This window comes from Pholcus phalangioides, unplaced genomic scaffold (assembly GCF_987345545.1).
Source record: "Pholcus phalangioides strain wild (caught in Gottingen) unplaced genomic scaffold, Ppha-v1.0 ptg000002l_1, whole genome shotgun sequence".
Lineage (NCBI taxonomy): Eukaryota > Metazoa > Arthropoda > Arachnida > Araneae > Pholcidae > Pholcus > Pholcus phalangioides.
In genome coordinates, this window is record NW_028301595.1 from 7,073,343 (window position 1) to 7,145,431 (window position 72,089).

At 39.2% G+C, this 72,089-nt stretch overlaps 1 protein-coding gene across 1 annotated transcript; it reads left to right on the forward strand.

Annotated features, from left to right (window-relative positions):
- Positions 1-22,251: 22,251 nt before the first annotated feature.
- Positions 22,252-44,447, forward strand: LOC149089298 (uncharacterized). Its single transcript, XM_089237702.1, has 2 exons — positions 22,252-22,390; positions 42,231-44,447. Exons 1-2 carry the CDS (start codon positions 22,388-22,390, stop codon positions 44,211-44,213), a joined length of 1,986 nt encoding a protein of 661 aa, XP_089093828.1. The 5' UTR covers positions 22,252-22,387; the 3' UTR covers positions 44,214-44,447.
- The last annotated feature ends 27,642 nt before the right edge of the window (positions 44,448-72,089 follow it).

The window sequence follows — 72,089 nt, forward strand, 5'->3', positions numbered from 1 at the left end:
TACGTATGATTATCGTTTATACAGCTTAGGCGCTGTCTTCTATATAATAATAATTCATTAGTAAAAGCAGGAAGAAATGATGTCGGTAGAAGAAAAGAAGTTGGGAAATATCCGTTCTCAGTTCTGTTTCAATTACTACAGAGCCAACGTGTATGGGTTTCCTGAATTTACGTTAAAAATCTAAAACAAATTTATATTTCTACAGTTGAAGACATTTAATTTGGTAACATAGCAAAACACTTCAGTTCAGTGGCGTCAGAACCACAGGTGCCGCGGGCGCTCGAGCAACTACAGTATTTTATAGCATGATCCCGAGCTCTCCCAGAATTAATTCAGAAACCAAAATTTCCTACATGAAGCTCAAGACAAGCACCCATAGGTCTGACACTTCCGACGCCCCTGTTTGTGGTTTATATGAAAATAAACTGTCAACTAGTCCCTCTCAAAGCACCACATTCAAATACACAACACGCCTCATTTCGAGAGGTTAGAGTGGGCTCGAAACCACGTAGTTTATGGAGACAAATGGTTCAGTGGTATTTTCAGTGTCGAAAAGAAATGTAACTTAGATTATCCCGAGATGCATATGCAAGTTATTGTCACACCATTCGGAGGGCAAACCTAAGCTTCAGCAGACATCAGGGTGTAGGTTCTGTGACGGCATGTGTGGCCTCCACATTCAATGGACACGCATATTTAGCAATCCTAGATAGGAGACAAGACCTGCAAAATACATAGAAACAATAGAAAATCATCTCATTCTCTTTAGTGAAATTTTAAGGGGAGCAGAACTGGTGTTTTTTCAGCTTGGTAATGCTCCCCATGCATACGTCCAACGTTGAGAGAACCTATTTCGAAATAAAAAATGTGACTCTACGGGAGTGGCTACCGATGAGTCCTGATCTCAGCCAGATAGAAAGTGTGTGACTCATTAAAGTCTACTTTAATGGGCGGCAGTTCAGCTCGGTGAACGCCTTGACACATGCCATAGAAACCGAAAGGTATAATTTGGACCAACAACTCCAACAAGCTGTAGATCTTTCAGTGGAAGATCGCTTGCTTGATGTCATTCAAAATAATGGAAAAATTATCAGTTCCTAATTAACACGCGTTTGTCAGAAATTATAATGCATTTGATTATTCTATGAACTTTCGGGACAGCCCTTACTTCTATTTGTTTCCTATTGAGGAGTGGAATTTTTTTTTTCCTTTCAAATGAGTCGTCGAATGCCTATTGCTCATTTGGTCTGTAATAAAATATTTTTCACGCATTCATGCATTTGTTTTCGTTCATTTGAGAAATAACTGTTTGTGAGACTCCATGAACTTTTGAGACAGAGTGTAATAGACAACTCAAAGCTGAGTTGCTCTATACCAGTGTTTCTCAACCGCCGGGCCCTGACACTAGTTACACCGGGCCGCGAGAGTAATTCGCAGTGTTTAATTTTCTCCATTAATTTCTCGTTAGTTGTGTGTACGGCCGGGCCTTTCACTTACACAAAAGAGATTTACCGGGCCGCGAACTTACAAATGTTGAGAACCACTGCTCTATACCATGGTTTCCCAAACTTTTTGTTTCATCGCCCCTCTCCCCCAACTCAAGCGAGTGCATAGGATCTTACGTTATACCCATAGCTTCTATCGCCCCCCTTGGACCATTTCATCGCCCACCAGGGAGCGATATTTCCCACTTTGGAAAACACTGCTCTATACCATATACCTAGAATTAAAATTCTAAAAAGCAACGAGTAGTTATGCAGAAAAGGAAGAAACTCTCGTGCACAGATTAATAAAAATAAATGTCATAGTTTATATATAGTTGAAGAGGGAGTGAGACAGAGAAGGATTAGTATGTGTTGTATACTGATTCCATATTGAAGAAAAAGTCTAAAGGAAGAAACGCCCATCGCTCGTGATTAATAGAACGCGATTAAAACTTATTACAGACACATTATATGCAAAAAAACACTCCAGCAACGATAATCGCTCTATAATCAATTATAATCCTTTGAGGACGGAGAAAACAAGTCTCGACCGAGGGCGAAGCTCCCTACTTATGGAGGATATTACAGCTTTCGCTTCTCTTGAAGGATCCTGATGCAAAATTGTCTTAATATTCTTTAACATTTAACGCTTTCAAAGATCAATACGCTATAAATGATTGCTGAAAAGCCAAGCCGTGTATCGATGATTCGAAATTTCGGACCTGCACGCGAGAAGTTAATTGTGAATCACTTATTTCAGAAACCACATAATTCACAAAAAAAAAATTCGAAATTGAGTTTTTATAGGAAATGTTTCCTGTAATTCAAGGGTGATCAATCTTTTGGAGAGTGCGGGCCGCTTCAATGTTTTTGAAACGTGTCGAGGGCCATTTGAGTTATTTTGGAAATGTCCCGCATTATATTATGATAATTATGACGAAGTCATGAAAAAGTTCAACAACGAATAACAGAAAATAAGAGAAAACGGGAAATATTTCCTAAAAAAGTTGGGACTTACAAAATTAGAGAATTGTCTCGGAAATACGGGCCATATGGTCACTATACATAAGTTGTTTCTTTCCCGCGAGCGGCAGAAATACGGTATATCTCGCATCACGGACTTGAAAGTTTGTGCGCCCCTCGGCTTGTTAATAATCAATAAATACTTAAGGCCGGGATTACACTACAAAAGTTTGATAAGTTGTTTTATAAAACTTGAAAAATGCAACCAATAAGCGTATCAGTGGCAGTAGAGTTGTTGTTGTTTTTTTTTTCAAATTTTGTAAAAGAGCTTTTATAAAATTTTCATAGTGTAATTCCGGCCAAAGGATAAAGTTTCAGTTCAGGTTACGGCAATCGATATCTACGAAAGCCATCATCGATACTATGAAAATTTGATACTTCAATTAACACTCTGCCGTAATTTCTAAAAATAAATATTTTTTTCTTTTTGCGTGGAAATCATTTTCTAAAAATTGTATGAAAATCGTTTTTTTTAATGATAAAAACAATTGTTTTTTGAATTTTTGGAAGCAGAAGAGAAACACTTTCGATTTCTTTTCAAATTGGAAGTGCACGTCTGTATATTCCTTGAAATAAAAAAGCTTTGCGTTAGGAAACTCTACTGCCACCTATTAAGTGAGAACAAAACTAATTGTTATACATTCAAGTAAAATTAACGGTTGGCTTTATCCTGTGTGGAACGTAAAAATTAACAATGTGGGGTATGATACCAGATATTTTTCATTTCCATGGTGCTTACCGATGTAAATATTGTGGTTCATAATACCTGTTACTATGTTTTTATGTTTACCACAAAATAATGTTGCGGCAAACAAAAATATAGTAACCAGTATGATGGCGCATATGAAATATACAAGTGTTTATCATGAAAATAAAAAAAATATAAGATATGATGCCAATTCATTATGATGTCTCACATCAGTTTTAAACCAGCAACCGATTTCACTTGAAGATTTAAAGGAATTAGTTAGTTTTTCTTTGATAGGTGGCAGCAGGGGTCTTAGCGCAATTGCTTTTTCTGCTGTATGTGCCAAAAAACTTCTGCATAAAAACATTGTAATCCAATTGATTACACCTCGGCTGCTTAATAATAATTAAATAATCAATAAATATTAAATCATAAAGTTTCAGTTCAGGTTATGGCAATCGATATCTACGAAAGACATCGATACTATAAAATTTGATGCTAAAAAATCGCTGTATGTTTCTAAAAGTAAATAATTTTTCCTTTCGCGTGAAAACTTTTTTCCTAAAAATTATACAGAAATTGTTTTTTTTTTTTTTTTTTGCATTTTTTGGAAACAAATAAAAAACCGCTTTCGATTTCTTTTCAAATTGGAAGCGCAGCGATGCGTTGTTTTGGTGCGTCTGGGAATCGTCGATGTTATAACACAATAAGTATGTGATGGTAAAAAAAGTGATCGTCACGTGATCGAAGTCCATTGAACCCCGACGAAAATTCAATTTATAAATAAAATTACAGAACAAGTTGCCATTTTTTTTTTAACAGGTATTACAATCTATTTTCAGAAACAAACAAAAAAAAAATGAATTTTTTTACTCTTTCATTATTATCCGTTTCATGCTTGAGAAAAATTGTTTTGTATTCTATGACGGTCATTTATTACTATTACTGCCTTGTTTTCTTCCCTTTATTTACTCGGTGGCAATCACCGATGACAACAACTACGAATATCCGCTTTATATTAAAACACACAAAATAAAGAAAGCGAAGAATCTGTTGTTGTTTTTTGTTATTTGAAAATCCCGGATGTTACACAAGGAAACGAAAACATTCCGTAAATATTTCGGATGATGTAATGATTATTATGATGATTGGAAAATTGTTGTTGTGGTTGCTGGAGAAATTACAATCGAGAGTTTTGATGTGATAAAGGATTATATTCTTTTTATGGAAGTATAATTCACGAGTTATATTCGAATTATATTTAAGGAAACTGACTACGTTCAAATGACGATTTTTTCGAAAATTGTCGAAAATGGTTTTATAAATTCATTTGGAAGAATGTTTTACACAGAATCCAAAACTATTTTGTTCTTGCACGTGCAATAAGTAGCAACAAAGTTTTGGTTGATTCAAATCATCTGGAACAATGGTTTCGAAGGCAACGTACAATTTTCAAACGCGTTTTTTGAGGATTCATTTTTTTGTTATTTTATTTCACGCGAAACATAATTTCCTCAAACACTATGCAAGATATTCTCGTGAAATTATTCAACAGTGTTCCAGATAACGTTAACTGTGCAATGAACTAGGATCTTGGCCATATGTTTAGAATTCAATATTTTACAGCTGTTGGAATGAAAAAAATTGAAGTTTTTTGTGAAAATTCACGTATCGTTTCACGAAAACTGCCATATCTCAGAGAATATCTTGTGTATCTTAAAACTTTTAGTTCATTGCACAGACAACAGTCACAGAAACATACACGATCAAAATTATTCAAGTAACTTGTGTAGTTTTTAGTGTACAATTTTTGACGTAAGTACTGAAAATGAGCCAATTTTGAGGACATAATTTAGAATATCTCAAAAAGTTTTAGAGATATTTCAGAAATTTCACTGGATCTCTTTATTTCATACAAAACCCCACTTGTTTTGTGAAAATCACTGTGTTTTCCAAAAAAGTGTCCCGCACGTAGTCAGTTGCCTTAACAAGAACTCACCAAACACGGAATTTTGTTGGGAAAATACCGAGAGAAAATGATGATGGTTCTCTTGTTATTTATCATCAAGGAAAAACAGTTTTTCTTCAGTTCCGTTTGATAATGACCTGCGTCTGCGAAGAAACTTTTATTATTTTTTGTCACATTATCAGTATTTTGTTATCATTATCACAATCATATACAGTATTCTTCAAAATAGGAAAACTAGTTGGACTAGATTTGTTTTCTCGGGAATTCTCCTTTGATGGGAAACTGGAACAATGCAAAAGAAGCGTTAGTAGGTATTGGTACGATATACATACTGGGTGAAGACTTAAGCCTGTTTCACCCTCAAATAACTCGTTATCCGTTGGCTACAGAAATATACTTTTAATTGGAAAATTTATTTGAATAGCGTGACAATAAGTCATTTATTTAAAGAAGCGCCGTATATATTACCAAAATTTAATTATTTATACGGTCCCCCGTCTTCTAATTTTCAGTTAGAAAGTTGTTGCCCTTTCTCTTCGAGATATTTGAGTTCCAAAATCACTAGAAGGTACAAAGTAGAATGGGCTTGTCCACAGGGACACAACAGCGTGTGGAAGTACAGCCAGTGCCTTAAGGCATGGGCCCCCCACCGGTCCTCACAAAAATGGGATCTGGTTGAGATTTTCGAAAATTTGCCTGGTAGGGCCTCAGAAAAATCATTTGGCCCGGGGGTCCATGATGCTCTTAAGACGGCCCCGAGTACAGCTAACTGTTGCGAGTTATTTGAGGGTGACACGAACTCAAGTTTCACCCTGAATATAAGTTTATTAGTTGCTATATACGTACGATAGGTTGGTTTAAAACTCCACAAAAAAGTATGAAATATCAACATGAACTTCAGTCAAACTCGGTTATAACGACATCGAAGATGAAATGTTGTCGTTATCACCTAGGTATCGTTACAACCGCCGTTGACGTTTTCAATTCACGAAAAATATAATCAGATGCAATCAAATACTGTGCATATGAAGTTTTTATTTCATTGTGATTCTGGTGACCATATTTGATAGAGAAAAATACGGGAAAAATTAATGCATATCATCGTCGATTCTTACCAAATATGTTACCTATTGCCGGCGAAATCACAAAGTATTAATTATAAATAACCCTACGCGAAAAATACAGTACTACAGCAAGTCTGCTAAAATGTACTTAACGGGAAAAAAATGGACGCGGCAAATATGTGAAAAGAATATTTGTGGTCATTTTCATAACGACACAACTTATAAACTATACAAATTACCTTCATTCTAGTAAAGATTATACATAAAAGTAGTAAGATTCGCTGGACAAAACTTAGAAAAACGGGACATTCATATATAAAGAAAAATAGGGAAGAGAGAGAGAGAGAGTAAAACACGGGAATGTCCCATATACGGGTGATCTGATCGCGAAGCGTCAGACATGGGAAAAGTTAATAAACAGAAGAAATAGTTTTAGGACTGGCAGAAAATACGTAAATACGTGCAATAATTCGAGTCTCGGCAAAAAATAAATAATTAGATAGGAGAAATAATTTGCAGACCTGCAGAAAAATGTGGAAATAGGAGAAATAATAATTATTTGTCATATGCAAATGTAATCCTGCTGACTACCAAGACAGAAATTAAAACCAATATATAGACAGTATTTCACTTATTATATCTAAAGTTATTTAGCGGGTATATGGATCAGGGAAAATTTTCCGTGGACCAGCGGCTGGAGAACACTGGTATAAAGAAAGTGTTTACGTGCTCGATCAAAAAGCATTTGACGGTGTCATTCAGGTGACTTCTTAATCGAATTTTTTCTTCATAATTTAAATTCAAATATTCATTATCTCCACCCGTTATTCATCCAGTAGAATACAATGAAAATACTCGAAATGAATCGTCGGAACGGAAATTTATTTCACTTATCTCCTCCCACCAAACATTATTATTATTTTTTTTCCTGTTTACTGGAGCTGACATATTGACATTGAGTATGCAGGTCATGACTTGACCAGTAGAATGATCCACAGCCGAAAAGATCACCACAATCACCAGCAGAGAGGAAAGGTCGTAACAGAAAATTATTGTTGTCCATTTTTACAACAACATCAAAAAGAGGTGTTACACGTGTTCTAGCCGATACATAATGACGGCGTCTGAAAGAAGAGAGAGAGAGTAAAAAAAAAAAAATGGTTTTGCGGGCCTGACCGACATAAATGGGCGGATGGCTATACTTCAACCAAATGGGAAAAAAGAAAACCATTTTGGATATTATTTGACAGTGGACTATTTAAACAAGATCGAGTACAATAAACGCCTTTAAGGCTGAATGAAATATTACCGGCTAGTATGAAAGTCTGGCTCGGTTCACTTTCTCACGTCGTCGATATACATAAGAACATCGACGTTCCTCTCTACACCGTATCCGTGTCTCGGGTGGCTATTAGGTGTGGTCACAAAACTGTTATTATTGTGAAGAAATAATAATGGAAAACTTCGTTCACATCAAGGAATAGAAAGAAAAATCACTTCCGTAGATTTTCCGAATCGAGCGGTAACTTTCCCGGAAATATCTCGTGATAAATCCCTTACTTTACACCAAAAAAACTAAACCAGTTATTATAAACTCATTATTGTTATTATTTGTTACCCGGGCTAGTGAAAGATTGATGTTAACGCCGAAGATTAATGCTAATTTAAATGAAATGACAATTTATGAGTCGGAGGTTTTCGATCGTTTTATTAGGTGGTGCTTGTTCGTTTCCCATATTAACACACTTGAATCATCCCGATACAGTCGAATTCGGTTATGATCGTAAGATACCTAGAACTGATAAGGCCTGAAACTGGAGGGGGGCAACTTCCCGGGTGGCAAAATTTTAGGGGCGGTGGCAGATTTTGAGATAGAACAAAAATAGCGTTATCGAAACATCAAATTTTGCAATGGGAGACGGCGGCAAAATCAACCCCCCCCCCACACAAAAATACAGCCCTGGAATCGACCATTATCAGATTTTTTTTGGGAAAGAGACACCTCAGCCTAATCATCAGTTTATGATGGGAATAGAGACACTTGAAATTTATTTTCAGCTATTCTTGGGGTGAAAGAGGTACATTAACCTTATCATAAGTTTTTTGGGAATAGAGACACTAGTGAAATTCATCGTCAGTTTTTTTTTTGGGGGGAAAGAGACACCTCAGCCTAATCATCAGTTTATGATGGGAATAGAGACATACATTAATCTTATCATAAGTTTTTTGGGAATAGAGACACTAGTGAAATTCATCATCATTTTTTTGGGGGGGGGGAAAGAGACACCTCAACCTAATCATCAGTTTATGATGGGAATAGAGACACTTGAAACTGATTTTCAGCTATTTTTGGGGTGAAAGAGATACATTAACCTTATCATAAGTTTTCTGGGAATAGAGACACTAGTGAAATTCATCATCAGTTTTTTTTGGGGGGAAAGAGACACCTTAACCCAATCATCAGTTTTTTTGGGGGTAAAGAGACACCTCAACACAATCATCAGCTTTTCTGGGAAAAGAGACACATCAACCTAATCATCAGTTTTTCTGGGAAAAGAGACACATCACCTAATCATCAGTTTATGATGGGAATAGAGACACTTGAAACTAATTTTAAGCTATTTTTGGGGGAAAGAGATACATTAACCTTATCATAAGTTTTTTGGGAATAGAGACAATTGAAATTGATCATCAGTGCTTTTTGGGAAAAGTGACACCTCCACTTAATCACCAGTTTATGTTGGGAATAGAGACACTTGAGACTGTTCATTACTGCTTCAGGAAAACAGACACATCAAACCGATTATCAGCTTTTTGGGAAAAGACAAACCCTAAAACTCATCACCGATTCTTTGGACGAAAAGCTAATAATCAGTTCCTTAGGAAAAGATTGTCCATGTCAAGTGGCTACTAGGTGTGGTCACACAATAATTGTACTATTATTATTATTATCAAAATAATAATAACCTGAACCTTCGTTCACATAAAGGAATAGAAAAACCACTTCCGCACAGATTTCGAATCGAACGATATCTTTTACCGGAAATATCTTATGATAAATCCCACCTTACACCCAAAAACAAGACCAGTTATTATTATAACCTCATTATCCTTTTCCATTATTGTCTTTGTTACCCGAAAGATTAATGTTATAATGCTAATTTGAATAAAATGCTAATTTATGAGTCGGAGGTGTGGATCGATCGATTTATTGGGTGGTTCTTATTTCCTGTAGCAAATACTGTTCAATTATATTGACATAGTTCAATCTCAATATCCATAATTACGTTTGACCGATTATATTCAGTGCAGGATATAGATATCACCCGCAATATATGTCCCCCCCCCCCCCGTTGTAATATAGATGAACTAAGGGTTCGACGTCTCTTATGGCTTCAATTTTCTCATCATTTGAATTATCGGCATTTATTGGATGAAGTTCTTTGCAAAAGACACTTCGAACTGATCATGGGTCCTTCGGGAGAAGAGTTGCTCAAACTGATCATCAATTTTTTTTTGGAAAAGAGACACCTGAAACTGATAATCAGTCCTTTCGAAAAACAGACAATACAATCATCATCAATCCAATAGGAAAAGAGACACTCCAAACTAATCATCAGTCCTGTAGGAAAAGAGACACTCCAAACTAATCATCAGTCCTATAGGAAAAGTGGCACCTGAACCTGATCGTCAGTTTTTTTTGGGTAAAGTGACACTTGAGATTGATCAACAGTCCTTTGGGAAAAGAGTTCAGTCCTCTAGGATAAGAGACACCCCAAAACTTATCACCAGTCTCTGTCAATAGTTATCATTCACTCACCCTTCTAATTATTGGTGCAATATGAGTGTGAAATACAAAATATATTCCGTTCAAAATAAATCGAAATGTTTTTCCTGTTTTGATAATTCAGCTTAACTCTCTAACTGGCATTGACGAGATATGTCGCCTTCTTAAAAGACTTTTATTTTGGCAATAACAAGCCCAGATATATTTTGCAGAGCTGAGTAATGTTTCTATCCCCTTTTATTTAGCTACTACTGAACCAAACATGCACCTCGTCCATATTTCTCGACGGAACTTCTAACGAATTGGTACATGTTGGAATACAAATAAAAATACAAATACAAATACAACGCCACTACAGACAAAATGCCCAACGAGGTGGCTGATAAGAAGATGCCCATAAAAATATGGATGCCATATATTACAAAAATACAGCAACGCAATTAAAAATGCAATTAACACAAATTATAAACAATATATACACATGATGAAATATTATACGACGCCCATAAAGAATACTTATGGTTGTCTTATTCTAAGAATGGATAGCTTCTCGATTTACCCCAACATGTTTATCGTATTTCTTTTTAAACGTGTCAATTGTGTTACAATTTACTACCTCCAAGGGTAAGCTATTCCATTTATTAACAACCCTATTAGAGAAAAATTCCCTGCGACACCATAGCCTTGCATTGTCTCTCATTAATCGATACTGGTGTCCCCTTGTAAAAGCAGTCGATTGGCGGTGTACTAAAAGTTCATGGTCCATCCTATCCATCCCATTGAAAATTTTGAACACTTCGATCATATCTCCTCCACACCTGCGTTCATCCAATGTAAACATATTCAAAAAATGAAGTCTCTCTTCATAATCCCATCGATACCCTGATCGAGTTTTCTCGATAAAAAGTGAAAAAAGTATGGGACCAAGGACACTTCCCTGAGGAACTCCACTTGTGACGTCTGTCCAACCAGAGAATTCCCCGTTCACCATAACTCGTTACGACCTATCTCTTAACCACGATTCTATCCAATTCAGCAAGTTGCCCCCAATTCCAATCTCGTGTAAATGCTTCAAGAGTTCACTATGTTGGATCCGATCGAATGCTTCTGGAAATCAAGGTAAACAACGTCAATTTTTGCTCTTACCCAAAGCCTTAGTCACGTGATCAAAGGAGGTTAGTTACACATGACTTCCCCTTCCTGAACCCATGCTGATTATTCGACAATACATTATTATCGTCTATCCACTTCACAAACTGCCTTTTGATGATAATTTCCAAAATTTTCGAGAGGGAGCTCGTCAAACTCACTGGACGATAATTTCACACCGCTTCTCTACTACCCTTCTTAAATATCGGAACAACATTAGCAAGTTTCCAATCTCTTGGGACGATACCCTCACAACACTACTCCTGTATATCTGTGCGACTGGCCAGAACAATTCATTAGCACATTCCCTGAGGACCCTTTGGATAGATATCATCTGGTCCTGGTGCTTTGCTTGCACATACATTTCTTAGAAGATTTAGGACCTCCACGTCTTCTACTTGAATATCGTTGAGGGTTTTATTACCCCATGCAACACCCGTATATCGAATATCATTATCTCCATTAAAAACCGACGCGAAAAAGTCATTGAAAGCACTACACATGCCTACATTGCTCTCTACCCTACAGCCTCCTATGGAGAGGGGGGGCCAACTGTCCCCTTACACCCATTATCGACGTATCGAAAAAATGATTTTGGGTCAGAGCCAATGCGCGTGTACGTGTTTTGAACCTAACGTGAAGTTTGTTTCTGTGTAATGCTTGTTATGTTTAGTGCTGTCATCTGCCATGAAGTTCTCTAAATATGAGTGAAGTGCAATGGTTGATTAATTATGCCGTTGTAAGACTGTTGTGAGTCTGTGGCGAGACTTTCTAAAGGGGGAGATCGGCTGGCATTCTCGCCGATATCATATTGCAACTGCTGAAAATCTAAGGAAAGCCTACCTTCATAAAAATATATTTGGCATTTTGTATTTTATAAATAAAATATAAAATTGGTATACAAATACAAACACAATCGATTATACACGGTGATAATTTAATATGTATTTCCCTGTATATATGGGATAATATAATATGATCACATTATATAACACATGTGACATCACCCCCTTTCTGCCGAACGAAAGGAGGTGATTGACGAGCCCAAGTGGAAAACGCAACACCCTACCAGCCCTGTCCTATCTCGAACAGTTTTCGAGTTATGGTAGATAATCGATTATGGAAGAAAAATGCGTCAAATCTGTAAAAAACCGGACTTGTGAAGTTTCTGAACTACCTACACGCAAACTAAATACGTATTTGGGAAGAGCAGCAAAAATCCTATAGGATGGCACCAATTTCATTGGAATATATGCTAGAATTAATGGCGAGCTACAAGCGCTGAAATATTGGCGAAGTTCAAAAAATGGTATTGTTGCCAAAATTTTCCATCGTCACAGTTCCGCTAATGACCTTCTAAAATTACCCTCCTACAACCGGTGAAATTCCCCAAAATCTTGTCCATTGCATCAGCTTTCGAAGGAACCTATAATAAACCAAACCATACAGGGGATATAGATCAGGAGAGATTCACCTTTTTTGTCTGCAATGCATCACTAAAATCTGTGTTCGTCGAAGTGATTTTTGTAGGGTTTGTGTGCGTGTGTGTGTGGGGATTTTTCACTTCACCAATTTCTCAGCGCTTGAAGCGCGCCATGAAATACAGATATCCTACATAGAGGTAATACCACCTTATAGGATTTTTTATGCAAAATGAAATTGTCACCAAAATCTGTTGCGAAAATTCCGAATATTCGTCGAATTTCTACTTCGACAAACGCTTATTTCAGTGATGTATTGCGAACAAAAGGCTAAATTCTGTGCTCAGATGGCAAAATGTCTAAAGACACTTCCCTCAAAAAAATTGAGTTCGCATTCCGTGGTCTCGTTCGTCAAAATTTTGTTTTTCTCTTTTAGTTTATGAGGAAACAACGGAGGCAAATTGTAATACGCCAAAAAGTCACTGCATCGCATTTTGGCGAAATATTGTTAACAAATTTGCCATCGTGAAATTTTGAAAAAGTTTGTCTCATAACATTTTGCCATCTGAGCAAAGAGTTTCTCCTGAACGAGAACGCCGACGTGATTTATTGTAGGCTGGTGACATGGACAAAGTTTTTGTTGAACTTGACCGATTTTAGTGGTGTCTTCGGAATTGGCGATTAAAAATTTTGGCGATAATTCGACTTTGATCTTCGTCAATCTTTCAGAGCTTGCAGCTCGCCATTAATTCCAGATATTCCAATGAAATTGGTGCCATCCTGTAGAATATTTTTTTTTGGCTCCTAAGTACGTGCATAGTTTGCATTTAGATCACTTAGAAACTTCACAACTTTGGTTTCTTTCAGACGTGACGCATTTTTTGACGCATCAAAGGACTAATGATAACTGAATTGTCTATTTTCCGAAAGGACTGGTAATCGCACAGTTTGAGCAGTCTTTATTTCCTAAAGGACGATGTTTGAGGCGTTCTTCTCCCCTAAAGAACCTGATGATAAGATTGAGGTGTCTCTTCTCCAAAAGGACTGAAGATCAGTCTCAGGCGTCTTTTCCCCCCAAAAAAACTGATGATAAGTTTTGAGTTGTCTCTTTCTCCCAAAGGACAGATGGTGTATGAATTTCCCATTTTTCGAAAGAACTGGCGAAATATTCTGAATATATTCTGTATTTCTCACATATATTTACAACTTGCAGGAGAGTGACTGCCACCGAATAACCAATGTTATTATTACAATATACGTATTTACGTAATAATTTCGTACCGCCCTGAATTGTTTATAATAATAATAATAATATCAAAACACACATATCAGCTGCGAGCGAATGATATCTATTGACATAATGATGAAAGTTGTCATTAGGAAATTTATTTTATTGCGTCATAAATCATTACAGTCGGTGACATTTGCATAATCGATGATTATTGTTGTGGTTATTATTACTATTATTATTATTATTAGATTCGCCGCGTGGAGAGTGAAATTGTATTTCCCCTTTCATTTCGTGCTCCATTGACCTACCATCTTGACCCGAATAATACAATAAACGAGGTAAAGAAATAGAATTCGTTTTTTATATATTATATAACTTTCTATAACGATGTTTAATGTTAATAGAATTTTTGATGACTTTATTTGCAATTCGCGAGTCCTGACGCGGACACTGGAAATCAAATGTTTTCGCGTGTCCCTCATGTTTTACGGGAATTAACATGATAAAAGAAGAAAAAAAAAAAACACGACAACATCCGAAACAATAGTGGACGTTATTAATTGTTGACCGCGTTTCTCCATTATAATCAGAAATTGACCCAAATCACACATTTCGGTCTTTTTTTTCCCCCAATACGATTGGGAAATTCACGAATTCCGGATGATAATTGGATAATCTGTAATCATAGCAGTTATTTCACGGTTCAAACCGTAGACCCTAGGCGTGATTTCCGCATGGGCGAGTGGTATATTTTGCGTAGGCCCCCCCCCCTCCCCCCCCACTCACCCGTAATTTAGGAACAGTGTTTCTTGAGGTTTTTTTCCGTTCGAGGCTCCCTTTTGGACCATACTTTTTTCTAGTGGAACTTAGTTGCATTATCCAGCATCCCCATCTAGGAGGAAAAATTCTAAACCACAGCGATTCTCAACATGGGACCATATGGTCCGTTTTCGGTCCTTTAAAAATGTTTCCGTTGAAAGCGATAGACGTTATAGAGAAAAGTATGAAGAGATATAACGATATCTCTTCTAAGATTAAATCTTTTCTGTTAGCAGAATATCGCTATATCGAGATATCACAGTATTTAAAAAAAAAATTAAACATATTATATTTACATTTTTGGTGTATTATCAGGGGTGAAATGCCAGGGGCTAAATTTTGAGGCAAATCGTCGGGGGCGAAACGTCGAGGGCAAATGTAGCGAAGGCCAAACGTGCTAGGGGCGAAATGTCCGGGACAAAACGTTGCTCATGGAACGTTGGAAGCGAAACGTCCGCGGGTGAAATGTCAGGAGTGAAACGTTAGGGGGTGAAATACGGGGTGGGGGGCAAAATGTCAGGGATGAGAGGCACTAGGGGCGAAACGTCGAAGGTTGAAAAATCAGAAGTGACAGGTCGAGGGCCAAGTTTCACCATAGACCAATCAATAATCATCATGCAGTCGAATCCCGTTTTAACGAATACCGTTATAGCGAAAATCTCGTTTTAACGAACACTTTTCTAATCCTCCAGATATGTTTACGTAGGGGCATTTTTAAATAACCTGAAATTCCTTTGTAACGAAATTTCGTTGTAACGAAGTGATTTCTACGGTGTCTTGGAGTTCGTTATAACGGGATTCGACTGTAGTTTCAAAAATTTTTTTTTCTGTATTTTTTTTTTCTTGTGTCACGGTTCAAACCGTAGACCTAGGCGTGATTTCATCATGGTCAAATGATACATTGGCCCAGGGACCCCCATCTAATAATTTAGGGCAGTGTTCTTAAACTTTTTTTTCCCCGTTCGAGGCCCTTTTTGGACCATATTTTCTTCTTGTTGTATTTATCCAGCTCACTCCATCGACTAAGAAACCCTAAGGCAGTGATTCTCAGTATGGGCTATATGGCTACCCTTGTGGTCCCTGACGTTATGAGCTAGCTGAGTGATGTTGGAAGTGATCTACGTTATGCAGAAGTCTGACGGTATTAACGATATTCATTCTAAGATGATATTTTTGTTGTTGATCAGAAATATTGTTGTATCAAGATTCCACTGCTCGCGTTGTGCGGAAAATTCATCGCCAACAATTCACCGCCACGGAAAAGTTCACCGCTAGGAAAATTCTCCGCCAAACAATTAATCGCCAAAATGAGACTGTAAATGAGTGGATGAGCAGATGAGTGAGCCAGTGAGCAAGAGTAAGTGATTGATGAGGTGAATCGGGGAGTTGGTGAGTGAGCAAGCACTCAATCAATCACTCACTCACTCAATAACTCACCCGCTCACTTTTTCCACTCACACAGTCTTTCATACGGTTACTCATTCGCTCTATCACTCACCCAGTCCTTTGGCCATTCATACACGAACACTGACTCCCTTAGGCGTCATTCAAGTATAACGTCAGCATCGGGGGGGGGGGGGTTCGGATTTGCTGACTTTTGATGACGGGGGGGGGGAGTTTGAAGGTTGTTTACGGCATCAACCACCCTTTTTGAAGATATGAAATATTCTAAGCTGCTGACGAAATTTTGCTGACAAGGGGGGGAGGGTCAAAAATGGCTAAAAATCTGCTTACGTAATACTTGAATGGCCCCTTAACCCATTTGCATCATTCGAAAAAGTGGAAAATTGATCCATATCACCAAACTTTTTCTATTGTATAAAGTTAGAAATATTTCAAAAAATTAAAAAAAAGCGAAAAACACAAAATGGCGTACACAAAGAATTTATAATGTTACTTAGTTCAATAAAGATATTAATACATTGAAAATAATTTGAGAAAAATTAAATTTAATAGTTTCATACACAGTATGACAGCACTCTAGTGCAGTGTTTCTTAACCTTTTTCAGCTCATGGCCCCCTATGGATCACCTTTCTTTTCTCGTGGCCTCTTGTCCTATCCAGGGCCCCCCCCTACCCTCATCCAAGAGGGAGATACTTTCTATTTTTTTTATTATGAATGAAATTTTAATAAATAAGATTAAAATCTGGAATCCTTGCTAGGCACGGATTTAAATGGTGGATTATCATCTCTCCCAGGAGTCAAATTATATGGTAAACAACGGTCTGTGAAAAAAAACGGGACGATCATACGAACCTGCACGATAAATCGATCCTCCCAACACACCAACCTTTGCTCTGGCGGCCCTCAATACTTAGCTGGAACTAACAGCTTACATATGAAAATCATAGCACCAGATCCCATATAGTGCCGGCCCCTCCCCCCTCCATTATAGACATGAAGACCCGGGTCATGCCCACATAGACCCAAGGGTTAAGATGCCCCAGGTTCTATGGACTAATTTGATGGATTCTGAAAGTAGTAATACAACCATGTTTTACACTTTTAAAGCTTTTTTTTTTTCTCTTCACTGCTCTCTATGACTCCCTTCACCACCTGCCGTGGATCACCATTCTTCTGATTTTCTCCCGTGGCCCCCTAGAATATCGCAGGACCACAAGGAGGCCATATGACCCCAGGTTGAGGAACACTGCTCTAGTGTTTCGCTGTTATGCATAAAAAACTAGCGCGTATATATGCGCTTTGTCATAATGGCCAGGAAAATTCTGCCCATGTATGCGCTCATGATGCAAATGGGTTAATCACTCACTCACTCGGTCCTTTACTCACTGGTGCCGAACTGTTATCGGTGAATTTCCTTATCGTGAAATGTTGGCGATGATCAAATTTTGTCGGTGAATTTTCTTACTGGTAATTTGTGTGGCGGTGAATTTTCCGTAAATCATTAATGCTGTGGAGAATATTTTGAGATTTTTTTTTATCAGGTCTAAAAATCACGTGACTGGTATCATCATCATCACCACCACCAGGTCAAAACATTTAACATCAGCCTTACCTGCAGCGCGCACAGTGCAGTTGAGATTTCACGAATGATTACGACTGTTTGAATACACTACATGCATTCAAATCCATCTCGTGGGGAAGTGACCTTTGTGTGAATGGTTATTGGTCATCATTAGCGAGTGGTCATTTCCCGACAGCGCAATAAATGACAAAACGACATTTGCGATCACAATGCATCCGTAGCCCCGTTTTAAACTAGTTCAAAGTCAAAACGAAAATGTGAAGTTCTTTTTATACGGCCAAGGTTTCTAACAGACTGCTTTAGAAAAATATAGTACAGTTGTAAAGAGCGGGGGAGTTGCTAAACCTGCGGCCCTTGGGCCATAGTGGCAAACTCGCATCGCGGGTTCGATCCCCACCGTCACCATAGTGCGGTGGTCGGCTGAAGTTGGTTTACTGTGGTTCCTAACTCCGAGGCACGAATAATCTCCCCATTAAAAAATCTCGCCACAGAGAGCAACAGGCCTACAACGATACAATTATTCACTCATAGTTAGAGAAATTGTTGGCAGGTGGAAGCACTACACACAGCCAGCATTACACAGAAACAGAACTTCACATCAGGTTCAATACACATACATACACATTCCAACATGTACCAATTCGTTAGAAGTTCCGCAGAGGAATATAGACGAGGTGCATGTGTGGTTCAGCATTGGTATTGGCCCTTGGACCAAATGCGAAATCCGGCCCGCAAAAATTGTTCCGGTAGAAAATTTTCAGTACACACAGAGCACGATAAATAACATTAGGCCGATTATATACTCTCTTCATAAAAATACGGGAAATCGGGATCCATATGATCACCAATCATCGCGAAAAAAAAGAAAAGAAAAAAACTGTCTAGCGCAAGTAAAGTTGCCAATTACAGCCGTAAAATTGTAAAAGTGAAGTGTAATGATGGATTTTTTCCCCCTGGGATGCAAAACCAAGCCTGTATCCGGGAGGGAGGGGGTGATCACCCTTCCCAAGAGCAGAATAATACGGGGGGGGGAATTTGTCTGTCCCGTAAAATACGAGATGATCCAATGCACCTGCACTTCCTCGACACATCCCCTGAGTCCGCCTGCCTCCGCTCCAGCTGAAGATGTTGCCTTCGCCCAATTCGCACACTGAGCATGTTTGCCTTCACCCAGTTCGCCGCTGAAGATGTTTGCCTTCTCCCAATTCGTAGCTGAATATCTTTGCCTTCGTCTAGTTTGCAGCTGAAGATGGCTGTCTCCACTCAATTCACAGCTGAAGACGTTTGCCATCATTCAGATGGCTGTCTCCACTCGATTTGCAGCTGAAGATACCTGCCACCACCAGAAAAGACAACTCTCCCCGGAGTTCCTGCCGACGTCAGCGACTTCGGTTGCGTTACCACACCGGGGTCGCGGAGGCCCCGCTCTCCGTGTCCAGGTAGGGGAATATTAACCCTTTTCGCTTTTGATCGCAGTGGGGGCAGACCGGCTGCTAGAATGCCCCGCTTCGGAACGGCTTTCGCCGATCCGCAAGGACCGACGTACCCATGTCCAACTGCTGTTCACATGGAACCCTACTTCACATCAGTCCTCGAGGGTCTCACTCGAGTGAAGATACCTGCCTCTGCTCAGGCACGGATACAGAAAGGAAGCGATGGGAACGATCGCCCCACCCAAGAGCAGAATTACATGGAAAAATTTGTTTGTCCCGTAAAATACGGGACGATCAAGCTAACTTACGCAATTCGCCCCTCCCGTCACATCACACATCCTGGATCCACGCCTGTGCAAAACCTTCTCAAACCATCACTAATATACCTCCGAATTGGCGAAAATATGGCTCTGTTACGGTCATGCCAGTAATATTTGAAACCATCAATTTTCCATCTAAATTGAACTTCTTCTCATCATACAGAAAGCAACAACATTCCACGTGGCACCAAAAGATACATGCTTTTGACGAATTGCACCTCCTAGAGATAGAAGGCCTCCTCAGTCTGTTTGTGACGTCAATAAGGAGTCCATTTTCAAACAGAATATTCAGGGAAAAAATTCCCTGCTCGTGCCAGTATCATCGTTGTGAGGAAAAGAAATGATCGGGCTCAGAATTGGGATTTCTATGCCCCCACATCCAATCACTATGCGGTATTTGTGAGCCAATTTAGGAAGATTCTACGCCAAAATAAGAAGAAACGAAATAGGATGCTGTGTTTCAAAATGTGGCAAACATGCTAGGTAGTTCGAATGACGTTTATGGCAAACAGTGCAGAGGCCTTTGGTGACTGAACTCTATTTTTTCTGTGCTGTTTTTAAGGAAAATGGTTATAATCAACGCTTTCGATATAATATGCCTCCGTGAATATGCCTCCCAATGGGTTGACAGGGTTCCAACCTCGTGAATCCTGACCATGAGTTCAATTGGGCACGGCACGGGCACCCCCCCCCCCCCGTAGAACCCTAGGCTGAGATCTTTCGTTCCAGTTCAGACCCTCCACGGCTCCCCCTCTAGTATGAATTTAAAGTGCGAAAAACAAAAATAGAATCACATTTGATGAGAATTATATATGGCTCCCGGGCAGGAGCTCTGTCTGACGCACTCTTTTTGTTGGATCCATGAAGGGACCTCAGTCCTGCATAGAATAGGAGCATCCACTATAAGATCTGGCACAATGATTTATGGCGATAAATATGTAAATTTAGAGGTGCTGCCTAGGCCCTCTTTTGCCCTGGGGCTATGGTTTTGTTGGGGAAGCAGTAGGGACACGCTTTTTTTGATTAAATATACAAAAATTTGAGTTCCGTAGAACAGCCTCATCATCATCAAGGGTTCTGCGAAGGGACCATCCTCGTAACTGTCAAGGGTTCCGCGAGAAACTTTTACAATGATATACAGAACAGATATAGGTATACAGAAATGGGCGGTCAGAACATTCCAGAGCCAAACATCATGACGCTAGAGATTCTTCTGTTGTGGTGTTGGCTGGAGGAAGCGTCTGTGGGGAGATGAACGCAAGGAATTCAAATTTGTGCTGGGGAAATGGACCAAAGGAAAGAAAATCCTTCGGAAAAATGTTGATAAAGAGTGAAAAGATCGTTTACAACAAAAAAGAAGAGAAACAGAACCTGATTTTCAACAAACCCAATTTTACAGTGCAATACCGATCCCACGACAGTCTTCGCCGTTAAGCTAACATGCCGAATATGCAAATTTATTTCCCTGACGTTACACAAAACACGTCTTTCCATTTACTTTCTTCCCGGTTTTCACATTTACTTGAATTCAACAATTTTTAGGCCGGTATTTTTCTAAAAGTCTTTTTATAAAACTTGAAAAATTCAACCAATGAGATTATCGGTTGCATTTGCTCGAATGTAACCTATGAGCTTCATTGGTTGGATTTTTTAAGTTTTATTAAAGGGATTTTATCCAACTTTTATAGTGTCATACCGGCCTTACACTATGAAAGATTGGTAAAAGTCCTTTTATAAAACTTGAAAAATGCAGCCAATAAGATAACCGGTTGCATTCTAGAAATGTAATGTAATATAAAAGTTTTAGAAAAGTTCTTTTATAAAACTTGAAAAATGCAACCAATAAGATCACCGGTCGAATGTAACTAATAACCTTATGGTACACAATAAGGTTATTGGTTTTTTTGGACATACTACAGATGTAACCAATGTAAGAATTAAATTCTTGATTCATTCAATGTAAGAATTACAATCTTGATTCATTCAATGTAAGAATTACATTCTTGATTCATTCAATGTAAGAATTACATTCTTGATTCATTCAATGTAAGAATTACATTCTTGATTCATTTAATGAATCAAGAAAGGTTACATTTGTAGTATGTCCAAAAGAAACCAATAACCTTATTGTGTACCAATAAGGTTGTTGGTTACATTCGAGCAAATGCAACCGGTAATCTTATTGGTTGCATTTTTCAAGTTTTATAAAAGTTTGATAAAAATTATTTTATAAAACTTGAAAAATGTAACCAATAATCACGTCTGTTACATTCGAGCGAACTCAACTGATCCGCCTATTGGTTGCATTTTTCAAGTTTTACAAACGAACTTTTATCAAACTTTTATAGTGTAATCGCTCTCTTAGAGACAGGGCAGCACTCATCAATTTTTTTCTTCTTCTCTGGAAAGTGTTTAGTTTTACTTGTAATTATCAATAAGATTTTTATGCATTTACATCACACAAGTTTTCAAGATACGGTAATTTTCCGATTGCCCTTAAAAAAATTTTCCCCCCTCAATACCTAGTGTAGAGAAAATTTAAGATAGACGAACCGCTCAAAGATCAGCAAAATTAACAATTGATCAATTAGATCAGATCGACGTAATTGCCGATGATGATAGTGGTGACGCGCCGATGCCAACTCCACCCTTTGTCGTTTCAGTTTGTTCTTTTGCCTAGTTTTCGGATGTTCTAATTTTTTGTGAGTAATCAATGGGAGAAAAAAAAAACACGTAACCAATGATTGAAGGAAGTTTGAAATCATTTTCTTTTCCCACTCATTTGTTATTATTTTTCGTGAAAGGGGGAAAAGGAAAACAGCAACAAATGGCATCGCACGAGCTTTTACGGACACCGCGCCCCTTTCCTCCATCCACGCCGGTATAAAAAGGCCCAGTCGAGCCTAAAATGAAGCCTCAAGTAGTAATTCGTTTTCTCTCTGCCCGTAACCTCTTGTTTGCTATCTGAGTAGGAAAAAAATTACTAACAACACACGCGCGAAAGCTTCAGAAATGGTAAGTGGTGTTTATTTTGATCTGGAAAACTTCATTTAGTTTTTTACCTCGATTCCGGAATTGAAATATCAATCGGATGGTTTTTATCTAATTTTTTTTTTGTTTTGGATCGGGATTACACTACAAAAGTTTTCCAAAAGTTCTTTTATAAAACTTAAAAATGCAGCCAATAAGCTTATCGGTTGTATTTGCACGAATGTAACCTTTGAGCTTTATTGGTTGGAAAAGTTTTATGAAAGGGATTTTATCAAACTTTTATAGTGTAATACCGGCCTAAGGAGATCTCACCTCTTTAACGTGATCAAAAAAAGCCTGAGAAACTCGAGTAGAAAAATCGATATTTCAATAAAAATCAATATCAATTGAAATGAAAATTTAAATCGATAAAAATCAATATAGTTTTCAAAAATATCAATAAAAATTCATTTTAAATTTTTCTACATGTATTTTCAATTGTATATGACAGTGATAGACCGAGATTACACTATAAAAGTTTATACAACAAATACAAATACAACGCCACAACAGGCAAATTGCCCAACGAGGTGGCTGCATCATGGATCCTCGAGTCCCTACCTACTACTGCTACACCACAACCCCCCCCCCCGCGGAACCCCCCAACGAATCGTTACATGCGGGAATGTGCGTGTACGTGTAGTGCAACCTGACGTAAAGTTTTGTTTTCTGTGTAATGCTTGTTATGTGTAGTGCTGTCATCTGCCCCCAGTTTTACTAACTATGAGTGAAGTGTTATGGTTGAATGATTTACCGTTGTAGGACTGTTGCTCTCTGTGGCGAGACTTTTTAACGGGGAGATCGGCTCGCATTTGCGCCTTGAAGTTGGGAACCACAGAAAACCAACTTCAGCCGACCACCACTGTGGGGTTCGAACCCGGATCCTCGCATCACGAGTCCGGCACTATAACCACTCGACCACCACAGCGGATAAAATCCCTTTTATAAAACTTGAAAAATCCAGCCATTAAAGCTCACAGGTTGGTTATATTCGAGCAGATGTAACTCATAATCTTACTGGTTGAATTTTTCAAATTTTATAAAATAACTTTTAGAAAACTTTTATAGTGTAATCATCCCGGCAATAGGCAAAATTTTTTAGGAACGGGCCAACAAAAAGGAAGAAATTTTGGCTGGCTGGTCGTACATTCGGATATTGATTCATACTTTGAATTTTTATTCCTATTTTTTTCGAAGACTGCCACGGTTTCATTGCAATGGCAACAAAATATGGCAATCCTTTGCAACTGTGAAAAAATAAATACGTATAATTTTAACGACATAAAATGCACATTTATTGCATTCATCAATATCTATTCAAATTCTCTCGACTATATTTTCCATATTGGAAAAAAAAATACCAACTTGAGCCGGCATTACACTATAAAAGTTTGGTAAAAGCTCTTTTATAAAACTTGAATAAAAAACAACCAATAGGCAGCCTATTAGCTACATTCGCTCGAATGTAACCGACGCGCTTATTAGGCCGGGATTACACTATAAAAGTTACATAAATGTTTATTTATGAAACCCCCAAATGCGACAAATAAGGTTACTTATTGCATTTTCTCGAATGTATCCGTTCACCTTATTGGCTGCATTTTTCAAGTTTTCTAAAGAACTTTTATGAAAATTTTATAGTGTAATCCCGGTCTTAGGCCGAGATTACACTATAAAAGTTTGATAAAAGTTATTTTATAAAACTTGAAAAATACAACCAATAAGATCATCGGTTGCATTTTCTCGAATGTAACCGATATGCTTATATTGGATGGATTTCTCAAGTTTTATTAAAGAGTTTTTATCAAACTTTTATAGTGTAATACCGGCCTTAGTTGTATTTTTGAAGTTTTTCAAAAGAAAAAGTTTCTAAAACTTTCATCGTGTAATTTCCGTCCTTAAATAAATTTTTTTAAAACACTGAGAAATTGACAATTTCTGTACTAATATTTTGAAATCCGGGCCGGGGATACAACCTCCGAGCTGGCCGTAGTTTGCCCATCACTTGTATAATATGCTATGCTATGATATTACAATGTTTTAAAAATACCTTCGACATTCATTTATTTAAAAAAATTCAAATTTGAAATTTCTTTTCTTCTTAAACTCAAGTATTTATAAATGTATCTCAAATATTCACACTAATTTTATGAAGTGAACAGTTTCCTTTATTTTGAATGAATTTTTATTCGGGCGCTGTAGCCCAGGTTCGAAAGATACTCGTCTAAAGCAGTGGTTCTGAACCTTTGGAAGCCCGCGGCCCGGTCGATCTCTTTTCTTTTTTTTTTTGTGAGTGGAAGGCCCGGCCATACACACGACTAATGAGCAACAAATGAAGCAAAGTTAAACCGCGAATCATCCACGGTTAGGTTTAGCTGATATCGGGGCCCGGCGGTTGAGAAACACTTGTCCAAAGTACCAAAGGATGTTCAGAGGTGTCGCAAGTTCGATACCCAATACACCCTAGTCGGAAACTTTCCTGAGGCTGAGATACAACAAAATCGGTGACAATATGACTTCAGAAAATGTTTGCTACCGTAGGGAGTTTCACAACGAGGGGTTGCGTACCAAGAAATATATATATTAGGAGATTCCAAATAAAAAGCAAAAGATTCTGTTCATTAAAAAATTTTAGGAGATTGTTAATTTTAAAAAAATTGGGAGATTTCTACTTTTTCCTTTTTTTTTCAAACCGAGCACAACTGCGGTCTATCGCCATGGGGCAATTTACTACCAAACGATTTGCGCCGGAAGTGTGAGTACGTGTGCTTAACCGTAACTTTCTGTAGCAGAAAGCCTGCTCGCGAAGCTTTGACGTCACTGAAGCTGTCCACTCCACCTGTAGCCATTGGATATAGTAGTCCGACGTACGCGAAATCTTTACTTTTTTTTTGTAGTACGTCCAATAACTAGAGGTGAAATGGACGACTTCAGTGACGTCACGAGCTTTGCGCGCAGACTTTCCGCTATAGAAGGTGTTGGCTTAACCGTCTGAATGTTGTGTGTGAATTTTTAGTGGGGCCATCTCTATTACAAATTCCGAATGAAGTGTGATGTTTGAGTATTTTCACTGTTGTAGGCCTGTTGCTCTCTGTGGCGAGACTCTTTGACGGAGAGCAATCGCGCCTTGACGTTGGTGACCACTGAAAACCACTGAGTGATTTGTACTAATAAAAAAAGAAATTGAGAGATTGCGTCCATAGGAAGAGGGCGGACGTGAACAACCGCCCCCTCTCGTTCACTATACAACTGACCCCCCGCCCCCCACCTTCCTTCGAAGTGCTCTATCAACTCACGATTGCAGCTAATGGTTGGGAAATCGCGTCGTATAAAAAAATGAGATCCTGACAAAAAAAAATTGGGAGATTCTGTCCAATAGGAAAAACTAGGAGAAAGTGCACAAATAAAAAAAATTAGAAGATTGTGTCAGATTAAAAACTGCGAGATTGCTATTATACAAATTTTCATAAAAATTAGGAGATCCGTCTAATGAAAATTAGGAGATATTTCTCCTAATAAAAAAAATTTGAGAAATTGCACCTTGTAATCATTTCAGGACAAATGGCGACAACTAAAAAAAATTGGGAGATTGAGTCTAGTAAGATAATATGCCATCGCTACTTAAAATTTTCATAAAAATTAGCTGATTCGTCGAATGGAAATCGGAAGATTGCGTGTAATTAAAATCGGAAGATTGCGTGTAATTAAAATCGGAAGATTGCGTGTAATTAAAATCGGAAGATTGCATGCAATGAAAATCGAACATTCCATGCAGTGAAAATCAGATTTCATATAATGAAAACAAAGACATTTCAACTAATAAAAGAGTTGCGATTCTGCTTTATAAAAATTTTAGGAGATTGGTGCAATAAAAGTTAGGAAATTATAGAAAGAAAAATGTAAGATGCTTCTACTATAAGAAATGCACTGAAGATATCTGATATTCATTTGCTATATCTACCTAATTAACACGCATAGATTTCGAGTAAAAGTCTCCAAATTATAATCGAAAAATTTTTTGAATAATATTTTTCTCTCTTTTAATGGTTATGGCCTGAAGCTAATGGTCGCTCTCGATGAAAAAGACTTTCACTTTTTCTCTTTCCTCGTTTTTACTTCCTCAATTGGTTTATTAAGGTGATCTATTTCTCACATGTTGCGAGATATAATCGTCGATTGATAATTTAATTTGGATTATTGTATCGAATGGGCGAGGAATTTCTGATCATCGTGGACTCGTAATACGGATTCATTTGAATTTCAAATTCTCAAAATCGCAAGGATTACAAACAACGAAAAAAAGCGTCGAGAGGTTTTCCTGTTGGTCATTATTGACAGAAACGACGGGTCATCGTCCATTGGAGACGGGAATTTTGTTTCTATGGATTACATACAAAAAGAACAAATACTTATGCGTGTATTTTTTTTGTTGTTGTCTTTGGTGGATTTTGTGGATTTTCCGCCAGAATGTGTTTTTGCGGGTGCTCGATTGTCATATCCGAGTTTGACATTGGAGAGAAAATAACAAAATCGGTGACTAGAGAACAACTGGTATTTTCCCTATTAAGAAAAAAAATTAGAGGAAGTAAAAGTGAAGAAAAAAAACAAGTGGGAAATAAAATCATTTATAGAAACGAGGAAAAATTCCAAATTTTTTTTTTCTTTTGAGAAAACTTAAAAGAAATAAATACATAGTGTTTTTTCAATGATTAAAATAGAAATTGCGGTTGACAGTATTTCATTGTAGGTTGTCACTTCAAAGCGGAAAGATAAAGCTATTTGTTTCATGAGCTGAAATTTAATGAATTTGGAGACGGTTTAATTTGTAGGTGATGCGAATTGAAAAAAAATTTTCAATTTCAGTGTTATTTATTCGATTTTAATTAGTTAGGCTCCTTATGGAGAAGTAAATGTATCGCTATACACGAATAATACAGTATTTAACTGTTAAGCCCACAAATGGCGTCCAATGAAAATTTACGAGATTGCATCTAATAAGAAGAAAATTTCACTCAGTAAACACTAGGAGACTGAGGCCAATAAAGAATTGGGAGATTTGTTCCTGATAAAAAATTAGGATGCGGTCAGAATTGGGAGATTGTGTGTAGTTATTATAAGACTAAAAATGAGAGATTGCGTTTTAATGGAAGGCAGATGATTGCGTCTAATAAAAAAAAATTAGGATATTGCGTGTTGCATCAATTAGCTATTGCGTTTGATAAAAATTGAGAGATTTCGACAAAGAGATTCCAATTAAAAGATTGGAAATTTAAAAAAACCTAGTATATTACATGTTATAAGAATTAGTAGATTGCATCTAATGAAAAATTAGGAGATCGCGTCGAATCAAAACAAGGAGATTCCAAGTAAGTATTGGGAAATCGCGTCTCTCTTATGAAAATTAAGAGATTGCGTTTCATGAAAGTTAGGAGATTGCATCAAGTACAAAAATTAGTGGATTGCGTGTTATAAAAATGAGTGGAGTGCGTGTTATAAGAATTAGGAGATTGCAACCAATAAAAAAATAGGGGATTACTAAATGAAATTTTCTTAAAACGTGTCGAATTAAAATTGGGACATTGCATCCAATAAAATATAAAAAATTGTATTACTTTTATAAAAAATTAGTAGATTGCGTCTAATAAGAATTAGTAGATTGCGTCCAATAACAATTAGCAGATTGCGTCCAATAAAAACGGGGAAACTCCAACCAAAAGTTATACAAATACAACGCCACAAAATACCCAACGAGGTGGCTGAGAAAAAGATGCCCATAACAAATATGGATGTCATAGATTTCAAAAATACAGCAACCCAATTAAAAATGCAATTAACAAAAATTATAAACAATATATACACATGATAAAATATTGCACAATGCGCGTAAAGAGTACTTATGGTTGTCTTATTCTAAGTATGGATAGCTTCTCGATTTACCCCAACATGTTTAGAAAAATATGTTAGAAAACTATATGTAATAAAAAATTAATAGATTGTGTCTAATAAGAATTAGCAGATTGTGTCTGATAAAAACGTGGAGAATCCAACTTAAAGTTAGAGGAATATATGTAATAAAAAAATAGCAGATTGCTTCTGGTAACAGTTAGTAGATTTTTGCGAAGTTTGTAGAAGTTTGGAGATTGCTCTGATAAGAATTAGTAGATTGCGTCTAATGAAAAAAAGAAGATTGCGTCGACTGAAACTTCACTACATGTTGCTCCTTCGAAATGTAGGAGGGAGGGGGGACTATTTCTTTCATGCCCTGAATTTAATGGACTTGAGGAAAGTTTAATTTCTGGTTGATGCGGAATTGAAAAAAAGCTTAATTTCAATTATTTAAATTAAATTTTCTAAATAGGATATCAGCTATTCTCGAAAACTGAATATTTTTTTCGGTGGTGCATTTCTCAGCTACTGCTGCGTCGCTTTATCGTGTTAAAATAATTATTTCGTGGCAAGACGGATTGAAAGTCTACTGAAATATCCAGTCTGGCTGCCATTGCGGTCTATGAATTTCGAATATTTTTTAAAGTGCGTATGTTAAATGGGAATATTATTTAAAACAAGTATAATTTCATGTACTTGATGTTATTATTTTTGAAATCCAGGCAATGTTGCGTAATTTTTTATGAATATCTCGTTTCTGAAATCGGAGTATTTCAGTCACAATTTATGACCCATTAATAGCAGCGGATGACGTCGCCTTCATGGAAGAAAACCTAAAAAATCTTAATGGAATGAAGATCTGTAGATTCATTCGTTTCAAAAATAATGAATATGAAAGGGGGGGGGGGGTGGTAGTGGTTAATAAATGGATCCATTACTAAAATTTCATAAACACATCTAGTGAAACTAATCGGGGGAAAAGTAGTCTCTTGCCCGAGTGGCGTGGTGGTAAGATGCCCGTCTACCACCGCGAAGGTTGCCGTGAAATCCCAGGTTCTAACCGGAAGGTTAATATAGATAACAAAATATTTTTCCCTAACGAGCTTGAGGTGACCAACGATAGATGGCGTTATTTCCAACCTAACTTCGTAACGGTACTAAATTGAAGTATAGCAATATGGCCGGAGTTGGTGTGTGTTGACGTAGTTGGGGAAAAGAAAACCTGTATGGCATGCATTTCTTCAAAGTAACTTGCCAAGACCAATTTTTAAGAACATATAATTTATTTTAGGGAGCTGGGATGTCTTATTGAAATAATCACACTGATCAGACAACATAACGTCCATCTTTCATTTAATTTGATTCTATAAAAAAAATTTAATGAAAAATCATTCACCGAAATTTTTCTCTGTAAAAGTTACGAGGGTGGATCAAATATGGACCGGAATTACTTCCGCACGTGCGCTGACGTAGTAATAAACCGGATTTGCTGATAAAAATGCTTTCTCCTGGTCAGAAGCACAACTAAAATTGCAATTTACCTGTTCATTGGAGAAATGAAATATAAATTATTATTATATCCTTATACAAATACAACGCCACAACAGGCAAATTGCCCAACGAGGTGGCTGACTTGAGAACATCATGGATCCCCGAGCCATTTTTTGGAGGCCCTACCTACTACTGCTACACAACTATTCGTTACATCCGTAGTGATGATGAAAAACGGTTTGTGAAATGACGCGTATAAGCAGAATGATTCATAATTTACGTACACGGTAAGCATTTTTCAATATTCCAAGCATTCTCTTGAATGAAGAAAATATTAAACTAAAACATTAAAGAAAAGTTTAAATTTAATTTAAATCGTACGTAATCCAGCGAAAATATCTGCCAACCGCTGTTTTTTTTTACTTTATATACAAATACAAAGCCATATCAGATGAAATGCGCAACGAGGTGGCTGAGAAAAAGCTGCCCATAACAAATATAGGTGTCATATATTTCAAAAATACAGCAACCCAATTGAAAGCCGCTGTGGTGGTCGAGTGGTCATAGTGACGGACTCGCATCGCGGGGACCCGGGTTCGAGCCCCACCGTTACCACGGTGGTGGTCGGCTGAAGTTGGTTTTCTGTGGTTCCCAACTTCGAGGCGCGAATGCGAGCCAATCTCCCCGTTAAAAAGTCTCGCCACAGAGAGCAGCAGTCCTACAAACAGTACAAATATTCAGTCACTACACATCACTCACTTCACTTCTGAGATATAGATGGCAGCACTGAAAAATCATACACAACACTAGATACGCATTCAGACTGTTAGGTACACACACACTTACACTTCCGGCACAATTCACTAGGTAGTAAATCGCCTATGGCGATAGACCTGAGTTGTGCTCGGTTTGAAAAAAAAAACCCAATAGAAAATCCCATTACAAACAATATATATACATCATGAAATATTATACAATGCCCATAAAGAATACTTATGGTTGTCTTATTCTAAGAATGGATAGCTTCTCGATTTACCCCATCATGTTTATCGTTTTTTTATACGTGTCAATTGTGTTATAATTTACTACCTCCGGGGGTAAGCTATTCCATTTATTAACAACCCTATTAGACAAAAATTCCCTGCGTCACCATAACCTCGCATTGCCCCTCTTACCAATCAATACTGGTGTCCCTTTGTAATAGCAGTTTATTGATGGCGTATTAACAGTTCATGGTCCATCCTGTTGAAAATGTTGAACACTTCGATCATATCTCCCCGACACCTGCGTTCATTCAATGCAAAAAATATTTAAAAAAAAAGAAGTTTCTCTTCAAAACGGCAAGAAAGACAAGCGTAGCTCTTGTCTGCACCCCCCTTCAGCCATATCTGACATTATGTCCCTCTGTAGGTATGGTCTCTAGAACCTTATAGCATACTCGAGTCCGGGACGAACTAAGCCTCGGAAAAGCGGAAGAATGACTTTTGAAGAAAGCGAAAATACCTTTTTAAGAAATGAAACCGATCATTTTATTCGATTTTTTTGACCACCGCTGAACAGAAAACCTAAGCCACTTATCAATGAAAATTCCCATATGATCGTGAACGGTGAATGTTTTTGCGTTAAAATCATTTTTGCCTAACAATTCAAAGAGAACTGCTTCCATATCAATAAGAGCTCCTTCTTTGAATCTCTTCTTGAAAAACCATCCAGAAACTTTCTCTTTGCTTTGCTTCAAATTGTTGATAACGAACTTTGAGGAATCTCGAATTTCTTCGATACCTCTATTGTTTTGTTCCCAATTTTTGACTATCGACCAGCTGTATAGTTTCAATAAGCAATGCAAGTTTTTTGCACTTGGGCGTTCTCAAAATTGACTGACATACGATAATTTTACCCCAACCAGCTTCCGAATTGAGAAAAAACACAAACAAATGCGCTATGAAAGTGCTTTGGAGGTTCGTTTCAAGGGAGCAAATAGCCTCCATAGTTTTTCTGCGATAAAAATATGATTTAACTGAGATAAGTAAAGAAAAAGTGAAGCAAAAAGAAGATTTTAAGTTTTACAGTATTCAAAAATGCTCGAATTTTCTTTCAGATGTTTATACACATTGTAGAAAAATAAACTTGCAGGTAAGATTTTTTGATAAGATTACACAAAAAACTTTCATGACTATTCGCGTTTCAAAACCATCTGAATATTCGTTATAAGCGTATTTCGCTGAAATTGGTGTTCGTTATAAGCAATCGAAAACTCTAGGTAAGCAATGGAGAATTCACGGGACATGGTAAAACGTCGTTATATGCAGGATAATGCTGATGCGGCCTTTATCTCATCAATCGTCCGTTGTAGAGGTTTAGTTTCAGTTTAAAAATGCTCAAATGTGTTCAAAAGTTACTCAGTTTTGAGAGGGAAAAATACAATGTGTCACAAAATAAATAAAAAAATCGAAATTTTTAAATGGTCCCTTTCTTCTCTAACTTACAGTTAGAAAGTCGTTGACTTGTATCTCATATAAGGCCAACAGAACAAATGCCATGTTTTCAAGTGCAATGTTCGCTAAAGTCCAAAACCAGAGAAAAGTTGGGAAAGGACAGCATAAATAAGGGAAAGGAGCATTGTCCGTTAGTTTTTGCTGTTATTTCCCAATTTTTCTCCGATTTTTAAATTAAAATATCTCATCGAACATTGCACTTAGAATTATGAATTTTTTTTCTGTTGGCCTGATGAGACTACTGGACAACCGTTTTCTAACTAAGAGGACAGGGAACCGTATAAAAATTTAGATTTTTTTATTTTGTGACACACTGCATTTTCACTCTCAAAACTGGTTCAGGGTAGTTTTGAACGACTTCTGAGCATTTTTTAAACTGAAAATACACCTCTATACGACGGACGATCGATGAGATAAAGGCCCTTACAGCCCTGTGTAAAAATTCTGAATATCAGAGTACGTTATTAGCGAGTCCGACTGTGATAACGTATTTACATCTCGCTCGCTCGTGGTGCTCCTGAGTATAGATATGAATTGCTGCGAAAAAAAAAAAGTTAAGACAGTGCACACATATCAAAACTACCTGCCATTTAACCCCTTTCTCGGTTATTCTCTAACACTCCATCCTTCGAAATTGAGAAGTTTTGGTTATTATCTGATCCACCTACGTACATAGACGTTTCTATTGCGTCTAAACCAACTGAATCTTACGAGGACAGAATTTTAAAATTGCTGAAAAATAGCTTAAATAAAATGGGCATGGTTTGACAAAATTAGTAAAAACTGATGTAATTCCAATCGAAACTGTAGGCTAACCACTTAAAATTGTGAGATAAGAATTACGTATTTCTCAAGGAATGGAGTCAAAGCGTCTTGATCCTTTTTTCCCTCAAAAACCTCCGGAAGTTCCTGAGTATTTTTCTCGTAACTGCCCTGCGAAATGAATCAATCTAGATTGATATCAGACTATCTCATTACATTATTTTATCAGCAAAATATCTTTAGTTTCTATAGAATCTTTATTTACATTGAAATATATCGACATGATAGGAACGAGATAGGCAGGCCCATTGAACTAGAAATAATTTATTTTAAAACTACTTCCATGAACTTGAGTCAGACAATCAATCTTTGAGTCCAATCTGTTGTCACGAGTCGTCCATGCACTCCAAACTCGAGTCGGTGTTGAAGAAAATGGATGACGGAGTTGGTATCAGTTTGAAGTATAACGTTCGATGCGAGATTGATGAGCAGATAATTGTATTCTCAATGTTATACGTCAAGATAACTGATACAATCTTAAAGAGAACGAGAAGACAAGGTGGAATCATGGTCAAGTCTTTTCACTTGAATGGCTTTTTGAGTTTATATTGAAGAGAGAAGATATTCTGTACACAAGTGAGATTCCTTTTGACACTTTAATACTGATGTTGTCAAGATATCAGAAGACTCAGCATCCAGGCAACCCAACGCTGCATATGTCTACTGCTCCATTCGGACGAGGATATTAGAGTATCGGCGACTAGAATACTTACGTTACCCGTTGACTGAAGACTTCGCATCTAGTTACCAAAATATATTTTTTTTCTCCAGTTTAGTGGTGCCTTTACAGGTGACCAATGGGGCACCGATTCAAATAGGGTCTTTAAACGTATAGAACACTTATTAATTCTGAAAGTTTTTGTTCATTAACTATGGATTTTCAATGATGCTACCAATTATTAATCTCATCGATTAAAAATTTTATAAATTCTGAATTTTCGTAAAATATTGCATGCCTTTATGGATAACCGACTTCCCGATCTCTCCAATGTTTTTATTAAATTGGGTCCCAGGGGACCAGAAAAATGTTGTCCAAAATACATTAAAGTAAGAAAAGCGACGCAATTTTTAGTCCACCTCCTTCAAGCGATCACAATTGTCTCAATGAGTAAGCAAGCTTTCTGCGTATTTGTGGGAGTACGCAAGCTTTCTACACATTTGTAGGAGTACGCAAGTTTTGTACACATTTGTGGAAGTATTCAAGTTTTGTACACATTAAGCAGGAGTAAGCAAGCTTTTCTACGTATTTTCTGGGAGTACGCAAGCCATCTTCCTGTTCCTAGGAGTACGATACACTTACCATGTACGTCTAATGTGCTAGTCTCCTACGAATTTCCAGAAATATCCTCTCGCTTATTTCAAAAGGGATTCATTGATAATGCGCGCGTATGTCGTGCTGTAAAAGCAAGCGTCCTACTCATTATTAGAAGTACACGAGCCTCCCACGCATTTCCGGAAATGCACAAACCTCCGAAGCATTTCTAAAAATGCACGTGGAGTACGCTTGTTCCATACGCATAACTAGTAGAAAAAAGCAGGCTACATATATGAGGCGGCAGGCTGTAAGGTAAACCTTCCAAGCAATTCCAACTGCACGCACTTCAAGGAGTACACACGCCTCGTATGCTAGGTATAAGCATGGGTACTACGCATTTCTTGGTTTTAGCGCACACCAACCACGTACGTCTAGTGGTGTACATTTCTTTTGAACACATTTATAAGGGGGGTATGCTCGCCACCAGCGCATTTCCGGGGGGGGGGGGGAGGAGTGGACGTTGCAGTTGAATCATTAAAGGTTAGGAACCACTGTTCTCAACAAAATCAAACGGAGTTTCATTGATAAACTATTGAATCCTAGCTATAAATTTTTTTTCAAAATTTTCATCTCGTGGTACCACTTCCACGCGGTACATATTGCATCATTCAACTGCGGAAGCACACAATGCCCCCCTTGCGTGTAAAGCAATTAAAAATTCTGATAGAAAATAATATAGACAATGGGGCAGAAAAAGGAAAAAGACACGACCATCCTTAACGCCCTAATAGGCAAGTCGCTTTAGTTTTCTGTCTACAATATTTGGCGTATTTTTTTTTTTACGCCTTCCGGCCTTGATTTACAAGTGAATCGAGGCCGGTGTTGATTACCTATAAAAAAAAAATCGTTAGAGGTCAGTGGCCCAATAGGGCTGGCCTGGGACGAACTACTTAATTATAATGGGGAAAAAAACCATTCCGATGTCCCAACAACGGAACACTGCGTTCGCTTCATTCATTCAATGTACGCAAAATCCTGTGTATGTGATATGCCTCCGAAGTTACTCGGTACGCTTGCAAATTTCTGCTATTTTCTGTCTTTTCTCTGGCAGCCATCAACCGTGAAAGGAGGAAAAAGACATAAAATTATACATTTACTACAACATATACTGTTTTTTTGTTCTCTGCCGAAACTCGGACGTAATTGGTGGATTTCCAACGCACAGGATAACGTTCGAAACTTCCTCGACCAAGAAGCACTTTCGCGCGAAAATGCCTTAAACGTCGAAAATAATCTCCCGGCATAATAAATAATAATCGCGTTGACGGAGTGTTACGAGATAAAAATACTCGAGAAGAAAAAAAAACACCATACGATAAGAATCCTATGTTAATAATTAATGAATGTTATTAAAAATTCGTAGACAATAATTCGTGGGTGTGTAGATTTGAGTGTTTGTTCTGCGTAAACTCACTGCTGTGATTTGACCTGTTTCCATTAGAAGTGCGAGAAAAATATATCTTTGGAAAATACATCGTTTCAGATCAATATCCGCGTCGGATTGGTTCTTGTAAGTGTTTTGTCGGTCGCCAGGTGGCACCAGTTCCACTGTCTAGAAAATAAACGCTGATCGTTTTTGTCGCACCACGGTCATTTTCTCTGCACACGAGGGGCTAATTAGACCGGGACCTACAATTTATTGCCGATTCCGGCAGGCTTGTTTTTTTATAGTTATCGAGAGGTTGGTGAGCTAACCCCTCGATGGGGACTCCCTCCAGTAGCAAATTTTTTCTGTGGTCATGTCGCTGTTTCTGTTGTACCCCTGTGTCGGGAAAGTTTTCCCACAAGGTATCGAACTCGCGACACCTCTAAACATCCTTTGTTACTTTAGGCGAGTATCTTATCAACCTGGACTATCGCGCCCCGAAAATAAACGCAATTGATGTTTTTAAAAGTGAGTGTATAGAAGGGGGGCGGATTTATGATTTTGCCGTCCGTCCCCCATTTTGGTCCAACGATATTGACCACTCATTACTCAAATTTACTGCCCCTGGCCGTACAGTCAATACCTTCTATGTATGTATCTCTGATCATAGATAGCGATTTCCACCGCAGGGGTTACCGCACCAACCCTCGATGAGAATAAAAAAAGCAGAATGTCGAACACCGTTGTTTGGAATCGGCAATAAATTGTAAAATGGTCTAATTAGACTCCGTGCGCAGGAAATGACCGTGGTACGACAAAAATGATCAATCAACTTACATGCCGCTGTGGTGGTCGAGTGGTCACAGTGACGGACTCTCATCGCGGGAACCCTGGTTATATAGCCCCCACCGTCGCCACAGTGGTGGCTTAAGTTGGTTTTCTGTTGCTCCCAACTTGGGCAAAATGCGACTTGGACTTTTTAACTGCGAGCCGATCTCCCAGTTAAAAAGTCCCGCCACAGAGAGCAACAGGTCTACAAACAGTACAAGTATTCAGTCATTACACTTCTGGAATATAGATGGCAGCACTGAAAAATCACACACAGCACATTTTTGTTCGTTAACCGAAGTTCCACTGTATACAGTACAGTAATGTATTACATGTAAGAAACATCAATTAACTGGATCTTTAAAGAATGGTTACAGTATATATAGTGGACCACGCCGGCGGGGCCTTGTCGCGGGTGTCGGGTGAGGGGGGGGGGGGTCGCGCCCGTGGTGCTGTCCTTGTTTTGTCGAGCGGTGATGTGCCCTGGGATTTGGGGTGTGGTTGTGCTGTTTGGGGGGTTGGCGGGATGTTCGTCCGACAGGGTACGCTTTCCCGGCCGGCTTGCTGGTTTGAGTTTTTTTTCCGCACTCCCCGATCTCACGATCAGTGAGCTTACATCGCAAGAGCGATAGAGCCTGGGCGTACTCGGTTCTATACTATACTATATACACTAACAGCTTTATAGTTACAGTATACTAACAATAGTTATACTAACAGTTTTATTTGATAGGTGGCAGAAGTCTCACCTATCAAATAAAACTGTTACTATTCTTAGATGAAAATTAATCAGTTTCTAAAAAATATGTTGTACAGAAAAAAAATCAATATATAGTGATATTGATAAATATTTTAAAATCAATAATATTAGTTGAAATTGTCAAGTTTACTTAAAAATTTTAACGGTTGTTTTTTGTGTGAGGTATATTAATACGAGTACATACAATTACAATAGAAAATGTTTCAACTTAAGGGTCCAACTTATAAGCAATATGAGTATCCCCTAATTGTGGTTGAAATTGGGTCGCTCTTTTGGCCGTGCAGTCATTCACTGGCTTGAACACGCTTTTGGTCACTCGATGATTTGGGGAGCAGAGTGAGCGCGAATTACGCTCTTAAACCTCTCCTTCAACATTACAAGTGACGTCAAAACGCGTGACCAAACACCCCCCTGAACTTTCCTCCCCGCCCTATGTCCCAATAAACCTCCATGCAAATATGTCTAATCAACGCTAGTGGTTCACGACCGAGGACCATATGGTCTCCTCGTGGTAGTGAGAATATCGGGTGGAAAGAAAGCCATAACAAGTAGTCAAAGGCGACCCACAGAACTGTGAAAAATTTTTTGATGTGATCAAATCTATCTATGAGATTCAAATCTATCTAAAGTAGCCCCGAACATCAAGAGACTACTACAGTTAAACCCCGTTATAACGAACCCCAAGAGACCAGAGAAATCACTTCGTTATAAAGGAATTCCAGATTTTTGCATTGTTGCTATATAAACTTATTTGGGAGATCAGAAAAGGGTTACGAGATTTTCACTATAACGCTATTCGACTGTACTAAACCACACATGTACCTCGTCCATATTACTCTGCGGAATTTCTAACGAATTGGTACATGTTGAGGATGTGCATGTTTGTGTTATGAACCTAACGTGAAGCTTGCTTCTGTGTGATGCTTGCTATAGTGCTGCCATCTACCACATAGTTTTTGAACTATGCTGTAATGTTTGCAGATTATATCGTTGTAGGGCTTGTTGCTCTCTGCGGCGAGACTTTTTAATGCGGAGATCGGCTTGCACTCGCACCTCGAAGTTGGGAACAACAGAAAACAAACTTCAGCCGACCACCACTGCAGCGTCGGTGGGGTTCGAACCCGGGACCTCGCGATGCGAGTCCGTCACTACACCACACTCGACCACCACAGTGCAACATCAAGAGAGTGATTAATTAAAGTTGCCCGTTTTTCCTCAAACGGTGCTACTAAAAGCACTTTAAGACCCGAGAGACGCAGAAAACATGAGGCACCTTCAAATAATCACAACTTTCCCGACTTCTAATGAGTTGTTCAAGCTTTCTACGCATTTCTAGGAGGGAAGAGAAACATGTAGAAAGCTTGCCTACTCCTGAACATGCGTAGGAAGCCATTACCTCCTACAGATTCTGTATCTAGGAGGTAATGAGAAAGCTTGGGTACTCGTGGATATGAGTAGAAAGCGTGCGTACTGGTAGAAAGGCGTAGAATACTTGTGTACCCCCTAGACATGCGTAGGAAGCTTGCGAACCCCTAGACATGCGTGGAAAGTTTGAATACTAGAAATTAGTTGCTTACTCTTACAGAAATGTGTACTCCTAGACATGAGTGGAAAGCTTGCATACTCCCAGACATGCGCGGAAAGTTGGAGAACTCCTAGAAATGAGTGGAAAGCTTTCTTAATACCAGACATGCGTAGAAAGCTTTCTTAATACCAGACATGCGTAGAAAGCGTTCTTAATACCAGACATGCGTAGAAAGCTTGCGAACCCTTAGACATGCGTGGAAAGTTTGAATACTAGAAATTAGTTGCTTACTCTTACAGAAATGTGTACTCCTAGACATGAGTGGAAAGCTTGCATACTCCCAGACATGCGCGGAAAGTTGGAGAACTCCTAGAAATTAGTTGCTTACTCTTACAGAAATGTGTACTCCTAGACATGAGTGGAAAGCTTGCATACTCCCAGACATGCGCGGAAAGTTGGAGAACTCCTAGAAATGAGTGGAAAGCTTTCTTAATACCAGACATGCGTAGAAAGCTTTCTTAATACCAGACATGCGTAGAAAGCTTTCTTAATACCAGACACGCGTAGAAAGCGTTCTTAATACCAGACATGCGTAGAAAGCTTGCGAACCCCTAGACATGCGTGGAAAGTTTGAATACTAGAAATTAGTTGCTTACTCTTACAGAAATGTGTACTCCTAGACATGAGTGGAAAGCTTGCATACTCCCAGACATGCGCGGAAAGTTGGAGAACTCCTAGAAATGAGTGGAAAGCTTTCTTAATACCAGACATGCGTAGAAAGCTTGCGAACCTCTAGACATGCGTAGAAAGCTTGCGAAGCCCTAGACATGCGTAGAAAGCTTACGAAGCCCTAGACATGCATAAAAAGCTTACGTACTCGTAGAAAGGCGTATAATGCTTGTGTACCCATAGACATGCGTATAATGCTTGTGTACCCATAGACATGCGTGGAAAGCTTGAATACTTCTAGACATGCGTGGAAAGCTTGAATACTTCCAGACATGCGTGGAAAGCTTGCGTACTCCCAGACATGAGTGGAAAGCTGGAGCACTCCTAGAAATGACCGGAAAGTGGATGTTAATCCCAGACATGCGTAGAAAGCTTGCGTACCCGTAGAAATGCGTAGAAACAAGCTTGCGTACCCGAAGAAATGCGTAGAAAGTTTGCATACCCGTAGAAATACGTAGAAAGCTTGCGTACCCGTAGAAATACGTAGAAAGCTTGCGTACCCGAAGAAATGCGTAGAAAGCTTGCATACTCGGAACATCTAGCTAATTTTCCCCAAATAAAGCTCATTCACGATCTCAAAAAAAAATTGTGCAAGTGAGGGATAGGAACTTAAACTGGGAATTCTCTCTCTCTCTATCAACCCTGTTTATATCATATCTCTTGAAAGTATCGCTCAATATATCGATTCAATTTAGATATGGGAAATTTATTGAAAAGCATAAAAACAAATAGTCTCCCGTTTGCGGAAGTACTTCGACCACGTAGAGCTTTATTGTGAACGTTTTTCTCTCCTAATGATAACAACGTAATGAATTTGAAAAACGAAAAGGAAAAAAAAAAAATCAGATGTAATCACGAATCCTATTAATATCTTATCCCATTTCATTCTATAGGCTATAGAATATATATAAAGATTTCATTTCTAATAAGAGAGAAATCTCAATAGTAATATCTTTATTATCGAATCATTCGGGGGGTATTTGGGTATCATGAGAAGGAAGCCATTTTCATTCTAAATTTTCAAAACTTCCTTCTTCTACACAAGGAAAGACAAAGAAAACTATTTGAATGAAATGTTCTGATCATTGGTCAGTTGCGGTGAAAACATTGAGCGTAAGATAATATCTCCGGATTGTTGTTTTCGAGTGATTTTGGAGGGGGGGGGGGATAATTGCCTATTATGTCTCGGAATAATGTGCCTCAGTGCTATCCTGAACGGTAATTTTTCGCGTGTTATTCATCATTATACGTGCGATATGCGAATAGAATCGGAATATTTTAACTGTATTATGTTTGTTTCTGCCGCGAAGAATTAGCTTCTCTCTGTGCTCGCGAACAAAAAAAAAAATGCATTGAAATGACCGCTCTAATGGATGTCCGCAGTAGCCAAGTACAGGAAAAACGTCGATATAATAGGTGCTTCATTACTATTAGCATCGATGCAGCAAGGGTTCTCAACCTTTTTGGAAAGCTCGGGCCACTATAAACTTGTCGATGGCCATTTGAGAGATCTGGAACAGAGTCGTCGCGCAGGCCAAATGTGCCGAGGACCGCTTAAGTGCTCTGGAACTGTAGCGCTGGTCATTTGAGTGACCTGGAAATGTGCCGTGGGGTGATCTGGGAATGCGCCGCGGAGCCATCCAAATGAAGCACCACGGGTCACTTAAATCTAGCTTCCAGGGCCCACAAATTTTCGGGGCCCCCCAAAATTAGCTGTCTTTTGTCTTCCTTTTTGAAGAATATTGCCACTTTCTCATCTTATTGAATTTTTGAAGGTATTTAGGCCATATCATGTTTCAGAGTTTATTTTGATAGTAATTATGTATTATAGGTGTTACACAATAATGCTCTGTAGCTGTGCTTCAAATAATTTTATATATATATACAAAGGGGGCCCATGGATTCCTGCTTGCCCTGAACCCCGAAACTGTAAGAAAACAGTCCTAGTCTAGTTGTAGGGTTTAAATCAAGGGTGCTCAACCTTTATGACAGTGCGGGCTCCTTCATTGGTTTGAAAACTTGTGGCGGGCCACGTAATTAAATGATCTGGAACAGCGCCGCAGGTTCTTAAATCATCTGTAAACTTGCCGCGGGTCACTCACAAATGGTGTAGAACTGAGCCGCGGTGTTCTATAAATATGCTGCAGTTTACTTGATTAATCTGGAGATTTGCCGTGAGAAAATTCAGTGATTTGTGAGCAGCGACCCACTTAAACGATCTGGGAATGTGCTACGGGCTACTCACATTTGTAACTTAGCGATTAGTTCACATTTGTAACTAAAATAGGGTTGAGGACGCGGTCCAGATCGGAGGACTCCAAGGACCACATTTGGCCCGTGGGTTGAGTATATGTATGGTTTAAATAATAATTTTTCCAAATTTTTGTTCCATAGGTCCCTTCTTCAGAATTTTTTCCCCTCATCGCCCCCGACTCGTGAGCTCATAGGACCCTATGTTATACTCGTAGCTTCTATCGCCTCCCCCGGAACATTCCATCACCCACCAGGGGGAGATATCGCCCACTTTGGGAAACACTAGTTTAAATGAACAAAATTTTAAAACATCGATACAACAAGCTCTAAATCTTTGCGTTTCTGTCTCTTCCCACAGAAGCTGCTGGTATTTTTCGCAAGCGCTTGCTGTTGCCTCCTGGTCGCATCCGCATCGGAGAAAGCACCCAAGAAGAAAGACGAGGCCAATGGATCCACGAAAGATGACCTGAAGTCCGCCGAAGCGTCAGGCCGATCCTCCTACGCACCTAGACCGCCATTACGCAACAGGCCATCACCAGGAAGTGAACACGGGCTCGTAGACGACTACCCGCCGATCGGTTACGGGCAAGCACCTTCTTCGAACGCCCAGCAGGACGGCGGATACGCTGGAACCGGTTACAACAACGGTGGTGCGTATGGTGACACTTCCTACGTGCCTCCTCGGCCGTCATCTGGAAGCCAGTCCTATCCACCATCTGGCCCAGGAGGCGCTTACGACAGTTCCCCTTACGCAGCGCCGCCTTCTGTTGCTGGCTACGGAGGATCATCTCCGTATTCTCCTGTATCGTCCGCTGGATATGGTGGTTCCCCGTACGCTCCGGTGTCATCTGCAGGATACGGAAGTTCCCCGATTTCTCCAGTGTCATCTGCCGGATACGGAATATCCCCGATTTCTCCAGTGTCGTCCGGTGGATACGGAAATTCCCCGATTTCTCCAGTGTCATCCGGTGGATACGGAAGTCCATCACATTCGCCGGTGTCGTCGTCGGGCGGATACGGAAGTTCCCCGTACTCGCCACCATCATCTTCGAGTGGCTACGCTGGTGCGTCCTATCCCCAGTCGTCTCCTACCGGATACGGTAGCTCCTACCCTGCGCCCTCATCCGGATACGGTGGCTCGCCATACGCGCCGGCATCTCCCGTAGGGTATGCCGGAGGTTCTTCTTCCTATTCGCCATCTTCTCCCGGCGGACATCGAGGATCGATTTACTCGCCGCCATCGTCAAGTGGATATGGTTCGTATACCCCACAGTCATCCGTCGGTTACGCCGGCGCACCTCCACCATCTCCCAGCGGATATGCCAGCCCGCAAAACCCGCCACCGCTGGGAGGTTCGTACCCTAGTTCTTACGGCAGTTCGTCTCCGGCGGGATACGGCGGCTACGCCCCAAGCTCTGGCGGCAGCTCCTCACTCTCCGGTGGTTATAGGAGCCCTTCGTATTCTCCGGCCAGTGGTTACGGCAGCTACAGGAACCCCATCAGAAGTACTTCGGGATCATACGCAGGGAGTTACAGTCCATCCAGTGTCGCTGGCTCAGCCGGGGGATACCCGAAACCTCGAAGTCTCAGTAAACCAGGCTCTGATTACAGTGGTAGTAGGAAGAAAGAACACTCCTATTCCAGGCCCTATAGCAGCAACAAAAAAGTATCTTATGACGGGTCTTCACAGGGTCTAGGATACAGACCGAAGTCACCATCCAGCTCTCACGGCGGACGCAGCAGCAGTTACGACAGGGGTTATTCCCGACCCTCTTCGTCGGGATACGGCACAGGACAGACCAGCTACAGAAAACCCAGCGGTGGTTACAGCGGTTACGCGGATCCTTTGAGCTACAGCGGCTATTCGAAACCCGCGAATAGTGGCTACGAGAAGCCTCGCAGCACCTACAAGAAGAAAGAAAAGCCCGCCGTGGACGTCGGGGCACCAGCGTACGGCGGTGGCGGATACACTCAAGGACCGACGGGTTACGGAGATTATTCCAAACCCCCTCCTAGGGGTTACGGCAGCCCTGTAGGTTCCAGGTCCGGTTACGACTCCAGGCACGGCGTCCCAGCTTCCAGTTCGTACGGTCACCCTCAGAGCGACGCTTACGGGAGGTCGTACGGGACGGTGACCAGGACGGAATACACGAAGACCTTCGAGAGTTCTGACGGCGGCGGCGGTGGGCAGTCTTACGGACCGAGGAGGAGAACCCACGGGAACCACGGGCTCTTCGGATCGGCCAGATACGATTCGCCGAGCTCGTTGATCCCCAGCGACGAGAACAAACAGTACAGCGCTGACCAGTCCATATACGGTGGTTACGGACATTTGTACTAGTTGAGTGTTTGTTGGTTATTATTATTACTATTATTTTCACGGAGCCATTTTTTTTTTTATTTTGAGCATTATCTAGAATGTGGGCGAATTTATGTCCGACATTTTTTTTTCCATTGTGTGTTTCGCCGTCGACGCCCCGCCCCCCCCCCGTCCTTTCTTAAAATCCCAGCCCCCTCCCCACCCTCGTTGTTGTATTTATGCCAAAGACAGAAAATAAAAGAATAGTTTTTATTACTTCTCTTTTCATATATTCTTTATTTTGTGTGTAAAAATATATCGGCTCCTTCACGTACAGGGTTTTGGCAACAAGTTTAGACTATCTCTACTTGTAGAATCGGTGATAATTCTAAAAGAAAGGTATCCACGTTAGGAAAAAGAAAGAGAAATATAGAAGAAAGATATGCATATAAGGAAAAAAAACTGGGGGAAAATGTGGATTAAAGTAGATAAGGGGAATAGGAGGCAAAGGCATAAAGAAAACATTGAAGGGCTCAAGCGCGTGCGCAAAATGCATTGTTTTTCCGGAAATTATTCGGGGGGTCAGCCCCATTAGAAAATTTATTGGGGGAGGGGAGAGGGGTTCGAATGGCTTCAGCCTCTAGGTTCCGGTGCTTATGAAAGTGAATACTCTTTCACCCTCACTCTTCTCTATGTATGCTCTCTGTCTCTTTATATACAAAGTAGTAGAAAGATACATTGTGTGCGTATGGGGAGGGGGGGGGGATCACTACACAGGAGTGAGAGAACGGGGATGGAAAAAAATCACTTCCCGTCACACACACACATAGGCTAGTGTGTTTTCGTGATGAAAAGAAAGTTAAATGAAACCAGGGGAAGCCGAGACGAATTTCTTCCACTTGCTTCCATGGACGAGATGTCCGTGATAGTAGACCTTTAGGCTGGGGGAAATAGTCGGACGAAAACTGCTCTCAAAACGGCTGCGTAAAAGAAAATTACTTGTTTTTAAGTTGTTTCTCGTGAAAGATAGATGACACTCAAACTCACACACATACACGTTTCAAACACAAACACTCACACATACGTTTCAAATACATTGAACATTGAGGGACCGGTCACACCCTACTTCTCATCTCTGGGAGAGATATCGAAGCATTACGAGGATAGGTGTATTCGGAAGTTTACTAACTTATGTGAAAATAACAATATTTCACATATACATATGTACAGTAAGGAATCGAGAATATAAAGATTGTGATCGTCACAGTCAATCAGTGCGTGATCGCTCTATCGTCCTTATGCAGATAATTGCACAGTAATCTTGTCATGAATATGTTAGAATCTGGAATTAAATATCTCGTTAATTTTCCAGTATAAGCAATCTCGCGCCGTAATAAGATATAGATTGTCGTCTATATGGCAGGCACCTCCATTTTACACGCAAATACAGTGATACTTCGACTAATACAGTGATAATTCACTTCAGTGTTTGTCAAGACTGACTTTTCCCACAGTTAGAAACCGATTCTGATGACTTCATTTTCCAGTAGGACGGGGCTCTACCACACTGGAGCTTGGACGTTGGAGAACTTTTGAACAATCGCATTCCTAAACGGTGGATAGGCCGGACGGGACCTGACGATTCAGTTAAACATAACTGGCTTCCAAGATCACCGGACATCACAGTGTACAATTTCTTATTGTGGGGGGGGGGGTTTATAAAAGTGCCTCCCCTTCCAGCTACATTAGCCGAACTGAAGATACGCGTAACAGCAGCCGTGGAAGCAGTGGATGGAAACATGCTCGCGAAAGTTTGGGACTAATTTGACTACCTTATAGACACCTATGACGTTCATCCCAAGGTGGACATATTGAGCTTCGTCGGAGCAGGGAAAATGCCCCAAATGGGCAAAAAACTGTCACGCAACAATGGTTTCTCGGCCTCAACAATCACTTTCCGAACGTTTACTTTGGTTACCATAGTTCCTTAGCAATGCGTTTCACACGTGTATATGCCTTTACAATGGTTTGTCATTTCTTCAACGCTGTCAGTACATGTATAATATTTATGCCTTTATAATGGTTGGCCACATTTTCAATACTCCCAGTGGTTTTTTGAATGACGTCGTTATCATCATCAGCATCGCTTTGAGGGTCAGGGAAAGGGTGATCCTCATAGAAATCAGTGTTAAAATTACCGATTTTACTGTAGAAATGAGGAAATTTAGTGGAGTTTTCTGTCACATCAATAATTTTAAAAATTGTATAGATAACTTGAAGGTCAGGGGGAGGGGGAATCGAAATACCTAGCGCCCTTAAAGAAGGAAAAAATATATATATTCATTTCTACGTTTCTTTAAATCTAGATTTGTTTATTTCATGAGTCGCGCAGGAAGTCGCCATATTGGTTAACTTAGACACGGTTTGCATGCCCCTCAAAGAAAGACAGAGATAGCACGTGATCCAAAAAGCTTCAATGAAGAAAACTCCGGGCAACGCCGGGTATTATAGCTAGTATAAATATAAAATTAATCTTAAGTGTGCATTTTTTTCGTAATATACCGCATTTCAAATCGGGTGATTCTTTTTGAAACACCCTTTATAATACAATCGAAAGAAAGGTGTAATAGAAACATAGAATCTCGGTTTGAACCCACAATCACCAACAAATCAATAATTGCAGACAGGCACTCGCTACGCAACATTGCATAATTATTATAAGTATTAAAGAATCTCTCTCAGACGAGCGTTTCCCAGCCTTTCCGAATCCAGGAACTGATAAAATGTCTGAAACAATACGACGAACCACAAACTTGCAACATTCCTTGTGTCCCGCATCTTTATGGGACTTTCGAACACAGCCAGATATTTTTATCTGTTCCGACTATTTTATACAGGGTGTCCCGTAAATGCTAATGCGGCCTTCATCTCATCAACCGCGCGTCCGTCGTATTGTTGTCCTGTATCTCCTGAGGCCAACAGAAAAAATTCCATGTTTCCAAGTGCAATATTCGCCAAGATATTCGATTTCGAAAATCGGAGAAAAGTTGAGAAAGGACAGCATAAATGAGGGGGAGAAGTATTGCGCTCGTTAGTTCTTTTCTGTTTTTTTTCATAACTTATCTCCGATTTTTTGAATTCAAATATCCCGACGAATATTGCACTTGGGAACATGGAATTTTTTATGTTGACCTTAGCACATACAAGGCAACAACTTTCTAATTGGAAGTTAGAGGACAAGGGAACCGTTTAAAAATTTAGATTTTTTTATTTTTATTTTGTGACACACTGTATTTTCACTCTCATAACTGGTACAGTGAGATTCGTGAACACCTTTCGAGCATTTTTTTAGACTGGAATCATATCTCCACGACGGACGGTTGATGAGATAAAGGCCGCATTAGCACTTACGGGACACCCTGTACAGTTGTCCCTTTATTTGAATTTGTAATTGTTTTGCTAAATCGTGAATGAACATAAGGATTTATTTATTGTAAATCATGTTATGGCAATTATGGGCATAGCCTCTTCGCTTTAGAGGTACTCATTCACTCCTCGTTTTTAACGATTTCAAATGGTTATCTCATGATTTTAAGTTAAGATACGTATGCGAACCTAACTCAAATGGACCTAGTAAATCAATCGATCGAAATTAATTGTAATATTAACTAAATTCTCTTTCTTTTTAACCATTAGGCTACGGGAATAGAAAAGATGCTCTCGGTGCGGCAGAGTAAAAAAAATAAAAAATTTCCCCCTTTTTTTCAGTTGTCTTTTGTGAAAGATAGATGGCACCCAAACTCAGAACCTTCATAGGTCTAGCTATAAATCTCGAAACTGATATACCTTTCATAAAGAAATGTCCCCTCCACTTGTTAATACAAGATTCATTGAAAGACTGGTTCTTTGCGGAGATGAAGATTACAAGGAAGAAAATTGTCTCGGCAAGTGAGAGACCGGGGTTCGAGTCCCCATGGGGCCAGTGATGAATTTTCTTCCTCGTAATCTTCATCTCCACAGATAACCAGTCTTTCAATGAATCTTAATATGCCATTGTTTCCATTTTACACGATTTTGGCTCTCGCCGGTTCTTGATCTATACGTGTTTTTTTTCCCCCCAGTTACGGCGCCAGGTGCCAGAATCTGGAAGCCAGATGATAGATTATTAATTAATTTATCGGTGGATTATGAACAGAAATCGCTCCGGAATGTACATGCTGTATGAAATGTATCAGTCCAGCACCTCCTAGAGATAGAAGGCCTCCACACTGGTTGCCATAAACGTCATTCAGACTAGCTAGTAAGTTTGCTACATTTTGAAACACGGCATCCTATTGCGTTTCTTCTTATTTTGGCATAGAATCTTCCTGATTGGCTCACAAATACTGCATAGTGATTGGATGTGGGGCATAGAAATCACCAATTCTGAGCCCGAGATCATATCTTTTCTGCACAACGATGGCACTAGTAGGTGGTACCCCCCCCTCCCCTATTTGATTTGGGGGCTCTCGTCTTACAACTAGAACAAAGCTGCATTTAATATTCCATGGTGAGCATCTTCTTCCTCCTATGATTTTGGATGAACAAAGGTTGAATTTGGTGCCCCGAACAACCAACGCGTTTCTGTGAAACAATAAAAAAGAAAAATAACTAAATAAAACGTGCGCCATCTATACGATTTTTTAAGAACTTCATGTTAGAAAGAAACAAAATCCAGATCATATCAGGATGATGGAATACGCTACCACGTTGATCATCAAAATGAAGACTTTATAAGTCTTTTAATATAGGGCTCTATTAAAGACTACTTCTCAATTCAGTGATTTCCTTCCTAACTCCCCATCCCCCGTGGTTTTTCAGCTATTTTACCATCAATTGTTCATTTTTTTTGACTTATGACAACGTTTCTGCACATTTACAGCTCGCTTAAGTGTCCCGTGGTACAATTCCAGAGCATTTAAGCGGCCCGTGGTACAATTCCAGAGCATTTAAGCGGCCCGTGGTACAATTCCAGAGCATTTAAGCGGCCCGTGGCATATTTTTCAGATCATTTGAATGACCCGGGAAACAGTTCCTGATCACTTAAGCGATCCGTGACACATTTAGAGATTCCCTTGACTGACATGTGACGTAGTTTTAGAGCACTTAAGTGGCCCCCAGTGCGGTTCTACATCACTCAAGTTACCCGCGGCACATTCTCAGATAATTTATGTAATCCGCAAGTATATGCCACGGATCACTTGGGTGATGCGTGACACAGTTCCAGAGCACTTAAGCGGCCCGGACATATTTCCAGATCAATTGGATCCGCAAAACATTAGAGATCACTAAAGTTGCTCTGTAGGGCACTTATCAATGGTGGGAATGTCACTTCAAGTGCCCACAAACTATCGAAAGGATTTTATCGTTTTTGGCGCACCGAGTAAGATGACATTAAAAATATTTCATATTTACATAAAAGGTGGTTGATGACGTAAGCATTATCCAAACCCACCCCACCTCATCAAAAATCAGCAAATCGGAAACCCCCACCCCCTCCCATCGATGTTGACGTAATACTTGAATGGCCCTCTAAGCCATATATGGTCAACCCTTGTCCTGATGACAAAATGTGGCCCTGGGGGTTATCTGGTGTGGCCCGCCCCCTCAAACCTAATTTTGTAAAATTGAACTAAGTGGCACATTTACAGATCTCTTTGTGACCCGTGGCACAATTCCAGATGATTAAAATATAATAACTGATTTAATACCAGATTAGAGATAAAGCTCAGACACTTTGTTTACTACAAAAATATGTATTTGATATGTGCATATTTTTCCACTTCTGTTGCAGTAAGTGCGACAGATATGACAGCACTTATTGCACAACCCTGATGGCGGCTCTGTCCCAGCGTCAAAGCTGTGTGCGGTCATGGGCGAGGCCTCGCCCTGCAGGCTATACCCGAGGGCGGCAAGTTCGGGGAGATAGCAAATTGGAGTTGCCAAGAAAATTATTATAATGGGAGAAGGGCAGCAACAATTTTTTGAGAGATTGAAAAAAAAATGCCTAGAGTGCGTGCAAGCATTTGAATGACTATAAGAGTGACGTAATGCGTGCGCAAGCAGGTGAATTACCGAAAGAGTGACCTAGAGAGCGTGTGAACATCCGAATGATCAAAATAATGACTCAAGCGAGGGGACTAGGTTGTTGAACGAACAAAAGAGTGACTTAGAGCGTGTGCAAGCATGTGATTTATCAAAAGAGTGACCTAGAGAGAGACAGTGTGTGTTTGTATGAGAGTGACCCAGAGAACAAGGAACCAGATGAGTATCCTCAGTGAGTACTCAGTAAGCGGTCCAAAGAATGACCTAGACCGTGTGCAAGCACGTGATTGATCAGAAGAGCTAGAGAGTGTGTGAACATCTGAGTGATCAAAAAGAGGCACTAAATCCAGGGGACCAGATGAGAGAGCACCAGAAACCAGAGGAGTAGCCTCAGCGAGTACTCAATAAGAGAACGTGTGCAAGCATGTGAATGAACGAGAGAGTGACCTATAGAGAACGATTATCTTATATTATTATCTTATTAGCGTGAAAACTCACGCGGAACCCTTGATGATTACGAGGTTATTCCGCACAATCATTAACAAATTTTGCATATTTCTTCAATATACAAGGTGTACCAAAAGTCTTCATTCACTCTGCGGGACAAGAATCGAAACTCGTAGCAGATAAAAGTGTTAAAAAAAAAATATATATATTCGTGAGTCACACATAGTGTGACCATATGGCCCATATTTTACGGGACAATTATTTTTTCATAATATTTGGCTATTTCATCGTTTTAGCAAAAATATTAATTTTAGCAAGCTTGCTGAAAACTCACTTTGAAATTTTTAAATCGTGAATTCGTTATTTTAACATGAGCCATACATCACAGAAAATGATGATAAATACATCTTATACACATAGCTTCAGAATAACCGCGAAAGCATGCTCATTAAATCTTTTTTTTTCCCACCACCTCCATTTTCTGCACAATAGGACTAATTAGACCGTTTTTTAAACAGTTCACAGCCGATTCCGAACGGCTTTTCTACGTTCCTCACCCAGAGGTTCGTACACCAAACGTTTGGTGCGCAGACTTTTGTCGCTGTTCGATCATCATGGCGCTGCTTTTGTAATAGTTCACTTGTATTAAAAAAAGACACTGGCAAGGACAAAAAAAGGGGGGGGGGTATCGAACATGTGACATCCCTGAGCATCTTGTGGCACAATATCTTATTATTACTACTAAAAATTACTTTAAAATTACATTTTTTTTTCTTTCAAAATATTCAGGAGAACAATATAATAATTTTGAACAAGATTTAAGCAACAGTAATGTAATTGCGAACTAAAATTATTCAAGTAATTTATATGATTTTTTGAAAAATTTAAATGTTGCGGGCAATTTTCCTCACGAATGATTATTAAATTATTTTAATGAATGATTATTAAATTATTTTAATGAATGATTATTAAATTATTTTAATGAATGATTATTAAATTATTTTAATGAATGATTATTAAATTATTTTAATGAATGATTATTAAATTATTTTAATGAATGATTATGCAACAAAACATAATCATTGTGATATTTTCTTTGAGGTCTATGGGGGGGGGGAATAATTTTTAGCGAAGTTTCAATATTGCACGATTTTCACCCATATACAACGTTTTGACGTGTCCTCTTGAACGTTGTATAAACGAGGTTCCATTTGTGGTGAAGAATCTGTAGAATTAGGAAAAATAGCTTGACACACACACGCGCACGCACGCACAAGGCAAGTTAGAATGCTAAGAGTGAGAATGCTAAGAAACAATTTGAAAGTTCCGCCATCTTTGGAGGAAGACACTCATAAAATCCGCACGTAGGTCTTGAGTTTCGGGGAATACGAGATTTTACCGGAATTACCAGGAACTCCTCTAATAAAAAAATTGCTACAGGTGAAACAGTGACAAGAAAAATTTCGAAGCTATCGGGGTTCCGAGATTTTTGGGGTTTCCGTCACTTTCGATTCCGCGGAACACAAGTTGGAAAACCATGACCTAGAGCATAAGCAAGGTATATGTAGTGACAAAGAGTACGCAACTGGGCCTTCAAGTACATCTCCACTAAGAATAAGCAAGCTTCATAAACGTCTTAATACCCACAATTTTTTTGCAATATGGCTTCCAATCTTTAACATGATTGAAAGATTATAAAAAAAAAAAATATTTAACTCGGAAAAAAGAATCTTTTCCTGAGGGTCGGTTCTTTGCGGATTTTAGCTTTTGAAACTAACTGTAGATGGCAGCACTGCACGTCAAGCTGCTCTTTTCGATCTCAACTAGTATTTATTATTAGAGCTAGGATTTTTATGCTCAGTGATGGTAACTCATGGGAAATTTCCCATATTCGTGGGAAAAATTGGCCAAAATTTGCCGAAGTGGGAAATTTCTTAGCACTTGTGGGAAATTTTGAGAGTTCATCAAACAAAAGAATTTTTGCAAAAAATAAAGAAACTAATGCAGTGAATACTTTTCTAGTGTAAAATACTTGATTATGTATTTTCTCCGCTAGATGGCAGCACATTTTTCTGAATGCGTGGGAAAAATTTCGTCAAAAGGGAATTTTTCGAGGGAAATTTCGCTGGAAGAGGTTACCATCACTGTTCATGCTCTAAAAGCTTCTAACATATGCATAAATGCTCTTTAAAAAATGCAAATACGTTCTCTAAAACCAAAAATAGGTCCTAAAAAGTTGTCCATTCCGCGAATATAACATCAGTTTCAGCAATATAATATTACGATGTAGCAATATATAATACGATAACGAGAAGCGTTGGTGCTGCCGAAATTATTTTGAACCATTACTTATTGTATGAACATTAATTCTTCGTTTCACTAACTAATCTCCTTCAGCCAAAATTACTTTTTCGAATGTTTCTCCTAAGAAATTCAGAATTAACGTGCTGCCATCTATGGGTAAAAATACCTAGCCAAGTACGGTATTCTGCTTTAGAAAAGCATTGAACAAAATTGAAATACAGGGCGTCCATAATTAAAGGAACCTATTTTAAAGTAGCCTACAGGTGAAACCAGTCATAAGAAAACTCAGTCGGAAACTTAACAAACGTTGGTGTGTGAACATTTACTATACGGAACTCGACGTAACAAAGCAGTGATGCGTATTAATGCACTCGAAGTTGTTTTCTTTTCAAATCTTTCTTTTTAAAAAACCGTGGATTGATAGCCAGGGCCGTCTTAAGAGTATGATGGGCCCCCGGGCCAAATGGTTTTTCGGAGTCCCTACCTGGTAAATCCTAGAAAATTTCAATCTGATCTCATTTTTGTGAGGCCCCCGGGCCGTGCCCGGGTGGGCCCATGCGTTAAGACGGCACGGTTGATAGCATTATATTGAACGTGGTTTTGAGGGGGGCTATCTCATGAACAGGAGCCACTACTTGTAGAAGATACTGTGCGGTTGAGGAAGACAATGAACTGGAGGTGCATGAGGATATGGCATTCAAGTGGTGAAAAATGTCTAGGAGTTGACGTTAGATGAAGTGATGGACGCACCAGCAATAGTTTATGGACGGTATCTCGTCTGGGGAAGAAAGAAGTAAAGGAGAAGTCGATCTCACTTAAAATGAGATTAGAGAGATGTGTAGAGTGTGGGGGAACTGTGGAAAAACTCTGTATTAAAGAACCACCCAAATAAAGCTGTAGCAATGTGCAATCTCTCCAACGAGCACTGCAATTTAACATTCCCCAGAAATCCTAAAAAAAAAGAGTCAAAAGCCAGTGTAATTTGTAAACGTTATCGCACTGTATGTTTATTTATGGCGTTATTTATATTATGTATATTTTATTGCATTATGTATAATTATTATTGTGTTTAATTATATTAATTGGATGATTTTTATGTAAATAAATAATTGTGGAACAAATTATCCAAGTTGCCATTATTTCCTATGGGGAAGTTTGGTCCGAATAAGGAGCACGTTGGCGGAACTATATAAGCTCATTAACCGAAGTTTCACTGTATTCAACTTCAAAGATAGATGACGCTGCAAAACAAAACTAATTTATTCCGGCTCACAAAATCGAAACTTAAACTGACTCTCAAAACAAAGTTATAGAACAGAATTTAATTTATTCCGTCGTTTCCCGGCCCAACGGGGCTGTCTGACGACCAGCAAATAGCCTTTCTAGGGCGTTGTGAAGGAGAAAGGCGAGTTTGTACATGCATGTGTAAAGCATGAGTGTGTGTTTGTGTAAACCAAAGCCCCACGTTCACAATTCTTCAATTGTGGGGGAACACGTTCACAATTCAAACCCTTCCATCTACACACACAGCAACAGTGGCCAACTTTTTTTCTTCAAGCCGTGCCACAATCAATATTATTATCGATGCACGTGCCACACTCCACGAATTACAACGCGCGCGCACCATACGTCTCGTTTTTACGGGACACCAGCATTGTCTCCGTTCCTGCAAAATATTGTACCGCTGTCCTCTTATTTTGGCGAAGAAATGTTGAGTTTGTCACTCGTTTCGAGTTCCGTAAATTGTTTTTCTTTTGAGACATAAATGCTGATTGTGTATGTACGTATATCGATAGAAGTTCCTCTTACCTACACCATGTTGGGCATAGACACGGATAAGACCCCCAGATGCGTCCCGACTTACATCTTTTACAGATTTCAAGACAAGGAATGGACACATCTAGCGTTTATTTATAAATCAAATTTTTTTGTAGAACGAATATGATAAATATCTGAGCTTGTGAATTGTATTTAGACACCGGAACCTGAGGACTCGGGGTGCTTATCTCCTTTCCAATAAACTTTGTAAAAGGGCTTAGCTGTCCCCCCCCCTTTTCTTCAAGACATCATAAATATGCAATGTAATTTTATTATACAATAAGCATGTTCCCCATGCGGACGATCCTTAATCTTGTACGTATGGGATGTCCAATAACTGTGTACATAATTAGCATTTTAAGAGTGCCTTCCTTACTAAATATGGGTCTGGCAGCCTACCTGACCATCGTTCATAAAAAGGATTGTTTAAAAATTGGGGAGAAGTTTTTTGATTGAGAAATCGAATAGAATTTCTTCAACATTTCAAAAAAGCGTTGGCGTGTCACTCCTGATACCATAGTGTGCCATTTGTAGCGTGTGTGCCGCGGTTTGGCAACCCTTGATCTAGAGGGCAATCGACCAAGGATTGAAAATTAAAAACCAAAAAAAAAATCTCAATGCTAAAAACATCCAAGTTCTAGAGAACATGGCGTCTAAAATTCACAAATAAACATATAACAATAAGGAAACATGAATTTACGGCAGGAAAAATGGCGCTTTTACAACACTAAAATAAAAAGTTTGAAAATAGGCAATAGAGAAGGCATTTATGGCATTTCACCTAAATTGCAGGGCTCAACTGATAAGCCACACTGTGATCAATTTGAAGCCACACGGACGAATGCAAACCCTTGTTTAAATTCAAAAAAGACGTAAAACATTCAATAAATGTTCTAATAAAAAGATGTAAAGACATGCGGCTGTGAGACGCGTTCTTTTTCTGACTCATCTTCATTTAGACATATAATGGCACGTTTGATTTCCATACAAGTCGTTCATTAACGAGCCTTTCTCTGGACACAGAATCCTTGGACAATATTGGCGAAAGAGCCTCGTTGGGCGGCCTTCGGAGCATCATCAGGACATCCAATGATGATCATTATTACCGAAAAAATCGCATAATTGAGAGATAATGCATAATACACATCGATCAATGGTACTGCTTGTATATATTGGACACATGTTCCTACTTCTTTATTTTTTTTTTTTCATTAAATGGCATAGAATTGAACTCTCCAACGGGCATCGTTAGGGACAGAAACGTTCTCCTCGTAATTAAAGTTTAAAGATAGTTATTTGCACATTTGAAATAACGTCCATCAGCGTTACGAGCAAAATAAATTTGCAATTTGAAAAGTTCTTCGTGTCCTTGTTTTTCAACTTCGCGTAGTTTGTGTGTTCAATGACCTCGGTCCTAAAATGGTTGGTGGTGACTCCACGGTGTCGAACAAGAAAGCATCGTCGAATATTCTAATGGTTGTCGAATAGCTTCTTGACAGCAGAGGCGTATTTAAGGGGAGGGGGGGGGGGTTAGCGGGCTGTTACCCCGGGTGGCAAGTTCGGAGGGGCGGCATATTTGAGGAATGAGCGGATCAAGGAAAATTAGTAGAATGTGGGGGAAATTTTTCTTTTACCCATAGGTGATAAAATCATAAATAAGCCTGTCTCTAGAGGGCAATAGAGAGGACTAGGTGAGTGAGTGACCAGACGAGAAACCCGCAGAGTTTGCAAGCACGTGAGCGACTAGAACAGTGTTGCAAACATGTGAATGACAAAAAAAAAAGAGTGAGCAAGACAGCGACGGATCAGGTAGGGGAATGGCCGAAAGAGTGACCTAGAGAGCATACATTCGAGCTTATGCAACCAATAGGCTCATCGGTTGTTTTTTTTTTTTTTCTTGAAGTTTTGTAAAAGATATTTTTATCAAACTTTTATATTAAGAAGACACCAACGAATAAGGTAAATACACGAAAATACAAAAAGTCCTAATGCATTTCGACACCATTGGGTGTCGTCTTCAGAGGAGAAACATTTAACCGCTAGTCACGCTGACCGAGTTTCCCACTTGGGTTGAATACTAAATTTTAACGCTCGGTTGCTCAGCGGAAAAGAGTACGTCTGTTCACTTCAAACGTCGTGGTCAGAATGAAGCTGTATTGCTTTGTATTTTACATATATTACTTGTATCATCTTTATATGTTATTTGTATTATGTATTTTCGTGTATTTGCCTTATTCGTTGGTGTCTTCTTAATATTCTCGGACAAAGTTGATCAACTCTTACAAACTTTTACAGTGTAATCCCTGCCTTTATACGTGTTAAAAAATAGAAGTTTGAAAAAAATCCCTCTTAAAAATTTTTCCGGTGCTTCTGGAAATATTTATACAAGACTGTTGTTTAAATATTTCTAAAAGTAAAGAACGTGCGAGGAAAATTCGAAATATTTTGATAAAGGTTAGCTTCATTACTGCGGTTTCTTGTTATTACTGACATCAATGAGTCTACAGTCAAATATATCAAGGAATAACGCAAAATTCTATTCGTTTCACGTTTCTGAAGCTGCACCTGCTACTATATAGCCCTGGATCCACACGTCTTTAATGTAGAAAGTGTTTTGTTTTCTGTGGGTACGATTTAAAAGAAAGTATACAGAAAAGTTATGTACTGCATAACTATAGCCGATATTATTTAATATGAAAATCTGTGAGTTATTATTAGTCACATCTCCCAGTGATTTTCTATCAACAATGGACAGCTTGAATTACGAAAACACTTTTTTTTCCCGGATTGTTAATGGAGAAAAAGTCACAGATTTAGAGATAAAAGAACTTAAAGAATTAATTAATAGAGCAATTCAGAAATCGACAGAGCAGGGGATTAATCGGGCTGATTGCTTCTGAAACCAAAGCGATAATGATGATGACTTCCGCAAACGAGACCCAATTCCGTTATATTGACCCCTCGGTGCATCTACAGATCACTAAAGGGACCCGCGGCCCGTTAAGATCACTTAAGTGAATCGCAAAATATTTACGGATCACACGGCGCAGTTCAAAAGCACTTAATTGGTCTGCGACACCGATGCAGATCACTCAAGCAGCCCGAGTAACCTGTTCCAGATCACTACAGTAAGTGGCCCTTGACACGTTTTCAAATCAGCGAACTGGTCAACATTCTCCTAAAAATTGTGAAGAGTCTTGATTTAAACATTAATCGATTCGGATCCTTCAAAGCTGTAAAAAACAAAAACGCTGTAAAGAGACAAACCGAGCAATTCTTCGTGATTTTCCAGTCATTTGTGAGCACTTCATGAAGTCAAGAATCTTCATTACATTCCCCACTCCGTCATAACGGCAACGCTGTTGTTTTCATTTTTGGCATTGTTGGGACGTTTTGGATCACCCTCACAAACGTTCCAACAATGTCAAAACCTGTCCTGACCTTACAGTTAACATTCGTAAATTCAATAATTCGCGGAATAATATACATAGATAAATTAAAATCAACACACATGCTGGAAACGAGACGGGGTCTTATTGAAACCTTTAAAAATAATTATAAAAATGTCCCAACAGATGGCGCTTCATCTAATTACAAAAATGAAAATTAGCTGGATCTGTTAGCGAAAGGTAAATAAGATTTAAAAATATGTTAGAAAAGCGTCATCTGTTGGTCTTGTTTGCTATTATTTTCTCGATTTTCAATTTTCCCTCCCTTCCGTCGTTTCAAGCACGTGGACGTCAATTTTTATCCCTCTAAGTACATTATTTAATAAATTATTCAACTTTCAAATGTTAATTGGCTTGTGGATCACCTTTTATATAGTGTTGATTTCAGTCGTCAATCTATCCTAACGATAGATGCCAATGAGATATTAAAACACTTTTGAATAGCTATTGTAAAGTACAAATTATATGCTAGTTCCTCGTGTCGCAAATGAATTATTGTGGCATATGCATAGACGAGTTACGCCTAAAGGTGATCGTTGGACTTGAAAAACACTGTCATTGACCAAGGGAGATGAATTACATCTTATTGAGATTTTGCATTGATATGTGTCAGTTTCCACAGATTTACTGTTGTTCGAAAACTCTTTTGATGTACTCACTTCACTTCTCTGATGCATTCACTCTCGTGAGCAAAAAAGCTAATAAATGGTTCGCTAGCAAGTTTAGCCTGAAAAGAGCAAGAAATGATGAACATGAAAGGATGACGTCACTCTCCGCTATCCATACGAAGGGTTTCAACAACTGGCTGCTGCGAAGATGAATTTTTGGAAAGAGAGAGAATTCAACTGCCTTTGCGGGGAATCGATTCCACGCACGTCCTCTCACTTTGCGGGTGAACGCCCTAGAGGACAAAGGCAACGAATCACTCACGTGCTCGTGTGGACTGAAAGGGGCCGTACATGGCCGGTCGGACCCGACTCAGGCCAAGCTCAGCACTGCTAACACTTCCACCAGATGGCGACTTATGAAAATTTTTCATAAGATGGTGACTTTTCGTAAGTCGCCATCTGGTGGCATTGTCAGCAATTGTGAGCTTTGGTCTGAGAGGTCTGACCGTCCATGTACGGTCCCTTTCAGTGCACACGAGCTCCAAGGAAAGATTGAGAGATTCCTTCCCTTTTAGTGGTCTAGGACGCTCGCACGGAAAGTGAAAGGACGTGGGTTCGATTCCCCGCAAGGGCACTGGAATTTTCTCGCTTTCCAAAAATTCCTTTTCGCAACAGTCAGTTGTTAAAAACCTTCGCATAAATAATGAGCAAACCTCAAGGTATCATATTTTGCAAAGAGCTTTCAACAATTGATTACGTTTACCATTTTTTAAAATTAGAATGGGTTTAGGCTAGTTTTTGATGATTTGCCCTAACGCGAGAGTGTTCCTCTCACTACAGACATCGCTCTAGCATCAGTAACCAAACAATTGTAAACTATGATTATGATGATAGAGAAATAGTTCACCCTCAATGGTCCAGCCCCCCCCCCTCCAAAAATCCCTCTATTCCAGTCCCCCTCTATTGAACAGATAAGCTCTTGCTTAACAAAGGTGGATAGTTTTTACTTTGAATTTTGTCTTAAATTCCCTGAATTTCGTGCGATTTTATAAATCTCTGAACACGGAAAATATTTAAGCAGCTGAACTGCTATCCAGTGATCTCTGGTCACTTCGCGAATTTTCAGATCAAAGCCCGAATCATTTCTGAAAATCGGACTTTGGTCAAAACTCTCTGCCAATGGACGCACTTCGGGATTTGGCAGTAACACGATATATATGTTACCGTGATGATATATGTTACCGTATGAGTCCGAAATCTGGCGAATGCCGACATTCATCATGCACTGATTATCAATGATGAATAAAAATATTTTTTGTAAATGATAACCTAGGCGCTTGCTATTTCCGACTACTTTATTAGTAAATACTAATAATAGCCACAGACTTTTTCGGCCCCCGCTTTACGCTTGGACTTAAAGCTCTAGATGTAATTGGGGGTAGCGAAAACTTACATCAATATCATCATGAAAATATATGACAAAGCAACTGCAACGATTCATTTGGATAAAGGGAAAGGAAAGATTAAACCTGGGAAAGGATTCAGACAGGTGATACTATCTCACTATAACTCTTTACTGCTGGACAACATCGTTATTATCAACAGTAATCCAACCGAACTAGAAGAAATTAAACAAGAACTGCCGGATGCAAGTATTCAGGTGGGTTTGAAAATGAATCTGTAAAAGACTAAAGTTATGTTCAACCCCTTTGCGTTGAAGAAGACGATCTTGCTGAACAAAACAGAGATAGAAGAAGTAGAAAGCTATGTATACCCGGGACACGAAATTACCATGGACAACGGAATCATTAATAAAATAAATCGAAGGATCAGGATTGGAGGGAGCACTTTTGGCAAATAACTGTGTAATTCTGAAGAGTTACATGCCATTATGCCTGCAAATAAAAGCGTTTAATAAAAAGGAAACGCTTGAAAATGAAATGTCTGAAAATACAAGCGTGCTACCAGCACTGATTTACGAAACATGGACGCACAAGCAAGACGATGCAAAGGCTACAGACAACCCGAAAGAGCATGGTATGTTAAGCATCACAAAGAGTCACAGAAAACGAATCACATGGATAAGAAGCTGCACAAATGTATATGATATCATGGAAAGAATTAAACATTTAAACTGGAAATGGGCTGGACATGTTGCAAGAAGACAGGACAACAGATGGACCACAAGTATTTTGGAATGATATTCCCTCCTCCTCCCGTGGTGTCAAACACCCAAGAAGGCGTCCCTACGCAAGATGGATCGACAAGATCCGAAAAGTGGCCGCAGTCAACTGGATGGCAAAAGCATCTGACTGAGTAAAAATTGAAAAATGTAGAAGAGATCTTCATCCAGCAGTGGATTGAAAAATGGTTGATGATGTGATGAAACAAATTTCAAATTAAAATTAAAAATCACGAAGGATTATGGGAAAAGGTGTACACATCGCAAAAATCCTCATAGAGAGAGAGAGAGAGAGAGAAGAGGGTGTAAATATTTCCTCCTCTTTTCTTCACTGATTTTTCCCTACGAGGGAAGGAAGTGGTCGAGCGGGTGCAAGAACTTCCAACGCTACCACAGTATTGCATATATAAAAACAGCGCTATAAAGTAAGTCTGTCAAGGAAATGAGTACCCCCAATCTTAAGTGTGCATTGCAGTGATTATTGAGCAATTAAATGTCGATCCTAAAAAAAGAAGTGAAAGTGATCGCGGAGTTACGTACGTGACGGCGTTCATTTCCTTGACTTCGAAGTTGATATTCGTGCATTTATTCTCGAGAGTTCTTTTCCCGTTTAGGTGATTCATTGACCTCTTATATCCATTTGAGCCATTACCATCACCATCATCATAAATAAGAGAGAGAGAGAGAGAAAAGGCGTTGCGCCATTATCCGTGTCACTGCAAGTAGCCATCGCCATCGTTGTTTGCAAAAGAAACAACAACAAAGAATTTTAAAATGAAAAGTGTTTTGGTGAAGAATCGTTTCATCACCGTCCGCAGTCACGCATCCCTCATTAACATAATAATAAACTTCACCCTACGCTTCATCATGCGCTTCGAAAGCGTGAGCGTGTATTTATTACGATTTTTCAAACCTTTAAGAAAAAAAGGATCACATCACCTCGGGGCGTCGTGATGATTCGCTATTGAGCAACCAATTGGCCGCCATCTTGGATGGATTCCTTTTGTTTCGGATGAAAGGAAAGGACAAAAAAAAAAAAGACGAATGAATTTCAAGTTTGAATAATAATAACCATGTCGGTTACGTCTTAACTTGAACTTCTCGTTTATCTTCAGTGAGATAAAAGGAAATAGAGATCGCCTACATTCGGTACCGATTCTTATTGTGTTTCGGGTTTTTCGGATTCCCGCCTGGGATATTTCGCAACGGAGCTTCTGCCCAATTTGTGACAAATGAGTCGTTGGAATTTAAGAAGACATGTCAAGGTCCTTCTTGCGGTTATGTACACTTCCGAAAGTGTTAAACGTCCATGTCGTAATAATTTGTCCGCTGTGTAAACAATGGGACTTGATGCGTGCGCACGGATAACTCGAGACACGGATTATTAAGCCGCACAAGTTGCGAAACGCAATACAGTCTGGTTCAACTGGGACCATCCAGATTACGTAAACATTTCTTTTGGTGGGAAATTTAACTAATGAACGCATCCACAGAGAACTTGAAGTCAAACTCCGTTATAACGACATCGAAGATTCCATGAAATTTCGTCGTTATAACCGTAGTCGACGTTTTCGAGACCTTTTTTGACGAAAAATATAATCAGAGGCAATCAAATATTTTTACGTGGAGTTTTCGTTTCTTTATGATTAGATTGGCCATATTTGACCGAGAGAAATACGGGGAATCGCGACAATTAATACGGGACATCACCGATTTTCGCAAAACATGTTTCCGAATGTCTACGAATTGCCAAATATTTTTTTCAACAACACTTGGCTAGAAAAGGAATGCTAAAATATATTTCACGGGGAAAGAAAAGAAACTTGACAAATATGTGAGATGAGTTTCATATTCAATTGTAATATAATTTATGAATTATACAAATTACCTTCGTTCCTGATTCTAGTAAAGATTAGGAATTGTAGAAAGCTGGGCTGTGAAAAAACGGGACATTTTCATAATAAAAAGTCGGGAAGGGGGGAGAAACGGAAATATTTCTTATAGTAGGTCATGCCAATGACCATTTCGAAGATTCAAACATGTAACAAATACATGTTGATTCATAATTCCCTCCGATGTATTGGAATGATGTAGTGGGGAAGCTACGACGAGTGCAGCGGTTGGGAGCCTTGCACTGAATACAGAAACAATTCAAGTTTTTTATAACAGCAGTCGCTGGTAGATGGCAGTACGCATTCGACTGAAAGCAGTCAGTGTACTAAAATGACGTTCAAGGGCGAACAAAAAGCTTTCTGTGTGTTAGAATATTTGCTGAATTGCAGTCAGTGGTGATAGTGCAGCAGAGATATTGTACGAAATATCGAACAGAGGCACTCACTGACGAGACAGTGTGGACAATTCATGTGTGGTACAACAAGTTCAAAGGAACAGGACGCTTGTGTGATGTGAAACGAAGTAGTCGGCTGGGTCCTTCTGCACAGACCGTAGGTGATGTGCGGAAAACTTTTACGAGAAGCCAAACAAAATGACCCACCGTAATAATGCCACAGAATAATGCCTCGTAGTTGGATTGGACGAGATTCCGAAGATGTTCTTTTTCTGCCATGGGCGGCCCATGGTCACCGGACTAAACAACTTGCGACTTTTTCTTGTGGGGCTACGTCAAAGATCTTGTGTTCGTACCCTCTTTGCCACATGGTATAGCGGAACTGCGTGGATGGATCACACGTGGATCGTGACATGTTGGGGAGAGTACAACAAGAAATGGGTTATTCCATTGATGTATTCCATGTGAGCAAGGGTTAACACATACAGCACCTGTATGGTCTGTAAAAAAATTGAATTGCTTCTGTATTCAGTGCAAGGCTCCCCCTCCACTGCACTCGTCATAGCTCCCCATAGCTATATCATACCGAAACCCCGGAGATAATTTCGAATCACCCTGTATTTTTTCCACGTTAGATATAGATATAAAACATTAGATGAACATTCCCCGAGCGTGATCAACGCTAATCTTTAGAATTTCTTGAGAAAAACGTCATCGCGAAACAGAAACAGAAGTAATGAAAAATTCGTCGTTATATCCGAGGTAGTTGCTTTTCATCGTCATTATAAGCAAAGTTCATTAACCCTCTAGAGTACGGGTGAGAGAATATTCCGTGAGTGCACGGGCTACGTCTCACAGACCCATACTGAATTTTTTAGGGTGCATATCCAACGGTACGCACCACAAATTACTGGCGAACCGTTGATCCTATGGGCACACTTGCAATTAGCAGAATTACCCAAATAACGTATAGACCTTAGATAAATCATTCATATTGCAACGGATTGTATAGTTATTAAAATTAAAAAAAAACTTGTTATACAGACACCCTGGGCTCAAAAACCCAATTAGAAAGTGTTACCTGTCTCTCCTGATGCCACAAAAAACCCTACATTTCCAAGTATAATATTCGCTAAGATATTTGAATTCAAAAAACGGATAACAGTTGTGAAAAACGGGATAAATGGAAGGTAAAACGCGTTTGACAACCGGGATTTTTTCGGATATAGTTACCAATCAGTTATTTCTATCAAAAATTCCAAGTCCCGATTTGATCACATATTGAACGACGTGCACTGTATATATTTGACAAAATTTTAACCTATGCCTACTGGCTCTAAATAGCTCGAACCTGAACTTAGATTAGCCATACAGCAAGCGTTTTTAGAAAGCTATAACTTATTCTTATCGGAGGTAGCATGCAACTTACAAGTTAGCCGAAAAGAATTCCACGGTACCTTTTCACTCTCTGTGTTTCCATTCCGTAAAAGATGTAACGCCAAAACTGCCCGAATTGGCAGAAAAAATAAGCCAATGGCTCCAAACCCATCTTAGCAGCTATCAGCTGTTAGGAGGTAAGTACGAAACCACCAAACCAGAACATGGCTCTCACTCTGTCCCAAAGAGGGATATAAGCGGTTAACGAAGCCACGCTGCAGATATATACTACTAAACCACACATGTACCTCGTCCATATTCCAGTGCTCAACTTCTAACGAATTGGTACATGTTGGAATGTGCGTGTCGGTGTTGTGAATCTAACGTGAAGCTTGTTTCTGTGTAATGCTTGTTATAGTGCTGCCATCTACCACATATTTTTCGAACTACGAGTGAAGTGTAATGTTTGGATTTTACCGTTGTAGGTCTGCTCTCTGCGGCGAGACATTTTAATGGAGAGATCAGCTTGCATTCTCACCTCGAAGTTGGGCACCACACAAAACCAACTTCAGCCGACCACCACTGCGGCGACGGTGGGGTAAGTATATACTGTCAAACGAAATTATACAACATTTATAGGGTGTTTGCAAAACCCACGCAGAACTACATTAAAGGGAAAGAGGAAGAAAAAAATGTATAAGTCACGTGCTTCTCCTTCTGTTATCAAAAATGTGAACTTAAGTTCACTCCCACCCACTGGCGGGGATTGAAAGCATGCTTTAAATGGTAAAAAAATAAATAAATACAACGCAGTATCTTTGCTGTTCATTGTCGAAAGAAGAGGGTTTTTTTAAGCAGACGAGATATCTCATAATTGCCAGAATTCAAAGAATCAAGTTTTTGTTATTAGAACTGAACACGCAACAAAATACAAAAGGAAGTCATAACGAGACAAAAATGCACAAAAAAAATAAACAAAGTCAAACAAAAAACGGACATGTACCTGTACATACACCCAATTTGTGACCTTCAAGGGACTTCTCGTACTTCCAGAAGGTCAATAATAATTTTATAATAAAAAAATTTCCATTTCTGTTGAAGCACCCTGTCATAACATTCTGTTTACATAAGTAAGAGTTTTCTTCCAGTGATCATCGTATCGTCAGATTTCACTGTAACTTTTCCTCGGGTAAGGTTGATAACAAAAGATTGGTTCCTTGTTTTCGGAGAACTAACTTTGATGTTTTGCGAAGAAGGTTAGCGGAAGTTTTCAAAGACCGGTTGGAATCAGTAGGGGTGGTAAGTCAATGGGAAGAATTTAGTACGAAGCTGTCCTCTGTTTTGCACGACGTCATACCCTTTGTTCGAAAAAAGCGTGTTTGTACATCACACCCTCTATGGTTCACGGATAGCGTGCGGAACCTTTATCTTGAAAAGAAAAGAGCATTCAGAGAGTATAAAAGTGGACGAGGTGACCTATCATTGTTTACTGATAAAAGAAGACTGTTGAAGAAAGCGATAAGGGATAGTAAAAAGCAAGTTGAATCTAGGTTGGCAGATAACATTGGCTCTGACCCAAAATCATTTTTTCGATACGTCAATAATGGATGTAAGGGGACAGTTGGCCCCCTCTCGATAGGAGGCTCAAAAGTAGAGAGCAATGTAGGCATGTGTAGTGCTTTCAATGACTTTTTCGCGTCGGTTTTTAATGGAGATAATGATATTCGATATACGGGTGTTGCATGGGGTAATAAAACGCTCAACGATATTCAAGTGGAAGACGTGGAGGTCCTAAATCTTCTAAGAAATGTATGTGCAAGCAAAGCACCAGGACCAGATGATATCTATCCCAGGGTTCTCAGGGAAGGTGCTAATGAATTGTTGGGGCCAGTCGCACAGATATACAGGAGTAGTGTTGCTGAGGGTATCGTCCCGAGAGATTGGAAACTGGCTAACGTTGTTCCGATATTTAAGAAGGGTAGTAGAGAAGTGGTGTCTAATTATCGTCCAGTGAGTTTGACGAGCTCCCTCTCGAAAATTTTGGAAATTATCATCAAAAGGCAGTTTGTGAAGTGGATAGACGAGAATAATGTATTGTCGGATAATCAGCATGGGTTCAGGAAGGGGAAGTCATGTGTAACTAACCTCCTTTGCTTCTATGATTACGTGACTAAGGCTTTGGGTAAGAGCAAAAATGTCGACGTTGTTTACCTTGATTTCCAGAAGGCATTCGATCGGGTCCAACATGGCAAACTCTTGAAGCGTTTACACGAGATTGGAATAGGGGGCAACTTGCTGAATTGGATAGAATCGTGGTTAAGAGATAGGTCGCAACGAGTTATGGTGAACGGGGAATTCTCTGGTTGGACAGACGTCACAAGTGGAGTTCCTCAGGGAAGTGTCCTTGGCCCCATACTTTTTTCACTTTTTATCGATAAACTCGATCAGGGTATCGATGGAATTACTAGCAAATTCGCAGATGATGTGAAGCTAATGGGGGTAATCGGGAATGAAAGCGATAGGGAGTTGCTCCAGACCAACTTAAACAAGATTGCAGCATGGGCAAATGAATGGAGCATGACGTTTAGCGTAGATAAGTGCATGGTCGCTCATTTTGGTTCGAACAACCAACGGTTCTCTTACGAGTTGAATGGTGTCACTATCCCGGATGCAACTAGAGTCACCGATTTGGGAATTCTCATTGACGAGCGACTTAAGTTTTCTGAACATTGTTCAGCGGTTGTCAAAAAATCGAATAGAATGCTTGGTCTCATTTTCAAAAAGGTCTCTTCGCGTTCTCCTAAAGTCATTCTTCCTCTTTTTCGAGGCTTAGTTCGTCCTGGACTGGAGTATGCTGTAAGGTTTTGGAGACCATACCTACAGAGGGACATAGACTTGGTTGAAGGGGTGCAGAGAAGAGCTACGCGTGTCCTTATTGGCACACAGGGCTTGAGTTATGAAGAAAGACTTCATTTTTTGAATATGTTTACATTGGATGAACGCAGGTGTCGAGGAGATATGATCGAAGTGTTCAAAATTTTCAATGGGATGGATAGGATGGACCATGAACTTTTAGTACACCGCCAATCGACTGCTTTTACAAGGGGACACCAGTATCGATTGGTGAGGGACAATGCAAGGTTATGGTGTCGCAGGGAATTTTTCTCCAATAGGGTTGTTAATAAATGGAATAGCTTACCCCCGGAGGTAGTAAATTGTAACACAATTGACACGTTTAAAAAGAAATACGATAAACATGTTGGGGTAAATCGAGAAGCTATCCATTCTTAGAATAAGACAACCATAAGTAATCTTTATGGGCATCGTATAATATTTTATCATGTGTATATATTGTTTGTAATTTGTGTTAATTGCATTTTTAATTGGGTTGCTGTATTTTTGAAACATATGACAACCATATTTTTATGGGCATCTTTTTATCAGCCACCTCGTTGGGCATTTTGCCTGTTGTGGCGTTGTATTTGTATTTGTATTTGTATTTGTATACATTTACACCCGTATGCACAAACAATAAATTTCATAATATGTCACGGAAAAATACGTCATTTAAAATTACGAATTAAAACAATTATACACAGTTCATAGTATGATCTCTTCACACTTTGATAATTAACCACTTTACGATCGAGGGCGTAATATCACTTCCAAACACCAGTGGAATAAATTCAAACAAGTTCTCTCTGTTTTCTTTCCTCTCGCCTCAGCACCACGAAACTTTGTTGCAACCCCATGAAAAAAAAGTATAAGTAGTTATTTTCATCTCCGCGATGAAGAGGTAAAAAGCTTCTATTCTAAAGTTAAATAGGATCTACTATATACATGTACATAAGAGGGGGAATGAAACGGGTAGGTGGAGGTGGAAATAGAAATGTACTTCATAATTAAGTATTACAGGTAAGAGAGCGAGAGAGAGTATGGTAATGTACTGTTTTCCTTTCATTTGTTTGTTTTTTTCCTTACTTTTTTCCCTTCCTTTTACTAACATGCCATTACGTTAGAACAAGGTTATCAAAACTTGCATCGTATTTATCGCCAGTTCGTCCAAACAGAGATCATCCGAATTTCTTGCCAGTCCTTGTGAGCGAACCATGCAAATTATGAAAAATATACGTATTTTTGAAAAATATCCATATACTTGAAAATTATACTCGTACGTGTGCGTTGTAAATTATAAAGAAATCCTTTTTAATGCAAATATTTTTATTGTATTAGTGTTTCGAAAACAATGCCCTCTTTGCAAAACAAAAGATATTCTAATTTAACTTTTCACATTGGAATGATTGTTAGCTTGATATTGATTCAATATTTTTGGGAGCAATGCAACTAAAAAATTTTCTGAATAATTGTTTTATTTGTTTATTTTTGACTTGATACTCAATTCTTAGTCTGGTTGTTGATTTATGTAAGTAAGAGTTAGGAGAGATGCCGTCAATGCTGCTTAAAGAGTTAAAACAACGCTTAAGAACATTCATTTTCGTTATCATACCATAGGATTTTGAACTAGGGCCTTCGTTGAGCACGCACTCGAAGCGGAAAGGGAAAATCAATACCCGGCCGCAAATATTTTGAGACATATAAGGCGCGACCGCAGCTTTCTCATTAATCAAGTCTGGATCTGCTAGAATTTTCATATCAGAAGACATAAATACAAATAAAAATACAACGCCACAACAGGCAAAATGCCCAACGAGGTGGATGAGAAAAAGGTGCCCATAAACCACTCTTCGTGATCTCATGGTATCCTAAAATGCCACGGTATATATTTTAGGAGCCACAATATTAATATTCGGAATCACAGTCGATTTCTATTGAACAAGATCTGAGATCAATCCAATGATATCGGAAGTAGTGTAATGTTTCTTGCATCGAACTCAAGCTGCCGGACAATTCCGTCGATTACCTACAAGTAACATCTTGCAATTAACATCGAAAACGTTGAAAGGTTTCTTTCCTGGTTCTACATATAAGGAAACAATTGATAACAGTAATGATAACCGGTTATTTTATTATAGTTATCATGGAAACCTCCAGTTAAGATGGGAGATAGTAATCAAAGAGGGGGGATGAGAAGGGTATCACCGCGAAACATCTCTCATCATTGATTTTCGATTGAAACTCAAACTTCTTATCTTATTCTTCCTTTCTAAGAAGAATGAGAAGACACGGTATTTGTCTCTTCTTACTTCCTTGTTATGGGTATCATCTTGTAAGATGCAAAAGTTATATCGGTGTATCGATCATTTTTTTGACTATATAAGGCCGATATAAGGATCATTTTACAGAGTATATTAAGGCCGGTGAGAAGCAAAAGCGTCCCCTTCTTTTTCAATCTTCGGGTTCCTGAAACCACGAAACGGAAACCTCTTTCTTCTTTTTGGTTCAGTTCCAACAGGTTCTGTGTATCTATTTATATTTCTCATGGAAGGAAAAGTTGTAACTTGGCGAGGAAATAAGAGATAAAACGCCAACAAGTTCTGGAAAACTTAAACACATCTGCTACGTTTTTCTGCCAAACCGCAAATTTCTCGACTGCATATGAACCACTACCGGTACGCGTACCCACGGCATTGGGATCAGTTTCAATCAAAATACAGTCTGACTTGGTTATAATGACATCGATGATTGGCCGAAAATTTTTCGATGTAATCGAGTGGTCGTTACAACCGAGGTTGACGTTTTCAAGATTTTTTTTTTTGACCGAAAATATTTCCAAATATTATCAAATACTATGCAAGAAATTTTTTATTTCATTACGATTATGGTGACCATATTTGATCGAGGGAAAATACGGGAGATCGGGAAAGTTAATACATGACATCGCCGATTCTCACCAAAAATGTTGCCAATTGTTACCAAATATCGCTTATAAATTACCCTTGACGGAAAATACTAGCAAATCTGCTGGATAGCATGTGTGAGATGAATATTTATAACCATATTCATCATAGTACAATTTATACATTATGCAAATTACTTTCATCCCCGTTTCTACTAAAGATCAGGAATTAAAGTTCGCTGTAAAAACGCGACATTTTTATAGGGAAATAGTCTGGAAGGGGGAAAAATACGGGACTGCTTTGAAAACGGGTCATGTCAATGAGCAGGTCGAAATGTCAAACATGTAATAAATCCTTTTTTTTTCAACGTAGGGATACTCTACAAACAGAACGGGGCGAATTCCTTGAATGTGCGACGAAAAATTTGCCGTTATATCAGAGATGGTTCCTTTCCATCACGTTATAAGCAAGGCTCACTAACATTATTCTCTATGAGAATCAGCCCGCCAATTATTGACGTCGTCGCCGAGGTGTCGTTGCAACAGAGTTCCACTGTTATGAAGAAATTACCATTTGATGACAAATTGTAGAGTTTTAGTTCTGGTAAAATTTAGAAGGAGGGTACGTAAATCTCACTCCCGAATATTTGCGGACCTGCTGACGGCTGAGACGAATAATGACTGATATAGAGACGGTTTAATATTTTAAGCATCTGTGAATATGTGGAATTCTGGTGAGATGTTACGGATGAAGAGCACTGGTCTAAACCTTTAAGCGACAATCCCGAGATATTTCGTCAAATTTTATCTGCTTTATTTCAGCCACCCTGAAATATCTCGGCTTCTAAAAACGCGTTGAAGTTGTTTTTGCAGTATAACATGTTTTCCATCCCCTCCTCCAATCAATCAACTGCCAGTGGGCGGAGTCAGCTCTTGTTCAATGTGAGATATGAGAAGGAGCGCGAAAAAAGAGCCTGTGTGTGTGTGTGTGTGTTCCCTCCCCTTTTTCTCAGCACTGTAGAGAAATATACGTTCAGTATAAATAATACAAAAATATTATTTTTTCCAAAAAAACCTTTATCTCTTCCCAGAAAGCCGCACTCGTCATGGCAGGCGTTTTTGTATCAGAGTGAGGGAAATAAAAGCGATGGACGAAGTAGACTTTCTTGTTGGGAGGGTAGGGATGTAACAAGCTACTCGCTAACTTGTTACATTAATTTGTAGTTAAATTTTAATGAAGCCTTTTAGAATATAATTTTATTTACGACGCCAGACAGTCTGGGAACTGGGTTGGACTTTTATTCAGATATCGTGTATAGAAATAGGTGAGGCACCTATATGCACAGGTGTTACCTCCAACGCCTTTTGCAGATTCTCAGAATTGACCCTGCCCTTTGGGCAGTGGTACCTTGAGAAGGAGTGGCAGATGGATTTATCATTGGTATGTAGACATCGGGGCAGCAGCGAGATTCCAGTAAGGGATTCTAGTCTGGGACCCAAAGGGGAGGGGGTGTGACGTTTAGGAGACGGAACCAATGAGAGGGAAACAGGAGGAAATTGGACGA